General features: G+C 46.4%; 1 protein-coding gene across 1 annotated transcript; it reads right to left on the reverse strand.

Annotated features, from left to right (window-relative positions):
- Positions 1 to 2,486: 2,486 nt before the first annotated feature.
- B4GALT1 (beta-1,4-galactosyltransferase 1) lies at positions 2,487 to 54,214 on the reverse strand. The gene is made up of 6 exons (XM_080820388.1): positions 53,594 to 54,214; positions 24,765 to 25,000; positions 10,599 to 10,786; positions 8,030 to 8,152; positions 5,712 to 5,816; positions 2,487 to 5,492 (listed from the first exon to the last, which is right to left on the reverse strand). The coding sequence occupies exons 1-6, from the start codon at positions 54,009 to 54,011 to the stop codon at positions 5,360 to 5,362; spliced, it is 1,203 nt and encodes a 400-aa protein (XP_080676514.1). The 5' UTR covers positions 54,012 to 54,214; the 3' UTR covers positions 2,487 to 5,359.
- Positions 54,215 to 72,089: the final 17,875 nt, after the last annotated feature.

Below are 72,089 nucleotides of genomic sequence, written 5' to 3' on the forward strand. Positions count from 1 at the left end.
ATTTGCACAGGGTGGTTGGGGGTGATCCTGCTATTTTTATAAATGAAGACTCAGAGATAAAGTGACTTCCTTCAAGGTGATAAGAAGGGTTCACCTCAAGAACAGGAGGAAACCCAAGATCAGGGCATTTTCTACTGGGGGAAGGGCAGAACCATGGGGAGACCAGACGTGGATTCTGAGAGCAAGTTCTAAAACAGAGGAAGAGCAAACTGAGGGCTCAGGAAGGCAAATCAACGTGCCCAGGGTTACACAGTAAGTGGGAAGGCAGAAAGAGCCAGAAGTAATGATTGCTGTTTATATGGCCTTTTCCTGGCCATCTTCCTGGGCCCCCTGCCTGGTGACCTGGCACACATCTTGCTCAAGGGCAGATGTCCTTGGAGTGTCATAGCCCTTTGGTTTCTGGTCTATTGACCCTAACACTCCCTACAACAACCATGCCCTGAAGGTTCCTCTGCCTCACAGCTCGAATATAGTTTCCTGAGCCCAGATGAAGGCAACAGCCACGTTCCCTGCCCGGGGACTCTGCCAGAGAAGGAAATGAGGCTTGTCTGGCATGACCCGCTCAGCCAGACAAACCTCATTTCCTTTCTAACAGGGTTAAGAAGTTCCAGTTCTAAGAAATCAGCCCCTGGGAATGTCCAAACTCTCACCTCCTGGAACAAACAGGAGGAGGGGAGCCTAGGAGTGTGGTGGAGACTTGGCAACACCTAGAACTTGGACACCTTCTCATTTCCTTGACCTCTCCCTCCACCCTCCCCACACACAGCTTCCCTCTGTCACCAGCAGCAAACCATCCTGCCTCAGGAGGTCCCACTCTTGTACCTCCACAAGCATGCGCCAAGCTTGGCACCACAGCCCTGCCTCCAAAGGACGGTTGTCAGTCAGTGACTCGGCATCCAGGTCACATCCTCCCATGGAAAAATGTACTGTGTTGGGGGGGGTCTGGCGCCCACCGAATCCACACTCATGAGTACCAGACTCTGCCTGGCTCAGGCTTGGTCTGGGTCCATGTGAAGTGGGAGACTAGAGACAGAGCACACCTCAAGGAAGTGGCCAACCCCAGGAGCCTGTCTGTGCCCCCTTCCCCCTGCCTTCTTCCCTTCCTGGCACCTTTGGAGCCTACCAGGGGTTCAAATCCCCTTCTGCCCCAGTGCTGCCCTTCCAAACATCTTTGTTCGTGTGCGGCAAGGAAGGGGTGGGAAAACATGACTGGTGAGGTCCTGGTATCTCCAGAAGAGGAGTGGTCACGTCACATTACTAGGAAGAGGTAACAGCAGGATTTGAACCCAGGCACTTTCGTCTCTCATAGGCACATGTCAGGTGTGTTATGCATATTAGTATGTATGTATCTGAGTGGATATGCGCATCTTTGGGGATAGAAGGGTGCCCCACTTAACCCAGACCTTACAGCTTACAAAGCCTTCTAAGGCAGCACTTTGTCCAAAGGACCATAGTCTTGTCATCTCCTGTTTGAAGGCCAGATCTGAGCCCAGGGCCACCTCTGTTCAGGTCTGAAGCCCCTAGGGATCCTTCTAGCAGTCACAAGAATGGGTGGGGACAGCCAGATGGCACTGTGGGGGCTATAAAGTGCCACCCTTCCTTCTCCTGTTTCCCAGTTGGTCCCACATTCACAGCTCCATCAGCCTGGACAGCAAGGGTAACCTCTTCTGCACACTGGTTTCCTCAGACACATTTCTTCCAGATGCCAAGTCAATCTAGCCAGCAAGGAAGAGGCTGCTGATGTCTGGTCCTGGGGGCAATGAGGAGGAGGAGGAGGCACCTGGAGTTCATAATGCCTCATGATCCTTGAGTCACAACCAAGACCCTGGAGAATATTTACATTTCCTGGGGCTGATAAGAAATCTTGTTTTGTAGAATACCCACTCAAGTTATTGTGAACACCTTGTGGCAATGGCTCTGAGGATGATCCCAGAACAATCCTGGCGTCTGCTGCAAATAGCAGAATGTGACCAGAGACCCACTAGGGGAAATGTCACTTTGATGAGGTACCAGCTACTGCCAGTAAGTGCCTGTGAGGGGCCAGTCATTATGTCTGACATGTCATCCCTTTTAAGCCTCGAAAACAGGGGCACCTGGGTGGCTCAGGTGGTTAAGTGTCTGCCTTTGGCTTAGGTCATGATCTCAGGGTCCTGGGATGGAACCCTCCATCAGGCTCCCTGCTCAGTGGGGAGTCTGCTTCTCCCTCTGCTCCTCTCCCGACTCATTCTCTCTCTTTCTGTCTTTCTCTCAAGTAAATTTAAAAAAAAAAAAAAAAAAAAAGCAAAAAAAAAAAATTGCTTCCAGTGGGGGTATACGGAGCACAGTCAGGTGCTCCCCGCACCCCACCTCCCACCCCCACAATGAGGGGGGCACAGGTGGCAGCCCTTTGCTTTCCTCTGATTCTCCCAGCAGGCAGTCCCAATCATTTCCCTCCAGCCCTGGGAGAGCCCAGACCCCGGAAATCAGAAAAGAAACCACCTGAGGTTACAAAGATAAGGTCATTTATTCACGTTATATTACTGGATTTTAAAGACAAAAATACAGTTGTTTTGAACACCAAGGTCAAGGTCAGACACACACCCTCCCCCACCACCCCCCCCAGCCCACTTACAATAGTAAATCCATACATTTGCATACATGGGAAATTGAAATACATAACAGGTCTCACGGACAGGAAAGCCGCCATCCTGGCTGAGTGGTGCAGCCCACGCCCGGCTGTGAGGTCAGCAGAACCCCTGCCCAGACCGAGAGCCAGCACCAGCATTTCCTTTACCCTCTTATGCCACCCCTGCCCTCTCATCTTTCCCAAAGGCCACTTGACAGGGTCACCAGCAACGGGATGGAGAGAAACAAGAGAAAGATGCAGCACACAACTTCACGGTGACAGCTTCCAGGGGAAGGAAATGCTCCCTGAACCCTCGGCCCTGAACTTCTCAGGGAGGAAACAGGACCTGCAGCATCTTAGGAACCAGGCAAGCATCCGGGCCTAACCTTGGGCCCAAGTGGGCCCCATGAGAGCACCAGAAGGTCAGCAAATGGGGAACAAGTGAAGCAGGATTTCCCTTGGTTCTGAGAACGAACCACATACTTGACTATTCCAATGGAACATAAAGGAAAATGTAACAGGAAAACAAACAAACAAAGTCAGAATTTTCTTTAAGAATAAAGTAAGTAAAAAGAAATTACCACCCAGGGTATTTGTCTCCTTTCTTTTAAGGCACTTTGGAAAAGTCAGGATCTAGGGACAGAAAAAGAGGCCTTCATTTTTCGCATTTCCCAAAACTTCCTCTCAGTGCGGTCATTCTTGGTTCCACTGACATCGCTGTTAAGGAACGGGGAACTGAAAGAAAGAATACCCTCTGCATGGCCCTGTTGCTTCTGCAGTGGAAAATAATTTTTAACCAATAAAAAAGGCTTCTGGGAAAAGAACCATGTTAGCATCCAAGATGCTCAAAGGGATAAAGGCACAGGTAAGTCTGGGGCTGGGCACCAGCTCAGCCTCCACACTAAGGGCTGGTTCCCAAGAAGACAGGGGTGGGGCTCCAGGCTACCACCAGCTGAGGGGTCAACCCTGGGATTAAACAGCTGAATCTTCTGCGCTCAGCCCAGCCAGGCTGGACCCAGCAAGGACGCCCACTGGTAGCAACTGCCTTGTGCAGCTCATCCCAGGGAGGCTAAACCTCTCCCAACAGAGATGGGTTTGGAGACAACACCCCTGGGGGTCAGCCTCCCTGGAGTGGGAGTACCTGCTAAAAACCTGAGGGGGATGGGAGGCTTTAGGCACCAGAGAAGTTGTGGGGGAGTGTGGGAGGGTTCAGCTCAACTTCTTTCTAGATCTCTAATTAGAAGGCACATTCATGCTGGAGAATGAATAGTCTATTTGACCCTGAGTGCCACAGGCAAGTTTTAGGGAACAGGCAAGAGGCAAAGGGAAAAAAACGGGAGGAAGGAAGGAGAGAGGCAACAGAAAGGAGGAAGGCGGAGGAAGGAGAACAGGTCCCGGAAAGGTAGGCCAGGCAGTGTGGCCAGCACAGAGAAGGAAGAGGCCCCCAGACTCCACAGGGGCTAGAACAGTGATTTCCTCCCCCTCCCCAGATTCCCGGTCAGTAAACAACAACGGGATTGCTGTCATTTACACCTCCACAGCAAAGGGCCCTATGGGAAGGTCCCAGGGTAGGCTGGAAGAGGGGTGGAGGTTCCCTCCCACCTGGGGAGGCGGGGGAGGTGGGGAGCTCTGCCCAGCAGGCCTAGGCTTTTGCCTCCCCCAGAGGTCTAGCAGGATAACTTGACCAGGGAGGCCTTACACTCAATGGGCCCCGGGTGATTCTGCTCTTCACAAAACCTGGCCTGCCGACTAAATCAGAGGTCCGTTCGTGGCCAGTACAGTATACATTATTTTCCCCCCCTAAAAAATGCTCAATCCCCTCCCTACATTTAAAACACCACAATAAAAATACATAGGAAATTCAAGTTTATATAGCATGCTCAGAAAAATAAATTGCCATGATTTAACACTAAACAGCTATGCAAATCTGGATCAACACAAAATCAAGCTAGATCATAATTAGAACCTGATTTGTTCTTTCTTTAAAATACTACAAACTGCTTTTTTAAAAAAAAAAAAGTCTTTACATTCAGAAATCAGACAATCTGGAGAAAGGCCACTGAATGTGAGAACACCCAAGGCTTTTGCTCTGGTGACTAATGTTGCCTTGGAATTCACACATTAGCAGGGCAAAAGGTCTGAGGCTCAAGTTTTAAAAATCTCCTTGCTAAGAAAAGACAGACAGACAGACAGACAGACACACACACACACACACACAAGTGATTGTAGTAGTTGCATACCACTAAAAGAAGGTGGGGGAGGGGGTAAAAGTAGGATGGTTGAGATTGTGTTTTTCTGTTAAAATATGCAAACAAAAAACATCACACCAATCCGATTTCAGCAGCACTCTCCAATTTTTCATAAAGTAATAAGAATACCACAATTTAAAGCGAAATTCTTACCTACTTCACAACAAATTAGCATTTATCACTGGGAATGAGTCCCACAGTCACCAAATTTCAGGCTGCGTACTGATTCTTTGGGGTGACACTGTGAACATACCAAGAATCCCCCAAAGGCTGATGTTTTCTACATTTACAAACACCTTGTAGAGCTAAGAAGTCACGTGCTGAGCCAAGTTGGGGGCAAAATATCCCACTCGTCCTGGTCATCTGGAAAGGCATCTGAATGATGAATGAAGGGGGCCTATCACTCTGATTGTTAAGAATGAAAGGGACCAGCCCAGCAGATTGGCAGAGACGCACAGCAATGGTCCCTGGCCACTTTCAGGTCTCTTATTAGTGTACCGAAATGCTAGCTTGGTGTCCCGATGTCCACTGTGATTTTGGTATACAACGGATTTCTCTCTATGTCCAACACCTTGTAAGTGAGTGTGTTCAAACCATCTGAAAGCATGGTCTCCTTTGTATGTGCAATTCGGTCAAACCTACAAGGAAAAGATAGGCGATGGGTTGATGTCAAAACAGAAATCTTAAGAAAAAAGCATTAAACATTTGTCCTTCACACATGCCCACCTACCCTGCCAGTCCCAAGGACAGAACCCTCCCTCTCCCTCAAGGCATGGAGCCCTCTCCAGAGCCTCATTCCTGTAGTCTCCCCCCATCTAAATGGAGAAAGAAGGCATGTAAATGAACGCAGAACACACCTCTGAGGATTGGGTTCATTTTTCTTATCTCTTGAGTGGCGGATCATCCGACATTTGCCAACTACAGCATTGGGGCGAGATACAGACATACCTCGAAAAACTAATCTGCAAGGAGTAAAAGGACAAGTCATCATTGTAGAGCTGCCATGAGGCTGGGGTCCAAAAGCCCTGGCTGAAAGACTTGTGCCTCATCCACCATCTTGTTTATTGTTCTCACTCAGCCCACACCCCGGCCCGCTGTGGTATCCCATGTCCTTTTACCACAGGTTCTGTAGTTTGTGTTGGTGACTGCTCCATGCCAGGCACTGAGGGTGCCTGCCCTCATAGAACGTACAGTGCAAACTTAGAACACAGGACCATCAGTGTCAGGATGGAAGCGAGGGGGGAAGGGAGGCTGAGCACAGGAAGGGAAGCCACTCACTTTCCCTAAGCAAGACTAGGCAGAGCCAGTTGTGAAAGCAAAGGGGTGTCTGCTAGAGCATTTTGGGCAGCCAGGGCAGCTGAGGCAAAGGCAGAGAGACAGAGCAAACACAGGGCCCTCAGTGAGCAACAGAAACTTCTGGGGACTGGTAGAGTCTGGAGTAGGAAGTGGCCAGAGATGAGACTGGAAGAAGGGCAAAGGCTACATCATGGAGGCCTTCTCAGAGCTTTATAGCATCCTAATGATCAGTACCAGTGTCTGAAAGGGACATAATATACAGTTCCCCAAAGGTTTTTGGCCAAAGGGAAGTCTCTCTGATAAGTACCATAACAACAGAGAGCAGAGAACAAGACAAGAGCCAGCCAGAACAGGATGGAAGAGTCTGTGTAGGTCTGGGGGAAAGGAATGATGACCCAAACCAAAGCCTTGACAGCAACACGGCAAGTTAGTTAAGAGGCAGGACTGGCTGTCCCTGGAGAATTTAAAGGTTTCTTCTGGCCTCATCTCCCCCAGTGCTGGTCTTGTGCCTGGCACTTGGCGAGCAGGTGCATAACAGATACACCCCTTATCTTTCAAGAAGGCTGCTCCACAAATCACACAGGCTTCTAGTCCCTCCACCCTCAAAGCTCCCTCCCCACTAACCTCCACAGCTCACGTCTGTGGTGCCACCTCAGCCCTGAACACCATCCCAGAGGCCCCATTTGCCCAGCTGGTGCCGTGGAAGCAAGTTTGCAGATCCCCTGTCTGGGGCTTCTGCGGCCTTCCCACTGGGCCTGCGGGACTCAGTGCTCTGTATGCTGAAGGGGCACATGCTCCCAAGTCTGGTTTTCTCCCAGGCTGATAGCAAAGACTTGGGTCCATGACAGGTTCTCGTACTAAGCTCCATGTGACTGACTTGGGTGCTGCTCTGACAGACACCTTCTGTGAACTGCTCAAATTAATGTACCCCAATTCAGGAAGGTGCTAGGCTATATTCTGTTATCAAGCTCAATGACAAGCTCTGACTAGCTCCCAGAGGGAGGAGATACTTCTTATCCACAGCTGGCAGGGTTTAAGTCTCCATGGCCAGAGAGAATTGGGCAGAATGTGGTTTCAAATGCCACTGGAATTTTTTATTTTTTATTTTTTACCATCTGCAATGACAACCCCCATGATAAAGGTTTACCAGCTTACAAGGAGCCCCTGGGGTATGGATGGGGCAGGGCTCACCATGGAGAGATGGTTGTTGGGGCTGGCTGGGTCCACTAAAGTTCATTATACTACTCAATCCTCGTTTGTGTATGTAAAAATGTTCCAGAATAAACAAATAACCCAGAGATTCTGTAAAGGAACTTAGGATCCAGCCCAAAGAAACTTGTTTCGTAATCAAACAGGACCACAACGAAATGCCGAATTTTTGCAAAGGATACATGCTTACTTCTTCAGGACAAAACAGCATGTGGTATGAATCAAACTAAACTCAACCCTTCACTTGGTTCTCATTTTGCATGTTCCAAGGCTAATGCAAAAATCACAGAAGCTAATTTTCCTAAAGACATTCTTCAGCACCTGTGGCACCTACTGGAGGGCACACTTTAGAATGTGGGCCAAGGGGTGCCTGGGTGGCTCCGTCGGTTAAGCATCTGCCTTTGGCTCAGGTCATGATCCCAGGGTCCTGGGACTGAGTCCCACATCTGGCTCCCTGTTTGGTGCAGAGTCTGCTTCTCCCTCTGCCTGCCACTCCCCCTGCTTATGCTCCCTCTCTGATAAATAAATAAAATCTTAAAAAAAAGAATGTGGGCCAAGTGGGGACTGTATCCCACCTGAGGAGCAATCCTTACAGAATGACCAGGTGCTAACTGAAAACCTGGGAGTGATGGGAGACAGAGAAGAAAGAGGTCTAAGTTGTAACCATTACCTGTTAAAAATGTCATCATCTTCACCTCCCCAACCCCAATAGTTATTAGGAAATCCATTGATGGTGAGAAACTGTTGTTTACTTAGAGCAGAGACACCTCCAAAATACTGAACATAAGGCAGGCTGGGGGAGAAACACACACACAAAGACCAGTGGTTAGGTAAGTCTTGACTTTTCAAAATAAAGCATGCTCAAAGCATAAACACTTATAACGTTATCTTTATTCTCTGGGACTTTTTAATTGAGGTTTATGAGGGTTATCTTTGTTCTTTTTTTTTTTTTTTATCAAACTGAGATGATCTCAGAGAAGACACAGATATCAAAAAGTAGAATCTTGCTCTAAGAATACTGTGTTGCTTCTGTGGTTACCTGGAAAATTAGTTAGTGACAAGAGCATAAGCCCACTTTTGTGCCCCATTCGGGAATCTGCTTTTCTATGCGTCTTGCTCCTGCATGGGAAATCTTTATCCAGGAGGTCCTGGAAACTGAGATTACAGTAAAGCCTCCCTGTGCCCACCCGGTCATGCCCTCCTTTCCTACCCTCAGCCCATCTATCAGTCTAACTTTCATTCTTCACAGGCATACTGGTCTCAAAACTGACCCCAACAGTCAAAACAGTATTTCTGAAAATCTGCTAAAATAACATTTTCTAGGAAATTCCTACCACATCCTGACCTAGCAAAATATATAAGGGTGAATCTATTTTGACACGTTTTCAAGCAGTAGGGCATCTGGACTCTCATCCTTCCACACCTTTTTGTATTTTACTCTTTCAATGGTGATGAAATGTTAAGACTGAGGTCATGTCCAAAAGCCATACAAAGGTTTTCCCATGGGTCCTTTAAAGGCTGTGGTTTTGTGACGACTTTGTGTGCAGCACTAACCCACAGTAGGGCTTTTACTGGAATCCAGAGAGACTAAAATCCATCACACAAATTAAGGAAAACTCTAACTCAGAGTTCAAGAGGGAAGTCAGCCAAACCATCCAGAACATAAGAAAAAAAAAGTGCAATTATTATTTTCAAATACATTCAGGACATCTGACTGTGAGTATCCATGAAGATCCCTGGGGCCTGCTTTAATGAGTCAAAGGTAATCCATCTGTAACCAGGTGTTGTCCCTAAGGTGCCCAGTCACCCACCTTTGGGCATACCTCACACTACAGTCTGTGCCTGATTACAAGGGAGGGTTTGAACCAGGTGGCCAGGCCAATAAGATTTCTCACAATCAGTGTTTATACAGAAAGGACTCTTGGTGACCTCCCAGGAAAGTACATGCTGAGATGATGAGATTCTGTTTCGCCGCCCATGCTGTTTTCTCTGACCAACCGCCTGTCCCCCAAGCCTGACTGGTTCTGGGTAAGACAGGCATGGTGCTGTGGCAAAGAATGAGGTCATCACCACTGTGCTTCAAGGCGGGGAATGAAGAGGGGGCGAGGTTTGAGCTCGTGTATCTCAAAGAGAAGATACACGAACAGGAAGGTAGGGAGGGAAGTTAGGAGGGTGCAGGGTGACGTTTAAGGCCAAATTCTCCTCTCTTTAAGATAGCAAGTTTAGGGGCTGGTCTGGGGGAATGACTTCACAGCATCCCTATTTTCTTTTCTTTCCTTTTTAATTAAGCGGGCTCCATGGCCAACATAGGGCTTGAACTCATGGCCCTGCCACTGATAGCCACACACTCTACCAGCTGAGCCAGCCAGGTGCCCCTTAGCGTCCCTGTTTGCATCTCTCAGCCCTTGTTCCCCCAGCAAGGGAGGATAGAACAAAATCATGGGGAATAAAATGAGTCTGAAAGATAGCATCTGTATCTAAACTAAGGGACTGCAGGTTCGCACGGGCCTGCCACACTGGGGCAGTCAGCCGAAGCCAGGGCTGCCCAGCACACAGCTTCTTGGACCTTCGGGCTGACTTAGAACAGGGCGGGGAAGGTCAGTCTGCTCAACTAGTGGGTGATTTAAAACAACTTTATGTTAATATAAACATGGGTAGTTATGGAACAAAGTGCCTTTATTTTTTTTTAAGGTTAAAAAAAAGGCTACAAGGCTATTTTCCACCTATGACAATACTCTTTGGATTATACCAGTACCCTTGGGGAGAGGCATCAGCTGGCCTCCTCAGTAGGGGCATTTTGATGGAAAAGTCTGGGTCCCAATGTCTAAACAGAAGCCTGTACTTTGCAGGGAAACAGAATCATGTTCTTTCTTAAGTACCAAGGTACACCTGCTAAGGTACCCAAACCCAAGAATTGACTGGGGGGAAATGATTCCAATTTGCTTCCTGAACTGGGTGGGGGGAGGGAACAGAAGAAAGCAAGGAAATATAGCATCTGTTTGGAGCCTACAGGCTAGAGCCATCCCAAACACAAACACCCTTCTTGCCTGGATGTGTAACGTTATAAGTGTTTCTGGATTTTACTTTCCTCCTTAAGTCATAACTGACTTTGGGCTTAAAAAGCACCCTGTTCTCAGGGGAAGGATTCTCTTCCAGAACCTAAAGGGATACTCCTGGGCTGGAGGGGCTGCATTTCCTAGTGGTCAGGTTTTCTGTAGCTTCTGGTGGCTATCTCTTACCTAAATCCAAACTTATCCATGGCTACAGAAATGTGCCGTGGCTGTGAGAAACACCTGTAGGCATTGTGGTCGTTCATTGGAATGAGGTCCACGTCACTAAACACAAAGCAGTTGTAGTCATAATCCTTCAGGGCCTCTTGAAAGCCAACGTTGAGGAGCTTAGCACGGTTGAACATGGTTTCTCCAGCCTGGGGCAGAAACAGAACAAGTGCTATCAGATACCGCAAGGCGACTGAATAGAATACTCACTCGGACTGGTGACCTGTCAACTACATGTGATCCTTAGTTCACTCATTTTTTCTGCTCTCACTTTACAAATCAATACCGAATGGCATGCCCTGCATCAGCAATCCCTCTTCTAGGAACTGAATTATCATGGAGGACTTGCAAATACACAAAAATGAACAACTTGTTCACCATGGGATTTTCATCACAGCAACAGATTGCAAACAATGCCATAAGCATAGCTAAGGAACATAGCTAAGGATGTAACATCCTTAAAATGGAATAGAGTTGTTAAAAAAAATAAGGAAGCTCTACAAGGAAATGATTTTCAAGATAGTATTGTTAGGTGAAAAAGCATTTAAACATATGTGTCATGTATTTAACACACTTCATATAGACTAATTCCCATAAAGATAGCCAGGAAACTGGTGCCTATGGACTTTTTACTTCTTCCCTCTTGGTATGGCTGACTACGGTTTGGTCAACATATTGTGTGCCTTCACATATGTCTGTCATAAAATTAGGTACCAGAGAAATGTCATGGACCCAAGTCAATCTCTGCTCTCGTTGTGTTCACAGCGTAGGGTGGGAAGCTGTGTGATACACGCTATAACAGAAACAGGGTGTATGAGAGAGAAGAGGACACCTGCTTCAGGATGCCAACCACTGGGTCCCGAAGCACCAAGTCTGTTGGTGCAAAGGTATTTCATATTTCATTTACTTATTTTCAGTTCTCCCACTAGAATATAAACTCAATGAAAGCTGGAATTTTTAACTTTTTCTTCACCCAATGCCTAGAACACTGCCTGGCATACAATAAGAGCTCAACAAACAACTGCTGGATGGATGGATGGATGGACGGATGGACAGACGGTCAGATGGATGGATAGACGGATGCATAGACCAAGGGTTGGGTTTCAACAAACAACGGCAGATGACAATTCTGGGAAGCTTCAACCAAGGGCTCCCTCAGGGTCACCACCAAGGGTCTCCGCTCTGAACCACAGCCCCAGGTTAGCAGGGACAGAAACAACATCGACACTGCCACCCTTACAGTTAGCAGTCCACACGCTCTTCCACATGTGTAGTCTCATCCCAGCCAGAATCCTCCCAACAATGCCATGAAGAAACTAACGTACAAAAGTGATGCAGCTGGAGCTGGACCTGGCACTCTGAAATCCTCATTTAGCACGCTCTCCCAACCCCTCTTGGAATCAACAAGATCAGGGCCTTCAACTTTGGGGGAAAGTATATCTCACAAGGGTCTACAGTGGTTACACAACTTCCAAGGTGGGCTCCCCAACGTCTTCTCTCCAGGCCCCCAAGAAAAGATTTGGAAACTGGTGCTCTAGAAGGCTGCCTGTGTGAGGACAGAGAATATGGATGGTGCTACAGCTGTGCAGCCTCAGGTGGGTGACTCAGAGAAACCAACCACTTAAGAAACACAAGTATCAGGAAGTCAGAAAGAGCAGTCAAGAGAATAGTGAATGAATTAAGGAAACATTTTATACAAGAGCTCCTTTCTTCAGTCCACGATAAAGCTTTCTAATCATGCGTGGTGAAAGGAGAAGGCTGAGCCCAATGGCACGCACTGTGTTCTTTAGTTGTACCCACCAGTTAAGAGTCATTTAGAATCCTGCCTTCAGCTAATTCTCTGTAAGTCTTGAGGTAAAAAGAAGTTTAAAGTCTAGAAACCAGATATGAAAACTATGAAGTTGTTGTAATTACTATTATTACAACACACTGCTAAAGTTCACTGGGAGATAGGACATATAAGGTACAGGATAAGTGTTTTATGTGCTTTTAAACATCTCAACAATCTTCTAACAACCTTTATCTCAACCCAGACTTACTACCTTCTTCTCAGACCCTTGAACCTTCTGGCAATGCAGAGAGAGATCTGCACTTGGTACTTTCCGTCTTGTTCCTCTAGCCCCATGAAGACCCTAAGACTTAGCTTTCTCTGAATATTTTCAGCCCCACTGACCACTTTTCCAACAAGTGAAAGGGTATCCCAACAAAGCCTTTTCACACCCAGGTCGTAGATTGTAGAGGGTGGCCACCCAATGCTCCCTTTTCTTGGTACATTCTCTAAAACAGGGGCAGGAAGCTCTTGATGGACATGCCCAAGCCACAGGGCCTGGCCTGCTAGCCATGACTGTCTGAACTAAGGAGATGTCTGACTGAGACTATACTAAGCATTTTTCCTCTCCCAAGAACTGCCAATTTGGAACCATGAATGGGCACCCCTGGCACCATGCCCCAAGAACATTGGCAGCCTAGAGGAGAAACCCAAGGAGTAAATCTATCCTTTTCCCCACTTGCGGCATAACAGCTTCTTCAACTCAGTAAGGTACTTCAGTGTCTGGTCCACAGTTTAAATTAGTCAGGCAGTTTTCTAAAATAGCCTGAACTGTATATCACTCCTCTCAACCTAGCCTCACCTCTGTGATTCTGGGAGAGGGAAAAGGCGGGGTACATTCTTACAGGTCTAATTTCCTACCAGGGTCCTTAGGAACATCAGAGCAGCAGAATGGTAGATAAGTAAAGTACATGTCTTCCCTTCCTCCCCTGGGATTACAGAAAGTCAATTCTTGGCTTCTCTGGGTGAAATGGTATAACACCTTGGGTAGCCTTCTTGATAAGAAAGACAGGCCCTGGCAAGCCTTCCAACCCCCACCACTAATAGGAGGAGTTCAGGTGGAAAGACAACCAGCCCTCATTCCTGCCTCTTCTCAATGGGCACATGCATCCAGTGTGTCTTCTGCTTCCTACCCTCAGGTAAATATTGATCAAGCACCACTACTGTCCAGCCAAGCCAAATACATAGCTTTGGAGACTGACACAGGCATTTTTTTTTTCTGACACATGTGTTTTTATCCCAGGAATGCCAGCTTCTTGGCTTCTTAGCTATGTGACTTTGGGTAAACCACACCTGTAGGTCTCCATTTCCTCATCTGGTTATTTGGATGACAACAGGTGGGTTTTATTAGATGAGACAATGCATGAAAAGGCCTTTGCACACTGTCTGGCAACAAATGTCAGCTACTATCATTATTACAGGAGTAAGTCTTCCCATCCATCTTGAACAGATCTTTCAAATTGCCTCCCAGAAATCCAACACGGAGACTTCTCCTCTATCATTTGTGTGTGCCCTTCCCAATCAGCTTCAAGAAACTTTCCAAATCCTGCTTCTCTGATTGGGTGGGGCAGGGTGGGGAAGGGGAGGGGAAGGGATTCTAAAAAGGATTAGGGCTCAAGTAAGTTAGCCTGTGGCTCACAAAATGAGAATTTCTATAGCAGGAGAAAGTCCAAGACCTTTAGAGGTATGATGTGCTTGGGACCCAGTCACACATGAAGAGGAACTGGATGGAGCTCTGAGAGCAGGGGTCCCTCTGAAAAGCCAAGCTTTTTAGTGCAGGTTTCATCTTACTTTGGTAGATAAGAGTTATACATATTCCTTCTTTCAAGAGCAACTGGCTCCTCATAACAGAAGGAGAGGATAGGAAGAAAGAAGAAAAGACAAAAATGGTATGACATTCCCACAGCTGGACAGAGAAGCTGTCTCACTGATCAAAGCTCACAGAAAAACCTGTAAAACTTTTAGGACCGGGCCTATCCCTAAAGATAGGTATTAACAGTCAGTCAAGCAAAGCTAACAATGCTAGTCAGAAGAGGGAAAGCTTCTCAGGGAGAGGAGAGGAGGAAAAGACTGCCTTCAGACACCTCATGAAATGAACCCAGGGCCCTTCTGGCAGATCCAGATGACAGGGACAAATGTCCTAAGCATCAGAAGCAACCTGTTCTAAGACTGTTAAAACCTTTCTCTAGAGCCCTCATTTATACTAAGGAGAGAGCAAGTGGTATGTCCTTTGAAAACAGAACCCTCATACACTGCTGGTGGGAATGGGAAATCGTGCAGCCATCTTAGAAAAAAGTCTGGCAGCTCCTCAGATAGATAAACAAAGAGTTACCACATGATCCAGTGATTCCACTCCTAGGTATTTACCTAAGAGAAATGAAAACTTATATCCACACAAAAACTTGTCCAACATTCATAACAGCATTATTCAAAGTAGATAAAAAGTAGAAACAACCCAAATGTCTGCCAACTAATACACGGATAAATAAAATGTGGTATATCCCTACAATGCAATGTTATTCAGCAATAAAAAAGAATGAATGCTGATACAGGCTATCACCTAAAACTTGAACACATCATGTTAAGCTAAAGAAGCCAGTTACAAAGGACCACATGAAGCATGATTTCATTTACATGAAATGCCCAGAACAGGCAAATCCGTAGAGACAGAAAGTAGATTAGTGGTTGCCTAGGGCCGGGTGGAATGAAGGGATGTAGAAGCTAAGAAATTCCAGGTTTATTTTTGGTGCAATGAAAATATTCTAAAATTGATAATGGAGATGGGCGCACAGCTCCCGAATATACCAAAAACCACTGGATTATGTACTTTAAATAGGCGAATCGCATGGTATATAATTATATTTCAATAAGGGGATTAGCAGAACGAAAAAAAAAGTTAAGAAAAAAGAAAAAACCCAGCTCCAAAGACAGAACAGGACCAAGGATCATACTTCTCCCTCTATCTCATATAGTCACTCCTGTCATTTATTGGGTGTCTGCTTCAGGCTTAGCTATAGAGCTACACAAAAGGAAAAGACACAGTCCCAGTTATGAGTAGTTCCGACTTAAACAGGCAATTATAATGGGGTGATATGGAGATGAAGACACTGATCAAATCCTAGGGGATTGGAAAGGCATGGGAAGAGTGCTCCTAGAAGAGAAAGCAGCATTTGTAAAGGCTGTGAGGAAAAAAAGAACCATTCAAGAAGCGAAAAGAAATACAGAATGGGGAAGCCAGAATAAGACATGAGGGTGAATGTGGACCAAATCCCGCCGGGAAGGGGAAGGCTGGGAACTCTGCTAAAGTACTCAGGCTTTGTCTTTAATTTAGGCCATGGGAGCCCTTGAAGATTTTAAATGAAGATTAGGCTTTTACATGTCAAGCAGGGCCTTCTGCCTTACCCCACAACTGAAGGCAGGGAGATCCGCTTGGAAGCTGGTGCATGATTCATATGAGATAGAGAGTAGGCAGTCATGGTGGGCAGGTAGAGAACGCCTTCCTCCAAGGGCTAACACAAGGGCTCCACGTTCCCATTTCATGCCTCACTTGCTCCCTGGGCATGTGCACTGTACCCACAAGCAAGGCTTTTAAAATGGGTACCAGAGTCTGGTCTAATCCCCAGGCAAATCCTGACTATGGCTAAAGCAAGAGTGGCCTTCTCTTTATTACAAGACACACGATCAACTGCAGAAGGCCAAGGCCTCCCTTAACCAAGTTCTAACAGTCTCTAAAGGATTGGTTAAACCACCCTGCCCTCCCTGGATTTTAGGCCCATGTGCATATACCAGTAGACACTTGCCCCAACCAAGAGAGCTTGGGGTCTGACCATACCTGGCCCCTTCACCAAAAGACACAGCAACAATGAGTTTGGAAACAGTAAGTCAAAGCCAAGACTCAATGAATCAGAATCTCTGTGATGGGAGAGACAATTTTGTTTCCATACACATGCCCTGGCCCATCACAAAGACACACAAAGACACACACACACGCCTTTTCAACACCCATAATAACCCACAGGCTCTCAAACCCACACATCTGGAGGCAGGTCTACAGTCAGTGGAAATGTTTGCTGAAACTCCCCTTGCATGTTTTTCTGTGCCCAATCAGACACTAAAAGCAAAGGCCTCGGCCGAGTGGGTGGCAGGAAAGCAGAGAAAGCTCTCGCTGGGCTGTCCTGTGGCGGGACTGACCCTCGGGCCTACGTGTGGAACCCGGGGCAGTAGACAGGCTGGCTGGGAGGTGATCCCTGGAGAATTGCTGGGATTATACAAACGCTGAGCTCATGGAAGGCTAATATCCACTCACCCATGATTTCACAGCAGTTGGGCCTCGGCTCTTAACCATAATAATACGGTAGCCTCGAGCTGGGAAAAGGCTCTCAACAAGACCCGGATCTGAGACTTCAGCTCTTCATCCAGGGAGTAAAGGAAATGGGGCCCTTCAGGGCAAGAATAAGCACATCCATAGCCCCAGCTGGACTGGAACACAGGTCAGAAGCCCTAGGTTGCCTTCAGAGAGAACTGAGTGGATAGCACAGTCCAACAGGGATTCTGGGTATAAAGGGAGCAGAGAATGGAGTTTTTAAACCCCAGCTCTACAGAAGCCATAGTAGGATGTCCTTCTCCTTCCCTGGATCTGAGGCCCTGAGATCTTTCTTCAGGAAAACATTTTAGAAAATAAAGGGCTTAAAGGAACTTGACCATTTATATGAAGGACTATAAACCTATTTAAAGTGCTTCTGAACCCGTAATTCCGTGTCGGAATATCTAGCCTGGAGAAAAGATTCTAAATGCGGAAGCAAGCAGGCACAGAATTGACACCAGGGAGAAAGTGGGAATTATCTAAATGCCTTTTAGCAGAGGAACAGCTAAGCTCCTTACGGTAAAGCCGCATGCTCACCGACTAGGAGAGTGCAGACAGTGGAGATTATGAGGCTATGAGAGAACATGGGAAGATGCTGATGACACAGAATTGAAGAAAAATGCAGGACACAAAAGGATATACACAAACAGCATGAGCTCAATTGTGGCTTAATTTTAAGGCAAAGCATCTCAGACCTCTGCACAACAGGCTGGCTTCCAGCGACCTCAGCATTTCCAAGCGAGCCCACAGAGACTATGACCTTGCCTGGAGACCCCAGGGCCCGGGCTCGGGTTTGATTTGGGGTGTGTGGACATTACCAGGGTGGCAGCAGTGGTGGCGGCGGCGGCAGCAGTCACAGCAGGAGTTAGGCCGGCACTCATCTCTCTCTTTCTCTTTCTCTCTCTCTCTAGGAGGTGGAGGGCACAGAAGAGGAGGTAGGTGGAGAGTAAGAAGCAGACCACAGAGAGGAGCTCCTCCTTCAGCTTGCTTTGCTACAAACAGGATTAACAAGTAAAAGCAAAAGGGCCCCACTAGAACAAAAAAAAAAAAAAAAAAAAAGAAGAGACAAGGATGGATGCAAGGGAGAGAGGTAAGGAAGAGAGGCAATGTCAAGGCTATGAAGAAAGGATGGGGGTGGCATTCTGACCCCTCTTGTTCCAGGGCAAAGGCAAATTCCTAAGAAGCTGTCACTCCCCATCATGACATCACAGGGGCACAGGGAAAATGACGTTTCCCAGAACAATGTCCAGGGAGGCAATTCATGAGTCTGTGAGTACCTGTAAGTGCTCTGCCACACTCCCCAGGAGAATGGACCAAGCCACGGATGGGGAGAGAGGAAAACACACAGCAAAGGAAATGACTAGTCACTGGGACAGCACACGAGCTCTGGTGGGACACAGCCACTCCCAGTCTTCCCATAATGCTCCTGGGCCCCCAGGATCCAGAAGGTCCCAGTGCTCAAGGAAGAGGGTGCTGCAGGATAGGACTGGCCCTACCACTTCCGAGCCCCATTCCTGCATACATCAATCTGGGTGCTGACAGCTTCAGGAGAAAAATGGAAGGCAGGGATGGGTGGCAGGGAGGGGATGGTGAATAGACAAGATCAACACAGAAACCAAACCAGTGGGGGCCATAGGCCTGGGCTGCTGTCCTTCTCCACAATGGGAGAGATATGAGTCTGATTCAGTCTAACTCATCTTGGCCTCATGTAGGAACCAGCTACTTGGCCCAGTGACAGAGGTAAGTTGCTGAGGTGTGGTTACTCTCACTGATAGAGGGTACAACGGGCTGTCTCCAAAGCTGGCCATACTTGGTTCCAGACAAGCAGCCTGGAACTACCTCACAACAGTGCACAGACAAAAAGGAAGAGGTAAAAAAAATTCCAAAGCCTAAGAACCCTCAGGCAGGGCGCCCTCTGCTGCACCCTGAGGCTTTCAGACCAAGATTTACCTGTCAGGCATGACAACTGGGCAAGCCTCCCACAAGGGCTTGAGGCTGTTACTCCAAAGCTGCTACTCACCTCTCACAATCCACTGGGACTCGAGATGGTGTTGCCAGATGGATATGGAGCTGTTTCCCAGTGAGGGGAATGACTGTGTTCAGGACTGAACGTGGCAAAGCAAGGCATTCCTTAGGCCTCAGGTCATCGCTGTACAAATTCCAGCTCCGCCACCCAGCCATCATAGGTCCCCGAGCAAGCTGCTTACCTTCGTAAGCTTTTTCTCAGCGGAAACAATGAGTAGCCCTCTGCCTTACTGGGGGGCTGGTAGGGTCAAAATCCAAAGTGAGACCATGAAAGAGGTTCAGTCCAAAGGACCATAAAAGTCTATGACCATCATCAACCACAGGGCTAAAGTAGGTTCTCTGCATTTTTCCTGAAAAGCAAGGTTACCCTGAGGCAATCTCCCAGGCAGCCTGCTCTGTTCAGCAAGGAGGAAGCCTTGGAGGGGGGCCTGGGGAAGGGCTGTGCAGGTTGGTTCCCAAGGCTCATGACCTGCCCTAAGAAAGGAGGCTTCACTTCCAAGAGGAACAGACCTCACCAGAGAGCCAGGAGCAAGGGGTCCTGAGGATGGGTGTTCAGTAAATGGGCAGGAGTCCCACGGAGCAGCTGCTAGCTCCAAACCCTAACTAAGCACTGGACTGTGCGTGGAGCTATGGGGTCAGGGAGGCAGAGGGAAATCAGACCTAATGGGCCTGGGGTCTAGAGGCTGCAGGCCAGGGAGAGCATGTACACATAGAATCCCTCCTCACCCCTCACTAGAAAGCACTGAGTGGCCTGGGAACAGTGGGGAGGAGAAGCTGGCTCCACTCCAAGGCCTCACAGAGCTAACTAAGGTGGGGGTGAGGGTTAAATAGTGGCTAGAAAGAGGAAGGACAGGCACACAGGGCAGAGGGGGCCGCATAAGCAAAGGCACAAGGAGGGGAACACAGTGAAGACAGGGAGTCCAGAGTCTGTGGTATCAAGTGTGTCTAAAGGAGGGCTGAGGAGGAAGTAGCTAGAGATAGGTCATGGGGGGACTTAGATGGTCTCAGATGCCAAGCTTGGCACTTTGGACCCTTGGTTGTAGGCAGTGGGGATACAGGGAAGGGCTTAAAGGGTAACATGGTCAGAACTAGAAAGATCTTAGACAGCTGAGTAAGATCAGAAGCACCAGAGGATACACAAAATCGGACATACCAGTCCTGGCCCCTGACTCAGGACAAAGGGCTGCACGGTTATGACAAACCTACCTGACAGCTGGGCCTCCATTCCTCACCTGTTTGGTAATTTTTATTTACCATTTGGTTAACTTCACAAACATATATATATGGCTTTTACTACCAGGTGGTAACCTGCCTTTCTTTCACTGTAGGTGGTTTTATAGTTTCCTTTCCTCGTTTAAAGTATGAGGAGTTACAGCACCCCTCCCCCACCTGCTATGACATCTTGGTGTACACCTCTGCACCAAAGCCCTGGGGTCGGACTGCAGGTGGGACATTGGTGCCACCAAGCAGCATCCTTGGCTCCAAGAGGGCAGACAGGCCAGAACCCTAATGGGAGGCTTGAACACTGGGGGGTCAGGGCAGGAGGAGAGGTGGAGACCAGAGGACAGACAGCAATTTCAGCTGGTAAAGGCTTCCCTGCTCCCCTCCACCCCACTTACTGTGAGATGCAAATTATTATGGTAATTGGAGGGGCCTAAAGCAAAAGGGAGTGGTTAACATGGACACAGGTAGGGGCCACAGAAGCCCATGGAACCTCACCTCTGTGTGCGGACCTTGAAACACAACCCTACTCAGAAGAAGCTGCTGGGTTTGACATGGTCCCTAAGTCCCCTGAGATTCTGTTTCGTGTGACTACCCACTATCCTCTGACCCCATGGAGCCCATACAAATGGGAGGGATGGTCTTGAGGCTGGTACTCAGTAGAGGTGAAGCAGGAGGCAGGGAGAGCAGTAAAGAGTTCATCACTAGAGCACTGGGCAAGGAAACAGGAAGAAAGGAGGGGTAAGAGGGGAGAAGGAACGCAAATCATAGCAATAACAGTTAGTGTTTACTGAGGGTTTGCCCTGTACCAGGTGCTTTACAGGCCCCACGTGCAAATACCAAAACCTCTCCCTCCCGCCGACGAGGAAAGAGAGGTCTGAAGAATTTGAGCCTATGGTCACAGCGTGGGGAAGTGGCAGAGCTGGAACCCAGGCAATCCAAGCCTGAAGCTCACCCCCAGCCCTTCTACCCAGCTGGGAGAAAGACTGAGGAAGGGACCAGATGGCCCAAAGGACAGAGTGAGTGCAGGTGCAGTGAGAGGGCACTAGGTGACAGGGACTGGGCTGCAGCTGCAGCCTTCCTGTCATGTATGTGACCTCCTACTGCTCCTTTCCCCTCTCTGAGCCTCATTTCCTCAGGGGTACAAGAGAGTAGATGTTTTCATACTACCTGGCCTCGGGGGATCAGGCAGATCCCAGCAAAGACTGAAGGGGAAGCGGGGAGGTGTGGGGTTCAGGATGGGAACACTGTCTCCAGTTCACATAGAATAGCCGCCACAGTGACCTGCTGTTGCTGGGGGTACTGCATAGCATTTCCATGGGGCAGGAGGTTCTGTTCTCCAAAACCTGTTTGAGAACCTTTGGGATGGATGTCTCAGAGGCCCCTCCTACTTCAAGCATTCTTTCTCTCTCATCTTAAATGGGGCAGGCGGGGTGTCTGAGGCAGGGAGACAACGGGAGGCTTGAATGCCTATTTACAGGAAGGTCAAAGCCAGATGCTACCAACTCCCTTTCTTCCTCTTCTTTATATAACAGCAAAAGAGAACAGAGGAAATTCCTAATTTGTAGGTGGGGCATGCTCCAAATGTTTCTTCTTCTGCGTCTTTTCAAGGATTAGGTTTCCTCTCACCACTTTATTACATGCACTTTACGGATATCATACAGATGATTTTCTTTACCGGAAAGGCAGAGCAAACTTCAAGTTTCTTCATGATTCAGTTATCTGGAAGTCAGATCATACTTTCCCAAAGAAATCATCAGGGTAGAGTTGGAGCAGAATAAATAAGATTAGCTGGGGGAGAGAGAGATAAGGAGGAAAAGATTTTCCTGAGGTGGAAAGTTAACCTTTAGAAAAGAAGGAAAAGATGGAGAAGCAAAAAAGACATGGAAGGGGGGTGGTGAGATAATGATACTGAAAAGACTAGAAGGGAAAGAAGATGTAAATATGTTTGGAAAGCTAAAAATAAAATATTTCCAACGTTAAACTGCAAGTGGGAAGAGACTGGGGGGTGGTGGTCTCAGTTCCTAGGGAAGTAAAGAGGTAGGTGGGGCAGGGGAATAGGGTTGAGGGGAAGGAGGGAGGTATTGGTTTAGGCCTGCTTTCCCCAAAGTGTAATTCAAAGAACATTCATTGCTCGAGATGGTTCTTAGAAAACAGATCTCCAGCCAGCCAAGCTCAGAAAATACCCGCTGCTGAGTTGCTTTGGAGGCTGTAACATACACCAGCACACTAAAGGTTCTACAGGAAGGAGGCCTGCTTCCCGTTGTTCCATCCAGCATTTCTCAAACACACGTGGCCTCAGAGCTCCACTGCAGAAAGTGCACCTTGGAAGAAGCCCCATCTTACGCAGTGGCCAGTGTGAGCCAGCACGGCGGTGCCACCGGCCAAGCTGGCTTGCTTGGTTGTTCTGCCAGCTTGGACTGGGGCAGGCAGAAGCATCTAGCTGGTATAACATTTTCAGAAACCTGTTGTGTAAAACCTGGGAAACATCTATACAAATTCTGTCATAGGAATTTAGGAACATGGCTAAATTTCACTGGTCCAATATTTGTTTTGACTTTATAATTGAATGGGGCAGTCTCCCATTCTCCTAAAATACAACCTATCTCTACCTTAGCATCCTTCCCTCCAGTCTTCCTTGACCTGGGTCACCTAAATTAAAAAACTCAGCATCACCACGAATTCTTTTACCCTCCTTACTCAAGTATATATTTTAATCTAATTTATATGCTATCTAGCCCACAGCTGTCTATCTTGTGTGCAGGCAGATTGGGGGAGGCCATCAAATGCTTTGTGTAGTAAGCTCTGACAACACTGTTGTCTATAGTTTGTCACTCATCTACTGGTATAGTAACCGTTGAAGAGAGGAAGGCAATGCAGCTGGCATGGCTTATTTTTGGTGATCCCTACTGGCTCCTGGCAATGATGGCTTCCTCTTCTAGGTACTCACTGCCATTGCTTTAATAATGTTTCTGAATCTTGCCACGATCAACATGTGTTCATTGGCATCAGACAAATGTTCCTTGATGACAGGGGTTTTCTTGAACAAATACTGGTTGGATTAAAGTGGCTTGGATTTTATAAGGCATTTACCTATTCTCTCTCACATTCTCAAGTATTCTTCTAAGATGATCCACAACTGTCTGGCTGTCTTGCTTGCAGATTTTCTCAGGGCCTTGGTCTATGGCCCATTTGGTCAGGGGACTTAAAGAGCCTTGAGGGGTTTGCCTACCACCTACTCCCCCACCTTGAACTTCAGTTCCCTTTTAGCAGGGCTGTTCTGCTCTTCCCTACCTGACAGACTCAGCTCCTACACCTGGCCCTATCTCCTCTGCTGCTTTCCTATCCCTGTGGTCAACTTTATCACTGGGAATATGCATAACTTCTTTCTGCATTAAAGCCCCTGTTCACTGGCTCCAGCTGAGATGCCCAGGTGTCCCTCCAGGCCTTAGAATGTAGTCTGATACCCTGGTTCTTCTAGGCCACTCACTGCTCTTGCCTTCCTCTGAGTTTCCAAAGCATTTGGCAGCCACCATCTAATCACATGCTATTTGGGACTATTAACAAATTATTCTCTAGAAGGGTCCCACTTGCCACTGTGGGGAAGAAAGCTTCTAGACAGACAGAACTGGGTGGGACCTTACTTCTTTAGAATCTCTCTGCAGCACAATGTCATGGCAGTGCTTGGAAATGTTCGATGGACACACTGCTATTTCCAACTTCCCTCTGGTCCCAGGAAGGCAAACAAAAGCCCTCTACTTTTACGGAAGCTGTCAACTACCAACACTTTAACTACCTCAAGCAGCTCCAGAATTTATCTTGAAATGGACAGTGAGTCTTTTAGAATGGGTATACTGTCCTCTTCAGATGAATTTCAATGAACTTTAGTGTACAGACAGGGTAAATGTGTTATTCCACCTAGTAAGTTATAAAATCATGAATTTAGGTATTTATAATAAACTCAAAACACCAAAGTTACACTCTTAGAAAAATAATAGTGCTTCTCAAACAAACTGGAAATCAGCAAAGTTATTTTTTAAAAACTACATTCTAGATCAATCTGATTCTCCAGGTCATGCTGATAAAGGCTAACATGTCTTCCACATTAGTTTCCTAAGCATGGCTAAGCTCAACACACACAAATCAGACATGCAGTGAGCAGCTCTCTTTTCTCAGACCCAGCCCAGTGCACATGATGCTCAGTGGCCTAAAAATTCAATTTCCCCAGCCATTTTGCTGGGGGATGGCATTCAGGCCTGATCTAAGGGTGCTATCTCCAGCAGGTGTCCCAGAAGATACATTGGACTGGATAATTTCGAAGCTGCCTAAAACTCTGACATTTAAATGGGTGTTTTTATCTTTTTTTTTTTTTTAAGAAAAATACACAACTACCCAAGGATGGGAAATAATCCATGCTCTACTTTGGGAGAATGAGGATTGTCGTGTTTCTCTCAATTTTGCTGAAAGTGCACTTGCAGCAAAAAGAAAACAAAATACCCCAGCAAGCAAATACCCTTGCCCAAAGAGCAGACAGCGACAAGCAAGTTGTATGGTATCTGGTTTATCTGCATTGCCTAAGGAGGGTAAGGCTGGCGGGGTTATAAAATGTCACATGTCTAGTATCGGTTTCTTTCTCTCACCCCTCATTACTCGCATATTCCCTCCCTCACACCGTCTTCCCAGACCTCACCTGGTTGATAACATAGATGCCGTAGTCTAACTGCTGACGCTGTAGGATTGGGTGCAAGTAATACAGCCAGTACTTGAGGTGTTCCTGCCGGTTACGGAATGGAATAACGATGGCCACCTTGTGGGGAGAGATGCAGTTCTTGGGGGTATAGCGGCCGCCCACCTTCACCTCTGGGTTCTGTTTCTCCACAAGCTTCAGGTCCACAGGCATGTTAAACTCGATCACCATGGGGCCGACTACAGAGGTGGAAGGAAGGAGAAGTTAGCAAGCTACAGTGTTCCCCCAGGCCACAGTCTCAGGAGACATATCCTCCTGGGAGGCAGTGTGGCTACGAAAAAGGCACTTATGTCCAGCACTAGGATGACCAACCATCCCAGGAAACCCCTCAGGCCCAGGCAAAGCTGGACAGCTGGTCACCCTATGAAGCACACATCTGCCCAGGACCCACTCCCCTGAGATTCTAGGTTTCTCAGCTCTAACTGGAAAGGGAGTGACTGCTGCTAACACTTCCTGAAAGGTTGTTTTAAGGATCAGAAAATGCATGAGAAAGCACTTTCTCAGAAATCCTGAGGTGAAGACCTATCTTTGCCACCTCCCAGCTGTGTGGCCTTGCACAAATGATGTCCATCAACTCTCTGAACCTAGTCTAGTTGGAAAAAGGGGTGTGTGTGTCTGTGTATGTGTGTCAGGGAGGATGGTGTTGTGGAAATCAGCCTCAAATCGGAAGGTAGTAAGGAGTAGTATGAGGAACCCATGTCTCAGGAAGACACCTGATGCACAGATTTTAAAAAACTCCAGGGGTAGGGACTGGAGGAACTGAGACCTAGAGCAAACTACAGGATGATGAGAAACAGCTGAAAAGAACACCAAAGAAGGATGCTTAGTAGTAAGTATCGGTGGTAGAATAACAAAGGAGATGAGGAAGGGAGAGAAAGTTAGAGAGGACCACCAAGTTTCTATCCTGGAAGAATACGGTTCCAGATGAGAGAAGTAAATTAGTAAGAGAACTCTTGACTTAGAAGAAAAATTGATGATGTGGATTGTGGATTCTGAGGTACTGATAGGGTAGTAGTAGTAGTGGGAGAGGTCAATATCCAGATACAGACATGGAAATCCTTGTTTCCTAAGGTGGAGCTAGGAGAGGACTCCACTCCTCAGCTGGGGACTGACCCTCATGTGGCATGCACAGTGGAGGGCAGGGAAAAGATGACAGGCCCAGGAATACACAGGAAACTGGGGACAGAGTCAATACTCAAACCCAGGGCACCTGGGTGATTAGGCGTCTGCCTTTGGCTCAGGTTATGATCCTGGGGTCCTGGGGTTGAGTTGTGAGTTAGGCTCCCTGCTCAGCAGGGAGACTACTTCCTCTCCCTCTGCCTCTGTCCCTCCCCCCACGTTCGTGTTCTCTCTCTCAAATAAATAAATAAAATCTAAAAATACAAAAAACAAAAAACAAAAAAACTCAAACCTAGAGCCCTAGTATTCCCTGTAGGCCAGATTTCTCCAACCAGGTTCCAGGAAACAATAATTCCTGTAAGATGCTCAATGGAAGAACATGTCACCTGGTCAAATAAGCATACTCAATCTTAAGGCACACCAAAGGCTCTGAGAAGTTGTGCAGTCAAGAAACCCCCTTCACTTTATATAACCCACCATTTCCCAAACTTCTTTGGCCATAGAACCACTCGACCAGGGAACACATTTTGAGAACTGTTACTCTAGTGTAACGAGCTTGACCTGTGAAGCCAACTAGCCATGAGAACAAAGGCGACTACAGAATAGAGGTGGGAATGCTGACCACACACTGGGAGCAAGCACGCCTGAAACATGCTGGTGAGACCCACCCAAGGCCCACCACACATCACTCCTTTGCCCTATTTGTTCATCAGTAACATGTGACGCTCCAAGCACCCCTTGTGCCCAGAAATCACTCACCCTCTTGAAACGAGCCCCAGAAAAGGAAGTTGTGATTCTTGCTCCTCTTGCTTGTCAGCAGGTGAAGACTCCCCATTTCCTCCTCCTCAGCATCCCCTAGTACTTCTTACACCCTCCCTCCCTCCAACGCTGACTCAGTTCCATCATCACTGGACCCATTCCCACCCATTTATTTTCTTCTGAGATGTAGATCTGATCATATCACTTTCCTGATTACAAAAACAAAACAAAACAAACAAACAAAAAATTCTGATGGCTCAGAGGGCCTGCGGTCTTTGACAAGGAAGGCTAAACCTCTCAGTTTGGCAACAAGGCCCTTCAGTCAGCTCTACTTCCATCCCCATTCCAATAAACCGTGCCTACGTCCATACTTGTCTCCCTGCCAGAAATGCCCTCCCCTCTTTCTTCTAACAACAGACTTTTGCATTTAAAGACAGACCGGAACCTTAAAATTAATAATAAGCCTCAGTCTGCCTTCATCCTTTTGCTCCCTTCATTACCAGAGCTCAGAAAGCAGACGCCCTGGCGCAGGGGCACAGAGGCCTCATAGATTAGTCCCTCACACAACTGACCCAGTTCCAACTCCTCAGGATGCCCTCGGGTGAGTAGGTACTATGCTCCAGGACTAAGTAAGAGGTCACCTGAACCAGTTTTTCTCAAACCCATCCTTCAGAATCATGTGAGGCAATTTGTAGAAAATATGGAATCTCAGGATGCTCCACTGGGGAATGACTTGGCCAATTTGCGGACGGAGCTAAATCACAAGGAGCCCAGGTGACTGGACAATGGGGAGCTGAACCTCTCATCTTCGTGAGCTTTGGGGCTTTCATGGAGGTAGCCCTTCCCCATAAGGTCCATTAGGCCTGGGCTGCTTGACCCCAGCAAAGCTTCTGGGAGGCCCTGCAGCCCAGTGCACTTGTGAAAAACATGAAAAGATCGTCACTGGGCTCTTCTCACTTCAGAGGGCCCCACAACATCTGCAACCCCGCCCCCAACTCCCTGTACCCCACCCTACCTCTAGTTCTGAAGATGCTGCTAAACATAACTCCATTTTCGGGAACCCAACAGGCATCTGGACTCTCACCCTACTGACTTGCTCATACCTTCTGAAACCAACCCAGAAGACAGGAATTCACAATTGGTCTGCCCAACCTCCTGAGAGCAGACACCTGTGGACTGGAAAGCATCTTAGTTTTGCCTGTTGGGGGGTTCCAAAATGGCAGTCCTGAGGTAGAGTTTCCTAGGTAGGAGAAAGGCTGCCTGAGCCCTGGTTGAGCTCCACTAGTGACTTGCTGGATGGTCTCTGGGCAAGTGCCACCCACTCTCAAGATACTGGTTTCCCATCTGGAGATTGCAGGGACTGGAATCCAACCAGCACCAAATGAACTCTTATCTTATTCAACACCCCACCCCATCATCACCTATAGCCAAACCTGCCTCTTCTCCAGAGTTTCCTCGGCAACTGACACCATTATCCATCGATTCTGGGAGCTGACAACCTAGGTGATCCATCTTCTACTCTCCCACCCCTTCCTGCCCAGTACTTCCTGGGCACCTGTGTGAGACTGTGTGCCCAGTGGGGGAGGGGAGTGACAGACGGCAATTCCTGACCTCAAGGAGCTCCCTGATGAGGGTGTGGCAGAACCTAAGTGAAAACTACCCTGATTTAAAGCTGTCTAAGAGAATCACTCCTCTAAAGGCTTCCGCGGGGCTTTATTACTGAACAGCCTCTTCTCAGATTCTTGGTCCTCTCTGGGCCCTTCTCACAACCCCCATCATGTCTGTGACACACCAAGAGCACCGCAATCCCCAGTCCTGCTCTCCATGGCAATCCGTGCCCCACCTGCTTTCTCTGACGCGTCCATAGCCCCGAGAGCCCTGGGGCTCACTCCTGAGCTGGGTCAGCCCTCAGCAGCGGGGGCTGCAGATCTGGAGCCAAATGCTTCCTGGGTCCAGTGCCAGTCAGGAGGCCTCCCCGAGGGCCCTGCACACCCCTGCCATGCTGCAGATGCCGCCCTCCACGGCCTGCTGGCGCTGTCCCAACAAGAAAATCCAGAGAGCTCAGGCTCCAGGAGGGCAGTGGCCAGCTCTGCCCAGAACCACAGCAAACTGCTATCAGATCTCAGAGTCACTGCCAGGGGCCTCCGAGAGAAGCAAGGGGAGGAGGCTGAGGACTGAGGGCTTCATGACAGTCCTCACACTGAGCCAAGGCTCCCTTGCTGTGCGGCGCATGGCGTGTGCTACCATGGGCCCTAGGCCCTGCTGGGCTGGCTTGTGTGTTTTCTTGGCTCTAGGAGCTGGAAGCAGGGTTACGTAAGCAGCTGAGCAGATGTGAGCCTGTCCCTGGCTCCCCCAGCTAAAGCCCCGCCACGTGGGCCTCTCGGCTGGGAGTCCAGGTCACGGCCTTGCGTGTAAGGCGCTCAATCACTTCAATGTGTGAGCTCGACTCAGACAAATTCCACTGCTCCCTTGCCCGGCACAGCAAACCCAAACACACACATGCCCCTCCATCAAAGCCCGGCTCATCTAGAGCCAGGCCAACAAGGACTCCCCGTCTCACTTTCGTGCTGGCTGAGCCACTAGTTCATTCTTGTCCTCAGCAAAACAGGCTGGAACATCTAGTCACCACTTCCCAGCTGACCGGCCAGTGGCTCAGGATATGATCTCTGACTTGATGCTGGGTTGTGACAATGTTTCACCAGCCTGCCACGAATGGGTAAAAGTAAAGACCATGCACACTGTTCTTCATTAAGCTAAATGTAACCAATGTATCAGAATACCCTTTCTTCCAAAGTCAAGTGCTTCTCACTCTAAATGTTAAAATGTCCTTTTGTGAAATAATCATGGTGGATTTTGAGACTCAACTGATTTATTTTAATTTTAATTTGTAAAAAAATCCATACTTGACAGCCAAGGATCTGGCCCTGAAGTTTCTTTGGCAAATTTCCTGGGTGATGAAACTGAAACACATGGAAACTGTGAGACTATAGGCAGTACCCAGAACTCTGTGGTCCTCAAGTTGGGGTGCCAGCATGTCTTCCTTGGCCAGGCCTCAGCCCCAACAGTGTGACACAGTGCCTCTTCAAGCTCTCTCCCCCTCAACCACAGAGCTCATATGGGTAGGCCATTTTTCTCTGTACCAATCTTCTGAAGGACAGACAGGCACTGGATGACAGGTCCTACCAAATCCCCCAGCTTGAGGTGACAGCTGTCTGCAGTCGGCCCGTGAACTCATGGTACCCCTTGTGACCCCTCAGACTAGAACTGAGAAGCACCATCTACTGCCCAGAGCCAGGTTGCTAGGTGCCAGGGAGGCAGCAGCAGAGCTGGGTTAAGAAGAGCTCTTTGCTCTTGGAGGGAAGGGAGACCAGCAAACAAAGGTGAGGGTAACAGTGCTGAGAACAGCCAAAATGGCACAAAGGAAGGGGTGTCCATTCTCATGCCAGAGAAGAGAGTCAAGGAAACCTTTGCACAGAAGCAGCTCCTCTCAGAGAGAACTCATCAGGCAAGAGTTGTGGCCACTTGGCTGCCATGGACACAGAGTATACCAACAAATCTTACCTGAGTGGAGAGCACACAACTATGATACAAGCAACTAAGAGGCTTTCAATACACTTCCAGGAAACTTGATGTAAGAGCAGGGGACAGAGAGTCACCAGAAGGGACTTCTCAAATCTCATGTTAACCATTACTTATCAAATTTTAAAATCTAGCTCACCAAGGCTTCGAAAGTATTGGAAATGATTTATTTCTTAAACCAGATGTTCATGGTATTTTTCTTTATACCTTTGCATCTATCTTTAAAATTAAACAATAACTATTTTAAAATATAAACCAAGAAAAGAAGTATAACCCCCTCTTTCATCCCATTCCCAATAAGCAAGCGTCTTCCAAAATAAAGATTTCAAAACATACAATTCAGTGACCAGAAAAGAGGAATAATGTAGGGTTGATGCTAACTCAATATGTTTCAAGCATACTGTATGCTCAACACAATTTCAACACCAACTGTTCTTTCTGCCAACTTACCATCTAAGCCACTATTAGACCCCAGAGACGGAAACACTTTTTCGACAGGAAGCAGAGCACATTTGTGGTCTCAGAACCCTGCATTTGGGGGCACAGAAAAAAACAAAGTATTTGCTCAAAAAATAAAAGAGCCTGCCAGAGGAGGTCTACAGAGCATAGCCCAGGTGGCCAAGAGGAAGCTGGACTAATCGAGAACAGGGGCATCCATTACTTCTCTATCTATGCTTAGAAGTGGCCCTGCCATATGCTTGAACCACCACACTTGGTAGATCTTCCAAAATATCACCTGAAAGTGACCTGGCCACCAATGAACCATCCACGTCAGTGAAACTGCCCTTTCTTGCACTCTGCTCTCTCTCCCCATTAAATCTTCAAACAAAGGCCAAGTACTCTTTTTAATTCTATTTTTAAAGTTATTTGTTTTAGTAATCTCTTCACCCAGCATGGGGCTCACGACCCTGAGATCAGGAGTTGCATGCTCTTCTGACTGAGCCTGCCAGGCGCCCCAAGGCCAAGTCCTCTTATTTGCTACTGCACTGGCTTTCAAAATGCTGGTGAGGTTTCCTTCTACTGCAGAGGTTCAGACTGTGGAGTGCAAGAGCAATCATTTGGGAAAGCACATGAAACTGCAGATTCCTGGCTTTTACTCCCCAGAGTGCCCCATTTGGTAATTCTGGGACCAAGGCCCAGGACTCTGCATTTTAACAGCATTTTAGATAACTTTCATGTGTGTCCCTGGACTATACTTTGAATGGTGGTTTACAGGTTCACTCACTAACCTCCACCTCCCTCCCACCCCCATGAAGGTCTTTAAGAGTGGGTACCAAGAAGGGTGCCCCAGTGGCTCAGCCAGTTAGGTGTCTGAGGCTTGATTTCAGCTCAGGTCATCTCAGGGTTGTTACCCTGCATTGGGCTCTGTGCTCAGTGTGGAGTCTGCCTGAGGATTCTTTCTCTCCCCCTCCCCCACTATTCACGTGCTTGTGTGTGCATGCCTGCATATGCACTCTATCTCTCTCCCACTCACTCTCTAAAAAGATTTTTTTTAATAAAAAAATAAAAATAAAAAAAAGAGTGTGTACCAAGAAAAACAATCTATACTCAGGAACTACTGTACATTTCTGCTCTCTGACAGTACTTAGAATGTGCTTCGCTTTTGGCTTTTGCAAAGGGACAGATGTAATAACTATGTTGGGCTACAAGGTATGAATATCTACATTTTAACTCTTCCCCAGTCTTTAACTTTCTAAGTCACATTTTCTCTTTTTCTGATTTTATTTATATCTGTCTTTTTTACAGTATGTATCCTTAAAAGCTACATCAAAAACCTTTGTGAGAGAGGTAAGGTAACAATCCTTCAAAGTTCAAACCAAATGTCCCCTCTTCAAAGCTTTCCCTAAGCCCCTGACACGAACTGGTCCCTGCTCTGCATGCCAGAGGGAACTCCATGTAAAGTTTACAAACTTTACAAATCAACACAACAAACTTTACAAGCCTACACTAGAGCTCTTTGAGGTGAGGGGCCAGTCTATCTACCTGCTCCCTCTATCAGACCCTCTTCTCCTTGAGGGCAAGTGTTGTGTCCCATTCTTTTCTGTCCTTGGGACAGTATCTGGTAGAGTAGGGTCCACAAATGTATCCTGACCCACACAGCACTTGTTCAACTGTGGGTTAAGAACCAGAACTAACAGGGCGGGGAACCATCTGGCGTTTGATGTTTGAGAATCTAGATTGTTGTCCTAATTATACATCTATTACCAAGGCAGCCAAGCCCAAAAACACTCTCCTTCCTAGGCTCTAAATATGCCTTTTTTTTTTTAAAGATATTATTTATTTATCAGAGAGAGAGAAAGAAGGCACAAGCAGGGGGAGCAGAGTCAGAGGGAGAAGCAGGCTCCCCACTGAGCAGGGAGCTGGATGAGGACTCCTGGATGAGGACTCAATCCCAGGCCCCTGGGACCATGACCTGAGCCAAAAGCAGACACTTAACTGACTGAGCCATCCAGGCGCCCCTAAATATGCCTTTTTGTGTTCAGGTATAGCAACTGATTTGTGATCTAGAGACAAAGCCCCCACCCTCAACTTTAAAATGAGTTTCCTCCGGGTTCTAGGCCTATAATTTGAGACTTTGTGGCAGTCGACAGCCTAACCTAATGAAAACACTGCATTTCTCATCTAAACCTCACACAGCCACATGAAACAGGCTCTTCACCAAATACCATTTGTTCCTTGAGAGAATAACTCTAAAACTCAGTCTGATGTGGGTCATAAAATCACCAGAAAAGCCTTGAGTGGTCACTCAGTCCAGGATTCTGTCACCAAGAGTACCAAGGCCTAAAGCTAAGGTAACAAAGCCAAAGTCAGATTCCACCACCTTGAAGGGTCCGGATCTACCTCAAACCAGAACCCTGAAGAGTTCTGGCAGATCAAGGCTGGAGGGACCTTAAGAATTATGTTTCAGGGGTGCCTGCTTGACTCAGATGGTACAGCATGTGACTCCTGATCTCAGAGTTGTGAGTTCAAGCCCCACGTAAAGCTTGAAAAAGTAAAATAAAATAGGGCGCCTGGGTGGCTCCATCAGTTAAGTGTCTGCCTTTGGCTCAGGTTATGATCCCAGGGTCCTGGGATCGAGTCCCACATCGGGCTCCCTGCTCAGCAGGGAGTCTGCTTCTCCCTCTCTCCCTCGGCCGCTCCCGCTGCTTGTGCTCCTTCCCTCTTTCCCTCTGTCAAATAAATAAATAGATTTTTCCTAAAAAATAAAATAAAAGAGAGGAAAAACAAATAAAAAGGTAGAAAAAAAATTTTTTAAAGGATTCTATTTCAGCCCCAGGGCTGTGCATGAGGGAAAATGAAGGACAGAGGAATTGAGGCTTTCTCAGGACACTTCTGGATTGGGGTGGGGGGGGGGGAGGCCATCTTTAAGAGAATGTCAAAAAATTCCAGGTAAAGGCCCTAGTTGAAAAGGTAAATGTCCATAAAAGGCTAAGCTGTGGAGACAAAAGTGGTTGCCTGGAGCCAGGGTTTAGAAAGAACATTAAGGGCACCTGGGTGGTTCAGTCATTAAGAGTCTGCCTTTGGCTCAGGTTATGATCCTAGGGTTCCGGAATCAAGACCCACATCGGGCTCCCTGCTTAGTAGGAAGCCTGCTTCTCCCTCTCTCCCTGCTCTGTCTCTCTCTCTGTCAAATAAATAAAATCTTAAAAATAAAAATAAAAAACAAAAAGGTAAATGTCCACAAAAGGCTAAGCTGTAGAAACAAAAGTGGTTGCCTGGAGCTAGGGTTTAGAAAGGAGATTAAGGTGGCTCAGGTAGGTTGACTGTGGATCAGGCCATGATCCATCAGGGTCCTGGGATCAAGTCCCGCATCTGGTTCCCTGCTCAGCAAAGAGACTGCTTCTCCCCCTCCCTCTGCCTGCCGCTCCCACTGCTTGTGCTCTCTCTCTCTAACAGATAAATACAATCTTAAAAAAAAAAAAAAGTCATACTTATCTTCCCCTCATTAACTCGTTAGGGTTCTGCTGTTCATGGATGTATCTTCACGTTGGACAGCAAGTCACAGCACACACGTCCCTCTGCTCTCTCTCTGCTGTGCCCACCAACACTGTCTCAGAACCCTTCTTAATCTAGGGTTCCAGGGAACCACCAAGGTGGCATAAAATTGAATCTTACTTGACTTGATTGATCTAAACCCTTCTCAAGCACATTTCTATACCATACATGGCCACGGATGTGGAATTCAGTGGGGCAGGAGAAGCAAGGAAAGAGCACTGGGAAACCTCGAGGAGGCCCCAGAACTGAGGGTGTGATGGTACACTTCTGTCCTGGCGTGACCCAAGGAGAAAGTTTTTATCCACAGTGAAACCACAGAGATTGAAGGCCCTGAGGTCAAGAAACTGTGCTGGGGACCACAGACTTTTAAAGCCCAGTAAACAGGCTTCCCAGTGTTGTCCTCCAGGGAAAATCCATCCCAGGAGGAATTTCTGTTTCATTTGGTCCTGGCCCAAAGGCAGATTTTCTCCTCACTCAGCTCTTCTCCCTCTGGCTTCCCTCCCTGCCTTCCTCCCTCCCTCCGCTGGAATTTGTGGAAATTCTGGAAACTGTTCCTGCCCACAGTTATCACTACCAGGAAAGGCTTGGGAAACCAACTTGCCTGGGAATTCTGTTAGCTCCAGGAAGATCTTGGGGCATCTCTCTCATTTTAGAAATAGAGCACTTCTGCAAGAGAGGATAAGAGCTTCTCAGAAAGAATTAGAATGATTTAGTCCCGGTGTTTTATTTTACAATCTCGCCCTCCAAACAGAGGCTGTCTTCCTGCCTCATTTGGGACCTCGACTCTCAGCCCAGAGCCAGTCACCAGCAGGTAGCCCAAAGCCTGCCACTTGAAGACTCCAGGCCTATGATGGTAGGAGCTACACCTGCTTCCGTTCCTCTCCTAGTTACTTTCCCCTCCTCGGGAAAGAACACTTTGCTCTGCACCTTCCTAGGCCATTTGTTAGATAAGATATGAAAATCTGACACACAGGTGTACAGGAACCAAATTCAGTTTCTGAGGGAAGCTGCACACCAGGAAGAGGCTCAAATCCCTGCTCTACCTCTGAAAAGCCACAGGCAGGTTTCATGACCTCTGCACATTTTCAGTGGTAGCACTGTGCCTAACACAGACTAGGCCCACAACATATGTTTGCTGAATATATATATGACTAATACTTACACGCAGGCCTCACACTCTAAGAGATAAAGTCATTCTTAATACAACTCAGTAAGAGGTTAAGTCATCATAAAGACCATTTGTTGAAGAGAATCAACTGAGTTCAGCTAAACTAGCACAACCAAAATGCAGAGGAACGAAGAGTATTGACATAATTATAAAGAAAGAAGTGCTGGTGAGAGACTGTACAAAGAGGAAACAAAGGGTCTGTGCAATAAATTGCACAGGCAAATGAACAGATAGATGACAGATTCAACATGGATGGACCTTAAAAACAAGGGTGAGGGGGGCGCCTGGGTGGCTCAGTTGTTAAGCATCTGCCTTCAGCTCGGGTCATGATCCCAGGGTCCTGGGATCGAGCCCCACATCAGGCTCCCTGCTCAGTGGAGAGCCTGCTTCTCCCTCTCCCATTCCCCTTGCTTGTGTTCCCTCTTTCGCTGTGTCTCTCTCTGTCAAATAAATACATTAAAAAAACTCTTAAAAAAAAAAAAAACAAGGGTGAAGGGCACCTGGGTGGCTCAGTCAGTTAAGCATCCGACTCTTGGTTTGGGCTCAGGTCATGATCTCAGGGTCCTGGGATCAAGCCCCGTGTGGGGCTCCCCACTCAGTGGGGAGTCTGCTTGGGATTCTCTCTTCTCCCTTTGCCCCTGTCCCCACTCCTGTGCAAAGATTTCGGAGTGCTCACTCTCAAATGAATAAATATATTTTAACAAAACAAAACAAAAACAAAAACAAGGGTAAATGCCTAGGGCCCAGTTCTTGGTTTCTAAATACCGTTCTCTATTAAAAAGAACTAGAGGGGCACCTGGGTGGCTCAGTTGGTTAAGCGACTGCCTTCGGCTCAGGTCATGATCCTGGAGTCCCAAGATCGTGTCCCGCATTGGGCTCCCTGCTCAGCAGGGAGTCTGCTTCTCCCGCTGACCTCTCTCCTCTCATGCTCTCTCTCTCTCTCTCTCTCTCAAATAAATAAATAAAATCTTTAAAAATAAAAAAATTTAAAAATTTAAAAAAATAAAAAGAACTAGAGCTTGTTGGAGAAGTTGCTGATTACAGGGCTGAGTCAGGGAATGAACAAGAAGGCCCTATATCATCTCGCTGTGCCTAAAAGAAAGTGCTCAAAGAATGAAAGGATATGTCAAAAAGACACAGGAGCCACCCTGAAGGGGACCTCACCAGCCAAATCTGGGATGATCTAAGCATCAAAATAATGATAGTAAAGGATTATGAGCTATTGAATAAAGTTAAGAATCCACAAGTTTGCACTGATACATGAATTAATGGGGGAGAAGGAAAAACACCAACTAATAAACACAGAAGGAATGACAGAATGGGATCACCAACTACCATATCAAGAACTGATTCAGGGAAGAATCATCAATAGATGCTAAAACCAAGTGGCTGAATGTTTGAAGAATAACTGGATATTTACATAATCTCAAGCAAATTTCTGTAAGTATTTCTTAATTAAAGGGGGTAAAATAGTAAACTTCATAATAGAGAACTAGCAAACACCACCATAATGAAATGAGCAAAGTTCACATTGCCAGTAAGAAACAAATTGATGGCAGGTGTCTCCAGACATGATGCACTAAAAAGAACTCAGAATCACTTGAATGGTATTCTTGTCAGAAACGTATAGACCGAACCTCATCACAAGGAAACATCAGACAGACCCAAATTGAAGGTCCTTCTACGAAATGACTAGCCTATACCCTTCAACAATGTCAGTATCATATAACAGAAAGAATCAGGCATTGTACCAGATTAAGAGACTAAAGAGACATGACAACTGAATACAACGCATGGTATTCAATAAGGACATTCTTGGGGGAGAATTAACAAAAATCTTCATAAGGTCTGCAATGAGACAACAGGAATTTTTCTAGATTGATTTCCTGATTTTGATCAGTATACTATGGTTTTACAAAAAATTATTGTTTTTAGGATATACATGTTGAATATTTAGTGATAAAGGGGCATAGTTCATTATCTATCACACACATATGTACATGAATAGAGAGAAAGAAGAGGGGGAAAAAAGGCAATTTAGTGAAAGGTTAACATTTGGGGAACTTAGGGAATCCCAGAGGATATCCAGAAATTCTCTGTAAAATTCTAGCAACTTTTCTACAAGTTTGAAGTTATGTCAGGCTTTTTAAAAATTAAAACAAAAACAGAAGAGGGCAAAAAAAAATTAGAATCAGAATAAACTATAGAATAATACCACTTACATAAGTTAAAAATACAGGTACAGCCAACAGGCACATAAAAAGATGCTAAATATCACTCATCATCATGGAAATACAAATCAAAATGACAATGAGATACCATCCCACATCTGTTAGAATGACTAAATCAACAACACTAGAAACAACAGGTGTTGGTTGAGGATGTGGACAAAGGGAAACCCTCTTGTCCTGTTTGTGGGAATGCAAACTGGTGTGGCAACTCTGGAAAATAGCATGGAGGTTCCTCAGAAAGTAAAAAATAGACTACCTCCGAACCCAACAATTGCACTACTGGTTATTTACCCAAAGAATACAAAAGTACTAATTTAAAAGAATACATGCACCCAATGTTCATAGCTGCATTAATGATTTACAACAGCCAAATTATGGAAACAGCCAAAATGTCCACCAGTTGATGAATGAATAAATTAGATATGATATATATACATAATGGAATATTACTCAGGCATCAAAAAGAATGAAATCTTGCCATTTGCAATGACATGGATGGAGCTAGAGAGTAAGTAAAATAAGTCAATCAGAGAAAGAAAGATACCCTATGATTTCACTCAGATGTGGAATTTAAGAAACAAAACAAATGAGCAAAGAGGGGAAAAAAAAGAGAGAGAGGCAAACCAAGAAACAGACTCTTAACTATAGAGAACAAACTGACGGTTACCAGAGGGAGGTGGGTGGGGGGTGGGTTAAATCATGAATTTGTCATGATGGGCACAGGGCGATATATGGCAGGGTTTAATAACTATATTGTACACCTGAAGCTAATATAGCACTGTACATTAACTAACTGGAATTTAAATAAACTTAAGAAAAATAAAATAAAATAATAGGTACCTATGCTATATGATACATATTTATATCATTCTGAAAGAGATACAACATTGGTAATAAAGAACATATCAATGGTTGCCAGGGGTTAAGGGTGGGAGGAGAATGTGATTTCAAGGGGGATTTTTTTTTGGGTGATGAAACTATTCTGAAGCTTTATTGTGGTGCTGGTTATACAAATATACACTGTATTATAATCAGTAGAATTATATACCAAAAAAAAAAACTTTACTGTATGTTAATCTAAAAAAATCATTTTTATACATTTTATTTATTTATTTAACAGCGAGAGAGATAGAGAGCGGGAACGCACACACTCAGTGGGAGTGGCAGGCAGAGGGAGAGAGAGGCGGGCTCTCCATTGAACAGGTAAGGCAGCCCAATGTGGGACTAGATTCAGGACCCTGGGATCATGTCCAGAGCCAAAGGCAGAGAGGCTTAACCAACTGAACCACCCAGGCACCCCTAAAAAAATTAATTTTTAATGAAAAATAGATATATAAATATAAAGCAGCAGCTCCAATTGAGCAAGAGAAAAACAGATACACAGTAAACACATTAGAATGGTTGCTCGGGGTGGGGTTGGGAAATGGAAGTGGGAATGAGAATTAAATAGAACAAAGAAAATAAGGCAAGCGAGTCCGTGATGATAATGGGCCATGAAATAAAGTTTGATGGCTGCATGGGAAGAAAGTACAGAAGGAAACGAATAAGGGAGTGGTGGAGATGGAGCTGGACGTGTCCTTCCAGAGCTGTACAGGGGAGAAAAAGCCCTGATGACTAAACTGAACCCTGGTCCCTAAAAAAGGTTTGCTATGCTGTGGGGATAGGTTCATGAGCCCTGACGGCCAGATATCACCCAGCACTACAGTCCAGCTCCCTTCCCTACTCTGACTTCTGCCTTACCAGCTGTCTGATTTGATTACACTGTAGCTTCTCTCGCAGTACTGCGAACAGCCAGAAAACTCTTAAGCCACTTCACAACAGTGCTCATCTTCCCAGCAAAGCAGCAGTTTGGTATCCCAGCATATAAGTAAGTCTCGTGGGAGTTTTATTAGTGAGTCAGCTGCCCCTCCAATCAGTTCTGGAGTCCTAACTCAATTTCTGGAACCTCAATGCTGGTTACAAATACATCCTCTCTCTGTCTAAAACCAGACCTTGAACTATGGAGAGCCTGCTGCCCTCTGGGCCACGTGGGCAGCCAGCAGTCACACATTCCTGGCAATACATTTCTGGTATCAGAATCACTTTAAATGTAGTCAGTTCCAATTTCCTCCTCTAAGGAGTGAGGATAACAACGTGTTCTTTTCAGGTGGTAAACGAAGTAATGCATATACAGTTGATCCTTGAACATGGGTTTGAACTGCAGGGGTCCACTTATATACAGGTTTTTTACAGTACCATATTGTAAATGTATTTTCCTTGTGATTTTCTTCACAGACAATCTTTTTCTCTAGCTTACTTTGTGGTAAGAATACAGTATATACTACATAGGAATTTACAAAATACTTGTTAACCAACTGTCTCTGTTACTGGTGTGGCCTCCAGTCAACAGTAGGCTAATAGGAGTTTTGGAGAGTCTGAAATTATACGTGGATTTTGAACAGCACAGGGGGTACGGTGGGGGGATCAGTGCCCCTAACCTCCATGTTTTTCAAGGGTCACGTGTATATACTTATCACAATGCTTAGCACTAACAGATATTCAGTAAGTATTACTTTGCCTTTTCCCCTCAATCTCTACACCTTCAAAGCCTACATATTATTATAGCTCTATAATTACAAGTGGCTAAAATTTCACATTTCTATTCTCACCTACCAGCATCAGTGATAGATTTGGAAGAAGAGGCTGAGACTTCAAAGGGCCTTTTGGGTATAATATAAGATTTCTCGCAACACATGAGGGTTGAACAGGGATTCTGTTCATTTTTTACCATCAGAACTAAAATGTTATAGAGCCAGCTTAGAAGAGAATACAGAAGAAAAATTTTATAATCTTGGGATGAAGACCTTCCTGAGTGTAAAAGCAACTCGAAGCCATAAAGGAAAATACAGATTTAAATACATAAAAATTTGAAATTTCTGTATGGTCAAAGATACCAGAGATAAAGTCAAAAGATAGGTGACAGACCATATTTGCAAACAATATATAATAAAGGAGTAATATCCATAATGTTAAAAGCTCCTCCAAATCTATTTTAAAAACTAATAGAAAAATGGGTGGTTCAGTGGGTTAAATGTCCAATTCTTGATTTCGGCTCAGGTCTTAATCTCAGGGTCGTGAGATCGAACCCCATGTCAGGCTCTGCTCTCAGTGCAGAGTCTGCTGGAGATTCTCTCTTTCCCTCTCCCTCTGCCCCTTCCCCTGCTCACACACATGCAAACACTCTCTCTCTCTCAAATAAATAAATCTTAAAAAAAAAAAAGAAAAGAAAAATGGGTAAAAATATTAACAAGTAATTCACAGAAGAAATACAAATAAATGGCCAATGTAATGAACACATGAAACTTTGTTCAACATCATCAGTAATCAAAGAAACTAGTTAAAACAAGATACCACATTTGATCATCACATTGGCAGATGTAAAAAGATTGCTAACTGACATAAATGTGGGAAACAGGCACTTCTCAGTGTTGATGAACACAAATTGAAAGGCAATTTGATAGCATCTATGAAAATGTTAAAAGTATATGGCCTTTAGGGGCACCCGGGTGGCTCTGTCAGTTAAGCTGAACCCTACCTTTGGCTCAGGTCATGATTCCAGCATCCTGGGATCAGGTCCTGCATCACACCCCCTACTCAGCAGAGTGTCTGCTTCTCCCCTCCTCTCTCTCCTCCCCCCAACTCATGCTTTCTCTCTCTCTAATAAATAAATAAAAATCTTAAAAAAAAAAAAAAAAAAAGAGCATATGACCTTTAGATCTCAAATCAATAACCTAACCTTCCACCTTAAGATACTGGAAAAAGGGGGCGCCTGGGTGGCTCAGTGGGTTGAGGCCTCTGCCTTCGGCTCAGGTCGTGGTCTTGGGGTCCTGGGATCGAGCCCCGCATCAGGCTCTCTGCTCAGCGGGGAGCCTGCTTGCCCCCCTCTCTCTGCCTGCCTGCTTGTGATCTCTCTCTCTGTCAAATAAATAAATAAAATCTTAAAAAAAAAAAAAGATACTGGAAAAAGAGGAGCAAACTAAGCCTAAAACAAGCAGAATGAACAAAATAATAAAGATTAGAGCAGAAATTAATGAAATAGAGAACAGAAAAACAACTGAGAAGATCCGTGAACCAAAAGTCAGTTCCTTGAAAAGATCAACAAAAATGACATATTTCTGGCTAGGAAAAAAAGAGAGAAGACTCAAATTACCAAAATTGGGAATGAAAGAGGGAACATCCTTACCAACCTTAGAGAAACAAAGAGGATCCCAGGGGAATATTGTGAACAACTGTATGCCAACGAAGTAGGTGGCTTAGGTGAGGTAGACAGATACCTAGGAAGACACAAACTACCAAAACTGAAGAATAAACCAAAAATCTGAATAGACATGAAGCAAGAATCTGAATTGGTAATCAAATAGCTTCCCAAAAAGGAACGCCCAGGCTCACACGGCCTCACTGGTGAAATCTAACAGATATCTGAAGAATACAAATCCTTCACAAGCTCTCCCTCAGCCTGGAGGCAGTAGAGCCTCGATACCAACATTGACAAAGACATCACAATAAAGAAAACTACAATTCATGTATGTGTCAACTGGACCTTAATAAAGCTGTGAGGTGCTTGGGTGCCTCAACTGGTTAAGCCTCTGACTCTTGGTTTTGGGTCGGGTCATGACCTCAGGGTCCTGGGATCAAGCCCCCATCGGGCTCCATGCTCAGCTGGGAGTCTGCTTTGGGATTCTCTCTCTCTCTCTTTCTCCCTCTGCCCCTCTTCCAGCTTGTGTGTGTACACTCTTACTCCCTCCCTCTCTCAAATAAATAAATAAATTTTTAATATATTTTAATAAAGCTTAAAAAAAAAGAATTACAGATCAATAATCAATATTTCTTACTCTCTTTTACCAGACAGGCTATCTACAGACTCTGCCTAAGTTTTTCTAATAACACACCAAGCTCAGATCACTGGACACCCCAGGCTGCCCCCTCTGCCCATCACCCCCTCTTTTTTTTTAACCCAATTTATTTTTTTATTAATTATTTTTATTAACATATAATGTATTATTTGCCCCAGGGGTACAGGTCTGTGAATCGTTAGGCTTACACACTTCACAGCACTGACCATAACACATACCCTCCCCAATGTCCATAACCCAACCCATCACCCCTCTTAACACATCTCTTCTCACCCTGAGACTCCATGAAACATCCAGTGCTCCCTCCACTCAATTATCTGTACTCTATGATGGCCTCTCCCCAGGACACAGACAAAAAAATATCCACCTGGAGAAGGGAAGACTGTGGAGCACCAGAGAATCCTGACACATTGGCAACACTCACTTCCAGCTCCCAGTGGTCTGGATTCAACAAGATGAAGGCCTCCATGAGGGTGGGTCTCTTCATGGGATCAGGCCACAGACTCCAATAAACACTGGCTCCAGGCTAAACCCTGTCCCTAAGTTGTAGTTACAGCGTCACACCTCTCCCTTATCTTCTTCGCTCTGCCCCAGGGCAGATGGAAAACAAAACAAAACAAAACAAAAAACAAACAAACAAAAAAAAACGTGCATTTGGAGGAAATTTTACTCTACGGCCTATGTTGACTGTATGTCTTCTGCACCCAAGGGAATAGGTTAGACATTGAACAAAAGACAGAGCACTGACATTACCACATACCTCATCTCAATCAATCATATCAACCCCTTGAGGTAAGAATTATCTCCCCATTTTACATAGGAAGGAAGTATTGCCCTGGGCACCCCAGGAACAACATGCTAGACAGCAGCTCTGGCCTGACTACAAATGGATCCAGGGAGCACCTTGTTAAGTTGCAGCTGGTTGCTGTGGAACGCAGCAGAAGAGGACAAGAGGGGCTACGAGATGAAAGGAGCAGCTGTCACAAGTTGAATGTGCTCCATCTGCTTAATTTGTAAACCTCTGGTGGCTGAAATCACTGGCTCCAAAGTCATGCTACTACTTACGCTGACAGCAGGCTGCTGTGTACCTATGTAAGAGGCATGTGAAGTGGGTGGCCACAGATTCATGGCTATTGATCAACTTGTTTTTACCCAACATGACTTAAGTCTTTCCTCCTTTGGGCCTCATTTCTGGATCCCCTCAAGCAGGGCTGTCAGACTGGAGTTGATCCACATGGGTTAGACGGTCAGGTGCCCAGGCTAGCCCATCGGAACCGAACACGGTTTCTGGAGATGCCTGCATGTGGTGCTTCCAGACATCAATGCACCAAGTTCAAGACCAACACCATTTTGAAGCCAGGCTTGTAAAGCCAGGGTCTACCCCGATTCTACAGGTTTGGCTCCACAGATAAAGGAAGGAGGAAAGTTTCTTACCTTGTGTAAGTCAGCTCTTTGGCAAAGGTACATAAGGTGTTGAAAAGAGCCACGAGTAAGGCTCCCTGGTGGACACACCTCGGCAGAACGGCCCAGACACAATGGTGCAAGGGAAGAGCCTCACAGCCAAGGTGGCCGCGGTACCTACAGAAGGAACTTAACGCACACATATATGTGCAAGCTGGGGTTGTCAATGTGAGGCTCCAGACAGATCGGACTTTCCCTAGGTATCCATATTGCTTAAAAGCCAATGTCCCCAGCCTAGGAATTTACAGTTTAGGGCCTGTGGCTTATTCCAACCCTCCTGGAAAGCGAAGTGGCAATGTGAACCAATGTCATAAAAGTGACTATCTCCTCTAGCCTAATTCCTTTCTAGAAATTTATCCCAAGGAAGTAATTCAACGGAAGTGAAGAGCTAAACACAAGAGGAAATGTTCAAGATTATCTACGATTAAGAAACAAAAAAAATACAAAAAACGACTATGATAAAGAAACCTGGAACACTGAATGCTAAGGGAATATAGGTTAAGGATTTAATTTTTTTAAAGATTTATTTATCTATTTATTTATTTGAGGGAAGAGGGACAGAAGAAGGAGAGAAAGAATCTCAAGCAGACACCCCGGTAAGCGGTGAGCCCCATTTCGGGCTTGATCTCATCACCCTGAGATCATGACCTGAGCCAAAATCAAGAGTCAGATGCTTACCCGACTGAGTCACCCAGGCACCCCTCCATAAGAAAGTTAGATAGCAGCTTGAAAAGATAATTAGGATAATTATGAATAACCTAATAGTTTAAGATAGCACTGAATGAAATGAGCAGAATGCAAAATAGTTTCACACTATTAGAACAGAGTAAAGTATGTATCTATTTAGAAAGTACTGTGAAGTTTTGTTACAGTGATAGGCATATCACTGTAACAATGCTAAACAGTAGAATTATATTTTTTTAAACATTTAATGCGGTGATGTATTTTCTACTAAAGAACAGAAAAAAGGAAGAAATCCTACAAGCAAAGGCCAAAATCTTCACAAACAAGAACTATCAGTGCCATCAATTATAGATAACATATATTCAGAGCTTATTCGGTGTTAGGCATGTTTTTGACCTTTTTATGCCTACTATCTAAACCTCACAACATCTATGAGGTAGACACTATTGTTATCCCCATTTTACAGGTGAGAGCACTGAGGCACAGAAAGGAAAACATCTCTCCCGTATCACACATTTCCCATGCCATTTAAAAGGGCATTCATTTACTAAACTGTTTATGCCTCCTTAGAAGACGAAATCCTCAACAAAAGTCTCACCACGAGAGCCCTGGAAAGGGCAGTGGGTAGCACGCTTCACAGGGAATTTCAGAGACTTTTCATGACCAAGATTTCCACTCAAACTTCAGAGATGGAAAGAGGGACCGACAGAGTTGGGACTTGTCCAAAATGATGTAATAAGTTAGGAGAAGGACCAGAACACGGAATTCTCACACCAGTGATCTTTGAGGCTTGCCCATATGTCCTGCAGATCATGAACTCCCTCGTTCTGTTCCTCTCTCACCCTTCATCTTCTCTTCTTTGGGCCCTCAGTGTAGCTATCTTCAGCTTTCCCCTCTCCCATGGTCCCTACTGCACCAGCTTCTCTCTTTCATTATCTTCCTTTCACTCTGCCTCCCACTTTCTGTCCTCTCTGCCCTGCTGGTGACTGTATGCAGCAGCTGGGACTGCAGCCATCACCTTCTTCCCATGTGACAGCAACCGGAGGAAATTATAGTGCGTTCAGCAGTAGACCCCTGCCCTTCCCAACCAGGGAGATTGTTCAAACATACTGAGAGACACAGAGATACTAAAATCTGTGTTGGAAGAGAGGCCCTTCATTTTGAGTCCGGACCTAGCCCAGATCACCCATCTGGTTCTCTGTACCTTCTCAGTGCCCTGGGGACACCCACACTTCCCCTCTCTGACTACACCATATTGCCAGGGTCTGTCCATTGCTGAGTAGGGACCAGCCCTTGTTCATGTCTAACTCCCATGCTTCAGATAGAATGGTTACCAACATAAGCTTGCTGAGTGAGCAAATCAGTCTTCATTCTCCCTCGTCCTTAGGGCACCTCCTGACTTGGGGTTAAGACTCAGGTATAACCACTCTCAGCCAGGTAGGAGCCCCTCCCGGGATGCCTTTATACTCATCTGAATGCCAGGAGCAACCTAACACCTCAATGCCAAGTCACCAAGCTCCTGTGACGCAAATACCATTTTCCCTAGACCCACCCTTAACTTGGAGTCCTATCCTGTTTTTTTTTTCAAGCTGACTGTGGGGGTGGTGTCCTTAGACACCATGGAGAGCTCTGCACTTTCAGGATGTCAAAGGCAAAAGGACATTATGCAAAACAGGAAGAAACTTTTAAAGAAACTTCTAAAGGCATTTTTTAAATGCACGCTGTCATGGGGCCAGGCAATTAGTGAACCCCCTGCCAGGGCCCCTCCCCATGACCTCCAGACCCATGTTGGGGGCAGGAAGGAACCTGACCTCAGACCATACTGGTCATGCTGGTCCAACATGACCCTGCCCCTTCCCTCAGCGCAGCCTCCCCCTGGATCCCCAGACTCTGTGCCAAATGACCCCTGGCAGAGTCCCAAAGCTCAAGTGGCCCTCAGAATGGGAGAATGTAGATCCGGTGAGAGCAGTCAAAGTGGAATAACTTCAAAGTGCAATGACACCTTGGGAAGAGCCTGGCCTACTGGCCTGAGGCTGGATTGCTCAAACCACCTAACAAGTCCCGACTTAGTACTGGGCTCTACTGCTCTCTGAGGCTTCTCTCAAAAGCCATTCCTGGAAATCTATAGATTCTCACTTGGTGGCTTCTCCCCAGATCTCAGAATCCCCTGGAGGTGGGTGCGCTGCACTGTTTGCTTCACAGTCCAATTTCCTAGCATGTTCCCACGCAGCTCTGTGGAAACTGTCCCTAGTGTCAACTGCACAACAGGTCAGCTAGCTGGTGTTTCCACAGTACCACAGTCCACACAAGCCTATAGCCCAGGGACTTGGCTGCTAAGGAGACAAATGGAGAAGTTACTGAGAAAGAAGACTCCTGGGGCATCACCCCCACCACTTCTGTTGACAACAGATTTCTGCTCAGTCCAATCCCAAGTATCCATCCTACAGCTTGGCCCTCTGCCGCTGCCCCAGGCACTTCCTGCATCTAGTTTCCTTTTTAATCAGAATTCTAGACACATCCTTCATTCAGCAATAAATGATACTCCTCTGCTAGCATGAAGTAAACCTGTAATTTTGAATGGGTCTATCTTTTTTAAGACTGGTTTTAAAACCTCTTCTCAAAAAGCATTCACCCTTTTTTTCCCCTTTTTAAAAAACTCTACTCATGAAACAACCCAGAAAGTTCAATGCTTTATGCACGAATCTTGGAGGGCCACTAAGAAAAAACACAAACTACATGTGCATGGGTGTTCAACAATAACAGAATGATAAAAGAAGGTTATAGCATATTCAGCTGACAGAATGACACAGCTTTTGGGGTTTTTAAAGGTGTAGGACAAAGCTCATGAGAAAGAAACTTAAGTGACAAATACTGGATACCAGATTATCTATATCTATCTACACCAATCTATCTGTTCATCTATAGTCTTAAATATGTACAAGAAAAAGACTAGCAGGAGATACACCAACATGTTTCCTCTAGGTGAAAGGAATACAGACATGCTTTTCTACCTCTTTTACCTTTCTAAGTTATTGTTACCTTTCTAAGTTATTGTCAATAAGCCTGCATTACTTTTTACAAAAAAGAGGAAGAGAATACCTTCCTTGAAAAAAATACAGAGAAAAGCAAAGACCCACAGCCCTAGCCTGCGGCATTCCAGGGAAGTGACTCCTTCTCTCTCTCCTGGCTTCGTGGGGGTTTTGGAGGGGTGGCAGGGGAAAGGGATGCAGCTACATAACACACCCAGACCAGACATTAAAATCACTGCCAAAGAATTCAGCAACAGCCAATTATATATCTCCTGGCCTTCATTTGTGTAGGGAAGGGGCGGGCTGAGGCCAGGCTGGAAAGTGGAACCTGAAACACTGAGTGTGTGACTCAGCCCTTCTGCCTTCTAAGGACAAATCCCTTTAGGCCACGTCCACTCAGAACCAGCTCCCAGAAGAACCCTATCCCCTGACCTTAAGCCACTGTGACCTTCGAACCTGGATGTTCTGACCTTTACAACAGGATCTGCAATCTCTCCCCAAGCTGGTGACCTGCCTAGGCCCAGGTAAACACAGAGACCACCCCCCACCCCCCCACCCCCCGCCGACAACTGGGGCCTTTACAATCACAGCCACAGTCCAGCTCCCAGGAATGCTCACAATCCCATGCCTGGTGAACTCTCCCAGGAGTTAGGGTCTGGCTGATTGGCCTTTATCGTGACCTCATTGCCTGGACCACCCTGGACATTGCCAGAGCCAAGTATAACACAGCCACAGTGCCAGGACCCAAGGGATTTCCAGGACCCAAGGGATTTAAGCTGCAAGGGCAGACCACTTGTCCTAAAACAAATGGATTGCCACTTAACCAGATAAGAATAACTGGAATTTCCAGGTGGATATGATTACAAGCAAAATTCCAGTCTCTGCTTCTTGTCAGGAGCAGGCAGGAACACTGAATAGTGCAGATGGCATTGGAGGCACTGGGTATGCAAGCAAGGAAGAAATCACTAGGTTTCACTTGACCACAAGACAACTAGACCGCTTTCATACACACCCAGAGCCCAGCTAAGCCCAAAGGGGATGAGCCTTCCAGACCTGTCCCCAAAGATCCCCAGAGTGAAATCCACAGAAAGGCAGGGACTGCCTGAGCATTAACTGTCCCATTGTTCCCAACCCATGAATTAGTCTAGTCCCAGCCTGGAAATCCCTACCCTGCCGCTACCCAAAGACCATATGGCTGCTGATGTCTCAGAACAGTCATTAGAAAGAGGCAAGGTACAGATTACTCAGCAGAGCTAACATGAGGCCTCAGAAATTAGAGGAACAACCAAAACCAGAACTGAAGAACTTTGATATCAACTCTGGGTTTCTGAATTAGAGAAAGAAAGAAGGAAGAAAGGAAGAAAAGGTGGGATGGATAGAGGGAGTGACTATAAACACACACATATTTTAGTTTCCTTACATGACATCAAGATAGTTTAATTACGCCTCCTCTACCTGGACTGTGAGTTCTTTTTGTTGTTGTTGTTTAAGATTTTATTTATTTATTTGACAGACAGAGATCACAAGCAGGCAGAGAGAGGGGGGGAAGCAGGCTCCCTGCTGAACAGAGAGCCCGATTCGGGGCTTGATCCCAGGACCCTGAGATCATGACCTGAGCCGAAGGCAGAGGCTTAACCCACTGAGCCACCCAGGTGCCCCCGGACTGTGAGTTCTTAAAGAAGAAACACTGTGTCGTCCTCCTCCTTGCAGTTCTAGTACCCAGCACAGGACAGGCACATTGTTGGAACTAAATGAATGAAGTTACCAGATGCCTTAGCCATCAAGGATGTCCAGGACAGCTGCCACATAAGACCTTTCTGGGGGACACACAGATATACCTAGGTCATATTAGCCTGCTCTGAGCCTCTGCACTGGGTGTCTACTGGGCAATAACCTCAAGGAAGAGCACTGGGCTGGGAAGGAGGATACCCGAGTTCCAGCCCCACCACAATGACGGACGGGGCCAGGGAACTAGACAGTCCCATCCTAGGATGCTATGGGTCCAAGATGCTGCAATTTAAATCCAATCCTACATTTGACTCTTGCTCCCCATACCCTAAGAAGTGTTCACCCGGTCCATAAGGTGAAGGCTTCCATGCTTGCTCAGAGTCTAGGACAGATTTCAACACGTAGGAATCACTCCCGCTACCATCAGGCTAAATGGAAGGAAGCAAGCCCAATAGTCATAGAGGGTATTTCTCAGTCTCAGACTGTTAGACAAGAAGGTGTATCTTTGTATTTCTCAATAAACTCTTTTCCCGAGGAAAAACAGCAGGACAAACTAGTTTGAAGTCCTAGCTACCTAATCTTCCAAAGCTTAAAGGCCTGGACAAAGGGAGGCTCCCCGTGCCCTCCCCAACTCTGAGGATGAGGCTCTACCCCAAGCCAGAAAGTGATGAGAATCCAAGACTCAAAGGGGAGAGAAAGCCCCTCCCCAAGATGAGCCAGGACAGATGTCCTCAAAGTACATTTTGTCCTGGGCAGCCTGCTCATGTCCACATGTGTGTATATGAGAGAAGGGGAGGAAGGGGGACAGCATGCTGGTGGAAAAAACACCTGAGACTGAGAGCCCTCAGAGACCCAGAAAGTGCTCTGTCTTCCCAAGGCACAAACCATGACAGAGGCTTGGTTGACAGCCCCCACAAAAGCGGAGGAAACTGATTCATGGACAAGTGCTCTCTCAGGACCCTGGCTACCTGTGGTGGCTATTTGCTGGCCCAGGTGCTCATGATTCTCTGGTGCCCACTTCTAGATCAGAGCCTTCATTGGAACAAATGAAGAGTATCTCTTCAAAGCACAGATGGGCAAAGGAAGCCTCTGGGTTTCAGCAGTCCTATACTCACCCCCCCATACCCCATACACCCTTGAGGGGACTGTACCAGCTATACCAGGCCCCAGATGAGCCCCCAGGTCAGTCCTGCCTCCCATAACCCGTCCAATCTGAGATGCTGCCCACCTTCCACCTAGCCCCTTTCAAGGCTGGCATTGCCAGGACCAGCACTAGTCAAATCACATTGAGCTGCCACCAAATCTGAGCAGAGACAAACATTCCAGAAAAAGAAAAGAAAATGCAAGACCGCTGCTCCTCCCAGGTTGACTACAACTCAGACAAACACTCAGGTGGCCAGGAAAGGGAGCCTCATGTCCATGTTATGTGGACTAGAGGCTGCATGGCCTGAAGGCCAAGAGGACACTGCCTGCAGGCCTGAACTTTCTGGAAGAACACCCCTGGGGAACTTGGAGAAATACTCAGAAAGGCCAACCTCCTCCCTGCAGCCCCTACTCCTGAAGGCCTCCCACTAGCCCATGGGGGATCCTGAGGCAGGGCCAAAATGGCTTGATATACTACAACCTGCTTATGGCACACAGAGTAGACAGAGGCGGGATCCAAGCCCAACTATGTCTGAAGTCTGTCCTAACGCTCTGGCACGAAAGATCCAACAATGACCCATCAATAGCCCAGTCTGATGCCTGGCTCCTCCAGGCAAGGGCATGCCCATTACCCTCCACGTACCAAACAGGAGCTTATCACAGTGTCTGGCCCAGATCCCTGGACACCAGAAAGTAGAGCCAAGTCGTGGAAAGAAACTGCAAGTAGTGAAAAGGCCACAGTTCTAAACCCCAAGGATGCTTTCTCCCATCAACCTCAAAACCACCCCGCAAGGGCTTTGGTTGACACCTGCCCAGATGAACAGATGGGCTCAACTCCCCCCATCCACACTCTCCTATAGAGACTTTCAGCTTCCTCAAGGCCCCCTCTCAGCCAGGAGCCCCTATTCAGAGAGCTGATCCAACCACTCAAACCTAAGGGCTCAATTAAAATGAAGAAAAACCATCCACCTTCACTTTGTGGGACCTCCACAAGAGCAGCCCAAACATCATGGTCCCATGTATATCACACTAAGGTGGCCGAGCTAGAGAAGACCCAGGGCCTCTCCCCACCCTCCAAATGTTATCTCTCAGGAAGTCCCTTCACACTGCCAATTTAAAATTCAGCTCAGAAATACCAGTAACCAGTCCCCAACCGAGAGGAACACCACTACAAAAAAAAAAAAAAAAAAAAGTACCACAGGCTCTCACACTTTTGTTAAGATCTTATACCTCAAATACCGATCTAACAAGCTTTGGGGCACTTTAATTTGCTAATTTCTCTCTCTTTTTATTTTCCTGTATAAATGTTGAGGCAACAATAAAAACAAAAAGATGAAAACTGGCTCTCTGGATTCTGGGGCCTTAGCTCTCTCTTCCCCCTTTTCTCTCTGCTGTTCAGAGTCATCTCCACGGGAGTCTGAGAAAATAGAACTTCAACTCCCGAGTCCTATTGGCCACGTACTTAATGTACACAATCTCATTTAGTCCTAAAAATAATCCTGTGAGTTAAGCACCAACAACCCCATTTTAAATACAAGAAAGGGACTGTAAGAAACTCTCTAAGATGCCTGAGGCCAGACACTTAACAGCAGGGCAAATAACTCAAATTTATAAATTAATTATTATAAATAAATTTATAAAATAAAATTTATTTTATAAGACTCGTCTGCTTCTCAGACTAATCACCAAGCCCAAAAGGATTCAATTTTCTGCTTAAAAAAAAAAAAAGTCCCCTTATTTTCACAATTCATGTCTGACCAATTCCAAGAGCTTCCTCCCAAACTTGATATGAAAATACTGAAGCAATTATTGGAGAGATTGAGCAAGAGCATGTAGAAGGCCTGCTCTGCCAGAGCTTTTCGGGAAGGTGACAGAGTTCCTATTGGCAGGATGCCCTCCTGCCAGGGCCCCTCACTCAGAACAACAATCTCTAAACCCTGGCATTAAAAATGAGCAGCCACCTGTATGATAATCTTGGGAACAACCTGTGGCTGCCCTGGGCCTGACTGCCTGTGGATTCTGCCAGCAGGGAAGGGCTCAGCCTCCTCCGGAGAGGAGAAACACAAATCCACCCTCTTAAGCTCCCAGCAGGCTGGTAGCCACCATTCCGATTACCTGGGAGAGACACCTGAGACTCTAAGCTTCTCCCGGGAGGGACAACTCAGTGTGAACTGGTCACCTATTAGCCCTCCAGCCTCTATGGTACATACGCCGTACTCCTACAAACACCATCCGTCCTTTGGAAGGATGTGCTCACTTAGGTTTGGGGAACCCACAGGGACAGGAAGCAGGTTAAGAAGGCCCCAGGGCAGGGATCTACACAGAGGAGGAACTTGACACAATGGTAACAATTTATTAAGGGTTTACCTTCATTAATGTAAATATTTGTTTACATTGTTTCATCTAATCTTACAAAACAACCCTGAAATAGGTACCATTTATCTTCTCCATTTAACTGATGAAAAACCAGAGGTTAACAAGTCACTTGCCCAAAAGCTTATGAAAAGTTAAGTCACACTCAGGAAAGACTGGTTCCAGGGGAAAACAAGATACGTGAACTGGATATGAACTGGGAGGTCAACTTCCTTCCCCAGTGGAGGCCTCATCATCAGTTTCCCAAACCGGCTTGGGCTACTCTGAACGGCCTCTTGGTCCCGATAAGAGTGAGCAGGGCGAAGGCAGCTCCAAGCTCTAAGCAAACTCAAACTCCAAAACTTCTTGAGGCATGGGCCAGAGCAAGGCCTTCTCCGTCTGGGGCCAGAGGGGCCCGCGGCTTCCTTCCTTCTACCACCCGCACCCCAGCCTTCAGTCTGAATCCAAAAGGACCAGCCTCCCACCCTCACCGCCATCCAGCCCGGAACCTATGTTTGGGATTAGGGACGGTAATCCGGAACTGGGAGGCTGGATATCCTGGAAGAGAGCACGGGCGAACGTCCAGGGGACCCTGCTGAGGAAATTCTCGGGAAAGTCCCCGAGTCCTTACCGAGCAGTGGGGACTCCTCAGGGCACGCGAGCAGCGACAGCGCTGAGGTGAAGGACACCGGGGCCGAAGTCAAGTTGCCCGCGGAGCCGGGGCCGGGATGAGAGTCCGTGTCTGGGCTGGTGCCGCGACCCGAGCGCAGCTCGGAGGAAGCGTCCGAAGGCGGCAACGGCGGGGCCCCTCGGGGTCGGAGCTCCCCGGAGGGCTGCTCGATCGCCGCGGCACCGTTCGAGCCTCCCTGCAGCGGTGTGGGAACTCCGACCAGCTGAGGCAGGCGGCTCAAGTCGCGGCCGGCCAGGTAGTAGACGAGGGTGCCGCCGAGATGCAGCGCGCAGACGGCCACGAGCAGGCGACAGGCCCGCTGCAGGGACGCGCCCGGCATCGCGGCGCTGCCGCCCAGGAGCGGCTCCCGAAACCTCATCTTCCCGCCGCCGCTTTAAGAGGCGGGTGGGCTACAGCGGGGAGGGGCGGCCCGCCCGCGGGCCGCCGGCCAGGCGCTGCCCGACCGCGGCTCTTGGGGGAAGGGCCTCAGGGGAAGCGAAGAGGGAGCGCTGCCCCGGCTGGCAGACGGCGGAACTCGGAGACTCCAGCCAGCGCGGCCGCCCAGCGACCAGAAGTGCGCCCGAGGCGCGGGCGGGGGCGGGGGCGGGGCCGCCGGTTGGAGCGGGGTTTTCGGGACACAAGCGGGAGGGCGGGGCCTCTGGGGCGGAGCTGCGACGCGCGGGCGGGGCTCGGGAGGGGGCTGCAGGGGGCGGAGCCGTCCCGAGGGCGGCGGGCGGCGTGGAACTTCGGCGCTGCGCGCTCTGGTTCCCACACCGCCCTCCTCCCGAGCCCTCGCCGGGTTTCTTGGGTTGCTACCGAGCCGCGCCTCCTCCGCTTCCTCCTCCTCCTCCTCCTCCTCCTGGCTGCCCTCGAGAGGCGCCGCCACTTCCTGCGGTGCTGAAGGGCCGGGGTACGGGCCTGGGCCTACGGCGCGATGGCGCCGAGAGCCGGCTGGTCGTTGATTTGAGGGGTTGGGGGCCGCGACGGCGTTGCAGTCAGGGCGCCTCGGTAGGCCTGATTGGATCCGGAAGAGGGATGGGAAAAGGCTGTCCAGGAAACGGGCTTCGACACCGGGGGTGGAGGGTAGGTGGGACGGCCGCGGAGGGATTCTGTGGGACGTTCGGTATCCCTATCTTGGCGGGCTAGACTCCTCGACCAACGTGGGGGGCCCAGCAAGGAGGCGCGGCTCACCCGCGCGCCGCGGGAAAGTGCACTGAGTCTCGGCTTGTCAGCTTCTGCCTATGGTAGCCCAGCCTAGGGCATCTCAGAGGCCCACCCAGCTGGGTTTGGGGTGTGTAAGGTGCCTCTTTTAGTTCATTCCGCCCCTCGAGGATACGTGCTTTGAGTGGGAGGGTGGCAAGGAGCGTCAGTAACTCCCTCGCTGGCCTTCGGGAGAGCAGCCAGCTTTGTTTACAGTTTACATGAACTCAGACACAATTCCAGGAGGTAGCAATTGTTCCCATTTTACAGATAAAGGGTTCAAGGCTCAGGAAGGCTAAGAAGCTTACCTAAGATCCTACAGCTAGTGAGAGACAGAGGCAGAGTTCTGGCTCCAAAACCTTTATTTACCACATATTTGCCCCTGGTTGATTTGCACAGGCGCTGAAGTTGCTTGGTTCAAATTTGACCCAGAGGCCAGTCCTCAGGCACACCTGAGGCCTGAGTGAGCAGGGACACCTCAACCCCCCCCCCCCCCCCCCCGCCAAGGACTCATGGAAATGCTGTTACTTATGTGGATGGAGAAGCCGAGGACTCTGGCAGCCAACCCTGAAGTGGAGGAAACGATAACGATAGCTAGCATAGCTTGGGAGTTTACTATATGCCAGTCATGCGCAAGCCTAACTGCTTTATATGCATTGTCTCAATCCTACAGCACTTTGCAGTAGGCGCTTATTACTATCTCCATTTCACAGACGAGAAAACTGAGGCTCAGGAGTTGACTCTTGGTTGTGATCATATAGAATATTTTCCTCACTTGGTTGCCTGGACACCAGGCCTCTCTGATCTTCCTCACTTCACTGGTCATTCCTCTGTCTCCTTTGTGGGCTTCTCCTCCTCTTCTCCAGTTGTTGAAGTCCCCAGGCCATAGTCCATGATGCTCTTTTCTGTCCGTAGGGACTCCCTAGGAGTGATTTTTAATATCTGTATACAATGACATAAAATTTCTGTCTTCCGCAGTTGTTGGAGACCTCAGAACATAGCACGTGATGCTCTTTTTGGTCTACACACTCCCTAGGAGTAATTTGTAATAATCCATTTGCTGGTGACTGCAGAACTTCTATCTCTAGTCTGGATCTTCAGACTTATTTTCAAGTGCCTATCTTACCAGCATCTCAAACTCAATACCTCCTGCGCCCCCTCCCTGACAACCTACTCCCTATACCCTACTGTCGTTCTTAATCTACCTCAGAGAATGGCACCACTGTTCAGCCAGTTCCTCAAGACCAAAACCTAAAAGGTGTCCTTGATGTGCCTCTCTTATGCTAAAATGCCATTTCCAGTCCCTCGGCAAGTCTTGGCAGTGCAACGTTTAAATCACCAGAATTAACTACTTACTAATTCTGCTATAGCTATCTTGGACCAAGCTACCATCATCTTGACCGGGGTTATAATGGTAGCTTCCTAATTGGTCACCCTGCTTTCACCTCCTCCTTTCCCCCTCCCCAGTCTGTTCTCCAAAGAGCATCTAGGAAGATATTTGTAAGCCTAAATCAGATCAGGCCATTTTACTCAGAACAAAATCTAAATGTATAGGAGCCCTATCTAATAGGTTTCTTGTCTCTCTTCCCCACCCACATCTGTCACTCTCTCTCATGTTCTACCTGCTTTAGCCAAGGAACCTAATTGCTATTCTCTGGAATTTGCTTATTTCTTCCTGTCTCAGGGCCTTTGTACTTGCTATTCATTTAGTCTGAAATACTCATCTCCCATATTTAATTCTGCTCTTTCAAATGTCACCTTAAGAGAGAGGTCTTCTCAGACTATCCTATGTAGAATAGTCCCCCATCCAAATCTACTTAACCTGCTTGATTTTTCTTAGAGCATGTATCACTACACAACATTATATATTTATTTATTGTTGTCTGTCTCCCTCAGTAGAGGGTCAGCTCCATGAGTGCAGGAACTTCCTCTCTTCACTCTTGTATCCTCAGCTCCTAGAACTGAACTAGTACATACATAGTGGACATTGAGTAAATATTGTTAAAATACCTGTTAAATGAATGCTTATGATTATCTTGATTGGGAAAGGGAGAAGGGAAGAACTATTGCTAAATTATTTTACCTTATTTTATCTTATTTTATTTTATTTTGAGAGAGAGAGAAAGAGCGCACACACACAGGAAAGGAGGGCAGAGGGAGAGGGAGAGAGAGACTTTAAGTAGGCTCCACACTGAGCACAGATTATGACATGGGGCTCAATCTCACAACCCAGAGATCATGACCTGAGCCAAATCAAGAGTTAGATGCTTAACTGACTGAGCTAGCCAGGCACTCCCCCCAAGTTATTTTAACTTTATTTTTTTTCAATTTATTAATTTTTAGGGAGAGTGCATGAGGGGAAGGGGGGTGGAGCAGAGGGAGAGAGAGAGAATCTTTTTTTTTTTTTAAGATTTTATTTATTCACTTGACAGACGGAGACCACAAGTAGGCAGAGAGGCAGGCAGATAGAGAGGAAGGGAAGCAGGCTCCCTGCTCAGCAGAGAACCCAATGTGGGGCTCGATCCCAGGACCCTGAGATCATGACCTGAGCCGAAGGCAGAGGCTCCAACCCACTGAGCCACTTAAGCAGTCTCCATGCCCAACACAGAGCCTGATATGGGGCTCGATGTCACAACCCCAAGATCATGACCTGAGCCAAAGTCAAGAGTTGGATGCTCAATGGACTGAGCTACCTAGGCACCCCATCCCACTAGGTTATTTTAGACACATAAGAATTGTTTGCCAGGGAATTGGTCAAGGTGAAGCTGACCCCAACACCCTATGCCTAGAAGAAAATGCCTGTCCAGTGAGTGAGGGTGGGTCTAAATAATGCCCCATCTGAAAACTGAGAGGAGGGGGAAATGGAGATATATCTTCCATGTATCCAGATAATAGCCTGGAGACAGGATGGAGGGGAGGTTAGGGGTCACAGACTTATTCCAGGACCCTCTCTGAGGCCAGGAAGCAAGGAAAAGAAACACTTGCTGTCTATTCCTTGGGAACATGCAGGTCAATGAGGTTCCCACCAGCCTTATCAGCATCCTTACCCCCATCTAGAGATGCCTACAATCTGTAAATTTTTTTTACAGATTGTAAAAAATTTCCTTCAGAAATGTCTAGGTCAGAAACCTTCAGAACCATATTGTCTGTCCAAACAGGAACTGGTATTAGAAACAGAGAGACAGACCCAAGGCAACATTCTCCAACTCTTTCTACTTTTCCACTTTGTCAGGTGGAAACTAATCCAATTAGAGGAGATACCTGGAAGAGGAAGTTGCAGTGCTGATTGGCCAAAAACTGGAATGTGGGTTTTGTAGTTTGCCTGTTCAGTGCTGATCTGCGCAGAGTCAGCCAGCTTTCTGCTTTCCCCTGCAGGCTGCCTTCAACTGGTTAGTGGCATTTCCTCCCCCCCCCCCCACCCCGTTCCACAGCGCCCTTTTCTGCACCTGTCAGTTCACATTTCTCTTTCACCTCAGTGGATCAGAAGGACATGGAATAGTGCCAGGCACGTGGTAGACCATTATTTCAATGATCTACTTCTGCATAAGATAGCACCCAAAAACTTAGTGTCTTCAAACTAACAATTTTTTTTCTCCTTATTGTGTAGGCTGACTGGCAGTTCTGCTCCACCTGGGCACCGGCAGAGCTGGATGTTCCCAAATGGCTTCACTCAAATGGCTGCCATTTTGTGTGGGCTAGAGGCTGGCTTAGACAGTCGTGGGTCAGGACCTTGGTTCTCTTCCACTTGGACCTCTCCATAAAGGCCTTTCACATGGCTGCTTGGGTTGCCTCACAAACTGAAGGCTGCATTCCAAGAAGGAACATTTCAAGACAAGGTAAGAGGATGCAAATCCCATGAGGCCCAGCCTTCAGCATCACTTGTTTAGGTATTTTAGTTAAAGCAACTTATTGGGCAGTCTAGATTCAAAGGGAATAGATGTGTCCTCCTTGTTGAGTGGAGGAGTAAAGAATCTACAGCCCTCTTTTTTAAACCACTGTAGTTTGCCCAGTGGCCACAAATTATTTAGATTCTTCACACGTGTAGAATACATTAATCTCCTTCCAGATCCCCCAAAGGCTGAGCCTATTAAGGTTCAGGCTCATGCTCTAGGTCTAGAATTTCATCATCTAACTCAGGTCAAGGTATAATCCCTCAGGTTCAGGGTCCTTTAAACTAGAAAACAAGTTCCCTTCATCCTCTTCCTGAGCAATTCAGTCCAAAAGCCATTAGGTAGGGATGAGCAAGGTAGGTGCCTAAACATCATAGACAGTGTGTCAAAGCCCAACCAGATGAGGAGAGAGGGTGGGATAATAATGAGTGGAGAGAGTGGCAGACTAGTGCAGGGTGTCAAAGCCCAAGCAGAGTAAAGAGGGCATCCATGGGGGGTTAGAGTATTAGGAGTTTCAGTGAATTAGGGCAGCCCAGTACAGGGTATTAGAGCCCGGGTGGGATGAGGAGATTGTTAAACACAGATACACTGATCAGAAGTAACTATATATATGGCTAATGAGAGTCACCCAGTTTCTGTCAGAGAAGGGAGTTACAAATATAGACAAGGACAAAACTAAAATGAGCTCTTTGATACTTTATTGGAATTAGAGAAATTGGTATGAATTTAGGTTTTCAATATATAGATAATGAAATAAATATAGGGGTGTTTGTGTATAATTTACATGTAAATATGAATAAATACCTTGGAGAAGTGCTGGGAGCAGAAACTTCCCAGTAGCAATGAGCATTTCTAACACCCAAATCTTGGTTTCTAAACATCATTTTCCAATAAAAGGAACTAGATATTCTTGGGGAAAAAAGGCTGATTTCAGGGATGGACCAGGGATATTACAAGTTGAGCCTAGAAAATCATCTACCAAAAAGTAAGAAGGGCTCAAAGAATAATGAGGATATGTCAAAAGAACACAGAAATCAGTTTGAAAGAGCTCCCATTGGCCAAACCTGGAACAATTTGAGCAATGAAAATAAATATTGATAGGAACAGTTTATAGCTAATTGAACAAAATAAGAAACCATGAGTTTATGCTGATATAAATAAGGAAATGAACATTTGATGAGTAACAAGATATTTACATAATTTCAGAGTACCTCCTCCACAGAATACTTACAATTTCAATGGGAAACATTAGAAAAATCCGAATTTTGAAACATTCCAGAAAATAACCATTGTGAAATCTTAACAAATTTCAAGTTCATTAAAGTCAGGAAAGACTGGGGAACTGTTCCCCACTGCAGGGTACTAAAGAGAAATGACAACTAAATGCAACACTGTGATTCTGAAGTGGATCTTTCTGCTGTAAAATATTTTGGGGATGACCAATGAAACTTATCCTGAAATAAGATGATACTATTGTATCAATGTTAATTTCCTGATTTTAGTGGTTGTATTATGGTTATCTTAGAAATATACATATGAGATTTGGGGGGTAATATGACATCATGTCAGAAGCTTACTCTCAAATAATCCAAAAAAGGATCTGTACTGAACTTGCAAGTTTTTTGGAAGTTATCTCCCCCTCCCCATACATCCAGTATACAATAGGAAGACCAGGACAGTACAATCACAAGAGACACTCCCACTGAGAAAGGAGGTAATAATAGGCACTGGTCCTTAGGAAATATGAAATCCAAGCGTGCATGTCACCAAGTCCCCCTTCTCCAGAGGCAGGAATGTGGTATCTCCCATTTCTACTGTTTTTCATGCTTTATGGTTGATTTTCTGCCCTGTCCTGGTCATCCTTCTCTGACTAGATTCCAATTTGCCTATTTCCCTCATAAAAGGCTAGTGCGCAGGAGGGCCTGGGTGGCTCAGTTGGTTAAGCATCTGCCTTCAGCTCAGGTCATGATCTCCTGGGTCTTGGGATTCAGTCCCACATCGGGCTCCCTGCTTAGTGGGGAGTTTGCTTCTCTCTCTCTCTCTTTCTCCCTCTGCCCCTTCCCACTGCTTGTTCTCCCTCTCTCAGATAAATAAATAAAATCTTAAAAAAAAAAAAAAAAAAGACAAAGACTCATGCCCGGGACTGGATGCAGCATTCCAGTGGGGTCCACGCGATAGAAGAAAGCAGGATCATCAGTCACCTTCATAATTCCAAATATCATACTTCCATTGATCCCTTCTAACACACTTTTTAAAAAATATATTCTAACTAAAAGGCAGGGCTGAAGACAGAGCCCTGGAACAGTGAAAACACCCTACAAGTTGACTTGGATCCTTTTAAATACTGTCATTGTGCCAAGCAGGGTTTTTGACTGCAAACCGGTCAATAACACCATAGCTCTGCCATGGCCACCGCTGCCAGTGAATACTCACCACCGCCACTTCAAGACTGTTCAAGCTGCTGCTTCTGTCACTATGAATACTTTCCGCACTACCCTTGCTTCTTAGCATCCTCCCCTAAAAATTCGAAGTCCTTGGTGAGAGTGGCTGGACCCAATTCACACACCTGAGTCCTAGCTGCTAGGAAGTGAAAAGGAGAATCTTCTTTCTGCTTCCATGGTAAGGGCCAGTGCACTACAGCCCTCCAATATTATATTATTTTCAGAAAATTATTCTGGAATAAGGGGTTGCATGTTGAGTGGACAAATATGATGACAAAGGTCCACTCCAGTCGTTTGGTAGGTTACTTTTCCTCTTAATTATACTACCATCTGACCCATTTCCCCCATTTTATCCATAAGAATATCATGGCAGAGATTGTTTTTTTGTTTTGTTTTGTTTTAATTTATTTATTAGTCAGAGAGAGAGAGAGAGAGAGAGGGCGAGCACAGGCAGACAGAGTGGCAGGCGGAGGCAGAGGGCGAAAGCAGGCTCCCTGCCGAGCAAGGAGCTGGATGTGGGACTCGATCCCAGGTCGCTGGGATCATGACCTGAGCCGAAGGCAGCTGCTTAACCAACCGAGCCACCCAGGTGTCCCCATGGCAGAGATTGTTAAAGCCTTGCTGAAGACCCAGTTTGCCAACAGACAGACTATCAAGTACATCTCTGTGATCTGTCAGTTCAGGGACCTGCCATCAAAGGAAATTTGATTGCCCTGGCCCTGACTTATTCTGAGAAATCTCTAAAAATCCATTTTTGGTGTTTAAAAATCTATTATTGGTGTTAGAATCTAACTCTCTATAGTTGGAAAAGGCCCAGAGATACATTCTATAAAATAACTGGTCTGTAATCTTCAGTATGTCAAGGTCACTGAAGACTAGAAAAGATTTTATTGCTGCTCCCAAGTGAAAGAGAGTAAAAAGGTATTACGACTATATGCAACAGGTGACTCTTAACTATATCCTTCTGTTTTAAAGGACAGGATTGAGATAAGTGGCAAACTTAATTGGGATTTGAGGACCAGATGGAAGGTAAGGTATAACATCAATGACTTGATTTTTACTGTTGTATTATAGTTACTTAGGCAAATGTCCCTGTTGGTAGGACATACATAGTAAAGTGTTCGGGAGTGGTGGAACATCATACTGGCAAGTTACTTTCAAATGGTTTGGGGAAAAAAATTGGTCTGTGTACTGTGCCTGCAAATTTTCTATACATTTTTTATTGTTTCAAAATTTTAAAAATCAATAAAATTAAAAATGAACAAATAGAAAAAAATCTATTCTTGAGTAAAAGTGTAGTTTGCAGAATCAACTTTTTCTCTTTGTAATGGACTGGTTTTAATTTTCTCTACTCTTAATTCATTCCTCCTTATCGTAAGAGGAGGTCCATTCTTCCACTGTGTGGTTAGGATAGGCCAAGCTCAAAACTCAGATACCATATAATTACTTGGGATAGTGCTCCTCAGTGGACTTATATTTGGCCAATCAGAACACTGTTTCCCTCTAGCCACAGTGATTGGTTCAGGGATTGACACATGGTCCAAGGAGGCCAAGGCGCAAATATCCCATCTTCTCTCAGGAATTCTGATTGAGAAATATGGAGAAATACTGAGAAAAAGTCTCCTCATGGGGCGCCTGGGTGGCTCAGTGGGTTAAAGCCTCTGCCTTCGGCTCAGGTCATGATCTCAGAGTTCTGGGATCGAGCCCCGCATCGGGCTCTCTGCTCCGCGGGGAGCCTGCTTCCTCCTCTCTCTCTGCCTGCCTCTCTGCCTAGTTGTGATTTCTCTCTGTCCAAAAAAAAAAAAAAAAAAAAAAAGTCTCCTCATTTCCTCTGGGGTAGCCATCCTGGAGTTGCCAAAGGTATTATATTAGTTTTCTAGGACTCTGTAACAGATTGCCAAATGCCTGGTGGCTGAAAACAACAGTACTTTATTCTCTCATAGTTCTGAAAGCTAGAAATCCCAAAATCAAGAGGGCAGCAGAGCCCGGCTCCTTCTGAAAGCTCTAAGAAGGAACCTTTCCTTGCTTCCTCTTGTTGCTGGTCGCTCCCAGCAACTCAGCATTCGTTGGCTTTTAGCTGCATCACTCCCATTCTACCTTTATCTTCACATGGCCTTCTCTGTGTATATGTTGCTCTTCTGTCACTGTGCCCTCTCCTCTTCTTGCTGGGACACCAATCACTGGAAATAAGCCGCACTCTAATCCAGTACAACTTCATCTTGACTTAACCAATTACATCTGCAAAGACCCTATTTCCAAACAAGATCTATTCTGAGGTTGCGGGTAAATGTGAATTTGGGGGGTACACTATTTAACCCCCTACAGCTATCATGTGGAAAGAGCCTTCCTGAAAGTTAAGCCAACACAGAGGCAGGGGTATGTGCCCTAGTGTGGCCATATTTGATTGCCCCTGGACTGATGAATTACATGAATTGGTAAATCTCCCTTCTTTTCCTCAAGTCAGCTTAAAGTGACAGAAAGAAACTGACTACCACCCCGACTTTTACAAAATTAGAAAATCATTTGCACATGACCAACGTTCCAAATTTCTTCCTATTGCACATATCCTCCAAAAGTCTCTGACAAGGGATTGTGCAATCCCACTTGGAAGTGGAATGGATTTACTTGATTTGGCCAGAAAACAAATTTATTTTGAGCAGCTAGATGATTTCTTTCAATGTATTCCACCATTATTCCTTTCTTTTAATTTTTATTATGGAAAATTTCAAAAGTAGGAAAAATACACAAAAGTAGGAAGAATAGTGTAATGAACCTCAATGTTTCCATCACCCTGTGTTTTCTTCATCTATACCTCCAACTTCCCTCCACCTCCTGTAGGATTATTTCAAAGCAAACCTCAGATACCATATAATTAATTTGTCCTCTTCAACCACTATTCTCTCATTACCTCTTCTCTCACAATCTCATTCTCTCATTCCCTCATTACTGCATTTGAGGGCTTTTGCCCCTTGTAAAACAAAGCAAGGCACTTTGAACATGGAAAGTGTATACTGGACGTCTGCTGAATGGAGACCCTACCATGAGAATTTCTAGTCTGTTAGAAGAGATAAGACAAGAAACCCCTCCAGTGCTTACCAGACTTTAATGAAAATCACCTGGAGAGATGTTAAAATGCAGAAGTTACTCAAATATGTGAGACGGGGTGGGGAATTCTGCAGTTCTAATAAGAACTGCAAAGCTGTTGGTCTGTCAGGTCTCTCTTTGAGCAGCCAGATCCTAAACCATAAAGCAAAAGAGAAAAAGACAGGGTGCTATATAAGGTAGAAGTGATGGGTCACCAGGCTTAAGAACTGGATTTTGAATAGTTTACCACAGTTACCCAGATTAATTTTTACAATATTCTAGTGTGAAAATAACACTGAACCAAGCATTGAGAGACCCACAAAAGAAATTTTATAAATTCAGGGAGGGGAAGGCACAGTTACCTGTCAGTACCAGGAAATCTATATGATAGAGAGTGAAAGTGTGTAGCCAGTCCTGGTGACTCTTTTTCCAAAAACCTTGGCCCTCCTGGGACTGGCCCTCCATATCCATTTTTGTACTGCTTGAACCCACCTACCAGCCACAGCTGATTGGACCAAAGGTGAGCATCTGACCTAAGCTGGGCCAATCAGAGGGTCTCTCCTGAGATTTTGGTTTTGAGATTCAGGATGGTCAGTCAGACCCTAGATATGGCTGGAATTAAAATTATATAAATATTCCACCTTCTGCCAATACATAAAAAGCACAAAAAACTGATTAAAAGAAACAGACCACAAGGAGTACCTATAAATGAAGAGAGCACTACCTGCATTCCTTCAGCTTCTTGCCCCAGTCTCCTTATTTTGAAATCCTCTAGGTGTTGCATTAGTGAGTGTCAGTTCTTTGGAACCAAAGAGACTGACAGACATGCTCACATAACAAGTGGGGACAAAGCCAGAGAGGGAGAAGGGTAAGAGCTGCTAAGCCTAGGAATGCAGGTCAGTGTGGGTTTACCAGACAGGTGGGTAGATGAGAGGTTATCCCTTGCAGGAATGAAGTCTCAAGAACCAGAAACTTCCTGCAGGCAGTGGGCTGGGCCCCTGCCTCTGGCTTCCTTTGGGACCGCCAGCTTCATTCTGCCTGCCTGGCTGCCACTTCTCACCTGAGAATTCATCTCAGCCTTCCTGATTGTGTCAGGACTGGCCACACCAGAAAGCACCTTATTTCCACTAACCTCTGAGGGCTATGGTGTCCCTACTGTAGAGCCCCTTGATGGTATAGTCAGTTCCTCCCAAGTGTCTGGGAAGAGCTGCTGGTAGCTGGTTGTTATTCTGCCCATCTTCCTCATCAGCATGCTACTCTGAATCTCTAGCTTAGGAGGTGTGAGAAGGAGTTTAGCCCACAGGTGGGTCCTGAAGTCTGTAGCAATGATTCAAGCCCAGTGCTTTTGTTAAGGTAGGTTGGTAAACTTACTTCTGTTTGCCCAGGACTATCCCACATCACAGGACCCAGTTCTGGAAAAACTAGGAGGGTTAGTCATCCTAATTTTAAAGCCCTCAGGTCCTTAATGGAAACCGGCTCTAACATTGTGCCTTGAAAGCATCATCCAGATGCTTTCAGACCTCCAAACCCCACCATCCTGAGGATTCCCACACAACTGGTGTTTCTGAACTGCTTTCTGAAACCACTGCATCTCTACTTATACCTGTAGACCATATGGCACAGATTCTGAGGCCTCCCATTCACTAATTGGGTGACTGTAGGGAAGTGCCTCACTGTTAAGTAGCACCAATAATACTAGTCCTACTTCACCGTGTTGTTATGAGAAAAGTGAGAACAGTGCCTGACTATATCAAAGTTGACAATTTTTATCATGCCCTTAGCCTGATCTAGTCATTGTCTCCTCCCACTAAGGAGACCCTCAGCTCTGGGCACTCTTTCTAGTCTCAGTGGCATTTCCCAGACCCAGACATAGGGCAGGGGGGACCCAGGCTGTCTACTGAGGCTTCACCTGGTCCTCCTCTCCCTGGGCTTCTGATGTTGGTCCTCAGAGCAGGGTCTAGTTTCTCTCATTTCTGGGCACAGTTCCTTAAGGGGAACGCTCCTGGGGGCCCTTAGAAGAATTGAGCAGAAAGGGACCAGGAAATGACTTCAATTGTTTGGCTGGCCCTCTAGTGCTGACAGAGGATCCCCGTGCCTCTAGTCCCCTGCCACTGTGGTCAGCTTAGTCCCTCAACCCGCTTTCTCAGCAGCCATGCTCTCACACCTGTCAGAAATGAGAGATTTCAGGCCAGGAGGGACATCTCCTGAGAACTCTGCACACAACTACAGAATGCCTTGAGGACATTTTGTGTGTGCATGTTGGGGGAAGTATAGGAAGTCCCCGTAGGCAGCTATCCCACATGACTATTGGCAATTGGAGGTAAGGCCTTTCTGCCCACAAAGGCACCTGACCCATGTTGATTTCTTCCCTCTGTTCACCACGGGAAGTGTAAGCACCAACACAGGCTTTGGATGTCACAATGAAAGCAAATCCCAAAGCCCCGGTGCTGGGTTTCAGGTCCTCTAAGGAGAAAACCCCAGGGGTGCATGGAGGTCTCACCACCTCCCCTTGGGCCAGCCACACCAGGCCAGCTCTCAAAGGCCTCTTATGACTGTCCTTTCTCTCATCTTTCCCCACTGTGATAAATGTCCTGGGATTAGCCCTTCTGTGTTTATTGGATGAGCAATTTGTGTCTGTTTGAAAAGCTACGTCTGAATAATGTTTGGCACGAGCTAAAGAAATGTGAGCCTCTGCATTCCCCTCCAGCCAGCTCTCTGGAGCCAGCCCGTCTCCTGCCAACAGGGTTAGACAGCTCTGCAGCTGGGTTTGCAGCCTAAACATGTTTGTAGGTGGAGAGAGGGGGAGTTGGTAGGAGGGGGAGGGAGGTGCCTGTGGTGCGACCAGAAACCCAGAGGGATGGAAGAGCAGAGCAGCTTTAGCAAATCTGCCAATTGTTGTAATAATTTGGGGACATCACAGATGCCCACAGTAGTCACCCAGGCCTGAAGACTGGAAAACCAGGGCCCCCTGTGCCACTCAGGAGCCTGGGTGATTGTTGGGCCCAGAGTCCCAGATGTGAACTACAGCAAAAGATACTCAAGGGAATTCAGTGGGTAGCATGAGGATCCCAGATCTAGATGGGTAATTAGTGCTGTGCTCTTGAGGTTTGTGTGGGGTGGGGCCAGTTGGGGGGTGTTAGGATATCCTGAGGCTATTTAAATATTTCCTGACTTCATCCATTTGGGCCCTGGAACTGGGAAAGAAGCTTGCAGCAATCAGGCAACACAGTTATAAGGTGCTGAGAAGTGTACACAAAGCAGGAATTTGGTGGGTATGGGTGGGTGTGTCAACAACCTCCACCCCCACCCCACATTCCTCCAGCACCCTCCTACTGTTCTCCTTCAGCATTCTCCTGATCTTCTCTTAGGGTGCACATCACTGCTCTTTTGTACCCAGTGACTCAGCTCTCAGTCTTTCTCCACCTCCACCTCACTCTCCCTAAGTCAGTGATCGGACTGAAGGCATGACATCATCCATGTGTCCCAAACAATGTACACAGAACTGGTCACCAAGGAGGCATCAAAAATGGTTCATTGAGTCTTCATTTTGGCTCAGGTTATGATCTCTTGGGTTGTGAGATCAGGCCCCGCGTCAGGCTCCACACTGGGCATGGTGTCTGCTTAAGATTCTCTCTCTCCCTCAGCCCCTCCCCCTGCCTAAAAAGTGGTTTACTAAGTAAAGGAATGAAAGCGAGGCTGGATGCTCAGACTTTAGTGGTCACAGACTCACAAGAAGAGAGCAAATAACAAGTCAGACAGGAGTAACAATACAGGAAATCAGTTCAGGAGTGAGAACACGGCCACAATAACACTGTCCTCAGAGTCTGCTCTGGGTCGAGGCTTCTAGATCAAGTCAGCTTATCAGGAAAGGCCGCTTGAGGCTCTTCTGTAGTTGTACACTCATCTTGGTGTTCAACATGATTTCATGCATTCAGTTAATGTGTTTTGAATCCCTACCTGTATCATCCTCTGTAGGATACCATCTGTCTCATCATATAGAAAACAAACAGGACAACAAAACAGGTATACCATACAAGGTAGGAGCAATCTATATTCTCACAGAGGTATAGAGAGAAGGTTATAAATATTCAGGGGGAAAAAAGAGGTTAATTTTACTTGGAAGAGCAAGGAAGTCTTCATGGGGTTGAGGGAGATGCATTAGACCTGGTCCTGGGATGAAGTCTGCAATTGAGACATGCAGGGCTAACCGACAGAAGGAAGAGAGTGAGGAAAGGCACAGTGCTGGGGAGACACTGAATGTGTACGATAAAGGTGAGTGGACTGCTTAGGCTTGTGGGTAAGGCTTGTGGATAAGGAGCAGTGGACAGTGTAGCTGAGAAAATAGGTTGAGGAATATCTGGATGAGGATCTTGCCAGGCTAAGGAATGTGGGTTTCAGCTGCAGAAGGCAGAGGCAGAGGCTCGCACAACTAAGCTATGTTCAGAAAGACAGTCTGGCAGCAGTGGACAGGCTGGACTGGGATGGGGAAAAGCTGGAGGCGGATAGACCAGCCAGACGACTGTCCCAGGCAACCAGTAATGGAGCCTCTTGTGAGCTCTTGCAGCACTTGGCGAAAGCATCTGTTTAACACTCACCCTACTGTCTCTCTCGGAGCTGTCTTTTGACAGCCTGACAACCCTACAAGCTGCAGGATCCTTGACATCAGGAACTGTTTGCTGCCTGTCTGGGGCCCCAGGCCTGACATGGTTCTTGGCAGTTGCTCATTATATATTTGTGAATTACTCAATAGGGCAGTGAAAAAGGACAAGGGGTGTATAGAGAAGGGCACACATTTCCGGGATCACATCCTGTTTAGCAAGAACAGTTCCTTAGGCCTGGACATTGGTACAGCTGTCTTCTGACGTGTGTGGAGAAATAGAAGCATGTGCAGGCAGCACGGGCAAGGAAGGAATCACAGCTGACTCCAAACCGTGTGTGTGTGTGTGTGTGTGTGTGTGTGTGTGTGTGTGTCTTAGGCTTGCAAGAGCTCTTAGCTTTTTAGAGAGGTGGACAGACAAATGGGAGACTTCACAATCTGTACTGTCCTAATATGCCTTAGGAAGTGTATTAAACCTTTTGGTGGCAAGTGGCAGAAGTTCAATGCAGGCAAGCCTAAGGGGAGTAGGAAACTTATAAGGTTCATTTGGGGACCACCAGAATGAAGGATTCCAACAATGCCAGACTCTTTCCATCTCTAATGTATCCTTCTCTCCATAAGTTTGTCAGCCTCATTCTCGCAACCTGGCTTCCCCCACAGGCTGGAAACATGGCTGCCGGGAGCCTGGGTTTCCCATCTGAGAGCTCCCCAACCAGAGAATCGCTAAAACCTTCCTTTCTCATGCCCCAATTTCAGAGATCCCAGAAAAGGGCTGATTGGCTTGTGTCAGGACCCTGGTGTAAGACCTAATGCAGCAGCTAAGGAAGCAGGATCATCTAAAAAAGGAAAGAGATTCCACTAAAACCTCATAGTTAAAGTGAAAAAGGAGTATATCACAGAGGTGGAGCTAATAATAGTAATAATCCTGTGGTGCCTGGCTGGCTCAGTTGGTGGAATGTGTGGCTCTTGATCTCAGGGTTCTGAGTTTGAGCCCCACTTTGGGTGTAGAGATTACTTAAAAAAAAAAAAACAAAAAAAAACCTGTCTGAGTCTGCACAAGTCAACTCTTCTACACAACAACCCCAACAGGTATCACTGTTGTAGTCATTATCACCCTTGAGAATTATTACCTCAGGGAAAAAAGGCACAGAGAGGGTAAGTAACTGTCATAGATCACACAGCTAGTAAGTAGAGATGGAGCTGGGATTTAAATCCATTTAATCTAGCTCCAGACCCTATAACTTCCCATTTTGTTATGTTGCCTATTCACTACAGAAGGAAAGAAAGCAAGGTGTTGGGCTGTGAGGAAGGAACCTTGACAATTTCTCCTGGGAAAATTCAAGGCCCAAGCTGAGGAGCCTGTGAGAAATGATTGGTCCAATGTCATGGGAATCTAGAATAAAAAACACCACCGCCCATCTTAATCTCGCTGGAGATATCTGAAAAGGACTGTTTCATTTTGACTTTTTTTTTTTAAAGATTTTATTTATTTATTTGACAGACAGAGATCACAAGTAGGCAGAGAGGCAGGCAGAGAGAGAGGAGAAAGCAGGCTCTCCACAGAGCAGAGAGCCCAATGCGGGGCTCGATCCCAGGATCCCGGGATCATGACCCGAGCCGAAGGCAGAGGCTTTAAACCGCTGAGCCACCCAGGCGCCCCGACTTTTTTTTTTTTTTTTAAGATTTTATTATTTTTCAGTAATCTCTACACCCACTGTGGGGCTTAAACTCACAACCCTGAGATCAAGAGCCACACATTCCACCAACTGAGCCAGCCAGGCACCCCTCATTTTGACTTCTTTTTTCTCCCATCTTTATTTACTTAAAGTAGAATTAGATAGAGCCAAGAAAAGCAAATGTGAGAACAATTTGCTTTTTGTGAGGTCCCATTTTCACCTATTAAAAATTTAAGCAGCGGTAAATAGCCATGCTGGCAATGGTGGGGAGATGGTTTGCTTCTAAATGACTGGTGACAGGATAAAGTGGTCCAGCCAGTAAAAAAAGCAGTTTATTTGGCCATGGGAGTCAAGAGCTATAGAAGCTTTCTTTAACTTCGACCTGCTAACCTCAGTCTTCAGAAACAGCTCATGGAGTCACAAAATAAAACCCACCTAGTGCTGCGTGCAAGAGATGCATCTAAAATAATGTTCCTCAGAAATACTGAAAGTAAAAGAGTAGGAAAAAATAGAAAACAAGAACAAATGCCATACATGCAAATACAAGCAACGAGAAAACAAAGGTTTTGGTATTAATATTAGGCATGGTTGAATTCACAGAAAATCAGAAAATAAGATACAGGAGAAAATGTTATAATGGTAAAGACAGACAGCAACAATGAAGATCTGTCATAAATATTTATGCACAAGGTAATATAACATCAGAATTCATAAAACAAAAACAATAGGAAATACATGGAGAAATGGACATAAATACAGTAACAGAAAATTTTAATTCACCTCTCTTAGCCCATGACTGATCAATAAACCATACAAAAAGTGAAGCTATAGAGGACTCGATTTGTTAAATTAGCAAGGTAGACTCCGTATCTTGAAAACCTAGAATTTGCACTTTGTTAAGCGTCTGTGGACCATTACCAAATGACTACACGTAAGGCCACAAAAAAATGATCTAAAAAACCCTCAATACATTCCGAAAAGTAGAGTGAATACAGATAACAGTCTCTTATCACAATGCACTAAAACTAGGAAGTAATAGCAAAGACAGAAACTATAAAGCAATAGAAAAGCTAAAAATTAAACAAAAATTTAAAAACTTAAACAAAAAAAACCAGTATCTGGATGGACTATTATTCCATGTTCTTTAAAAAAGGAAATTCTGGGGCACCTGGGTGGCTCGGTGGGTTAAAGCCTCTGCCTGGGCTCAGGTCATGATCCCAGGGTCCTGGGATCGAGCCCCGCATCGGGCTCTCTGCTCCGTGGAGAGCCTGCTTTCTCCTCTCTCTCTGCCTGCCTCTCTGCCTACTTGTGATCTTTGTCAAATAAATAAATAAAATCTTAAAAAAAAAAAAAAGGAAATTCTGACACATGCCACAAAGGACATTACACTAAGTGAAATAAGCCAATCACAAAAAGACAAATACTATAGGATTCGCTTATATGAGGTGTCTAGAGTAGTCAAATTAATAGAAAATAGAAGTGGAATCATCATTTCCAAGGGAAGCAGGAAGAGTGAGGGATGGGGAGTTGTTTAATGGGTATACAGTCTCAGTTTTTGCAAGAAGAAAA

Source organism: Martes martes, assembly GCF_963455335.1.
Source record: "Martes martes genome assembly, chromosome: 12".
Taxonomy (NCBI): Eukaryota; Metazoa; Chordata; class Mammalia; order Carnivora; family Mustelidae; genus Martes; species Martes martes.

Bases quoted from the DNA above. Each gene is read 5' to 3' on its own strand.
- B4GALT1 (XM_080820388.1), bottom strand. From the start codon at position 54,011: ATGAGGTTTCGGGAGCCGCTCCTGGGCGGCAGCGCCGCGATGCCGGGC. The intron at 10,787-24,764 runs GTGAGGTCTGGG...TTTCTGCCCCAG, and splicing joins GCATCTATGTTATCAACCAG to GCTGGAGAAACCATGTTCAA. The intron at 8,153-10,598 runs GTAAGAGATAGC...TTTCTCCCCCAG, and splicing joins ATGGATAAGTTTGGATTTAG to CCTGCCTTATGTTCAGTATT.